This window comes from Danio rerio, chromosome 9, assembly GCF_052040795.2.
Source record: "Danio rerio strain M-AB ecotype USA chromosome 9, GRCz13ab, whole genome shotgun sequence".
In the NCBI taxonomy this organism is placed as follows: domain Eukaryota; kingdom Metazoa; phylum Chordata; class Actinopteri; order Cypriniformes; family Danionidae; genus Danio; species Danio rerio.
Window position 1 is genome coordinate 47,695,294 of NC_141029.1, and position 72,089 is coordinate 47,767,382.

At 36.0% G+C, this 72,089-nt stretch overlaps 1 protein-coding gene and 1 long non-coding RNA gene across 2 annotated transcripts; both read left to right on the forward strand.

The window, feature by feature from the left end:
- The first annotated feature begins 307 nt into the window (after nt 1-307).
- LOC147835403 (uncharacterized) lies at nt 308-19,498 on the forward strand. Its single transcript, XR_015499886.1, has 2 exons — nt 308-348; nt 16,640-19,498. It is a non-coding gene; the product is annotated as an uncharacterized LOC147835403 (long non-coding RNA).
- A 9,839-nt stretch (nt 19,499-29,337) lies between these two features.
- Nucleotides 29,338-34,416, forward strand: LOC110440056 (uncharacterized). The gene is made up of 2 exons (XM_087268402.1): nt 29,338-30,104; nt 33,925-34,416. Exons 1-2 carry the CDS (start codon nt 29,519-29,521, stop codon nt 33,960-33,962), a joined length of 624 nt encoding a protein of 207 aa, XP_087124528.1. The 5' UTR covers nt 29,338-29,518; the 3' UTR covers nt 33,963-34,416.
- The last annotated feature ends 37,673 nt before the right edge of the window (nt 34,417-72,089 follow it).

Sequence of the window (72,089 nt, forward strand, 5' to 3'; positions counted from 1 at the left end):
AACACATTTCTAAAGGTGCTTGAAACAGGGGCGTTGCGAGGGGGGGGGGCTTTGGGGGCTTAAGCCCCTGATGTATTGTCAAAAGCCCCTGATCTCTTGGAATATGTTGCACTTAAATAAAAATATGTTGTATAACATTTATTTTGTTATGTAAGTACTAAAAATTACCACATACATCACGAACATTCCACTTAACGCAGCGTTTGTGTCAGGTAATTAAACCGTCAGCTGTTCAGCAGTACCTGTTTCTACCGGCAGGTGGGAGTGGCTCTGTTGTCACATGGTGTTAAAAAAATCCCGCCACTGCACATCATTCATTTATTATTTTGAGGAGCTGAAGCTAATGAGGTAATTATACAACTCTTTCGCGAAACTGAATAGTTTTAACTACTGATGAAGCTTGTTTCCACAGTATAAAATGTGTGTAGTTTTGGTGACATAAAATAACTATAATCAGTAAAATGTGCATCATATCAATGTAAATACAAGTTAAAAAAAACGTAAATTGTACTAGCTTTCTAGATATGATATATTTATATGATATAGCAAGTCACATCTGTTTCTGTAATAGTTAAATCACAGTGAGTTTATGCATCTAGCTTATTATTATATAACTATATTCTACTGTAACATGCTATGTCAGTTTGAATCAAATTATAAATCGACTTTCTTATGAAAATACCCAAAATGGTTGGAAGAAGAACACACAGTTGAAGTCTGAATTATTAGCCCCCGTTTATTTTTTCCCCCAAATTTTGTTTAACGGAGAGAATATTGTTTTCAGCACATTTATAATCATAATAGTTTAATTAACTCAACTCTAGACGTTGTTTAAGACACCTCTATACAGCTTAAAGTGACATTTAAAGGCTTTAAAGGCAGGTTAAGGTAATAAGGCAAGTTATTGTATAACGATGGTTTGTTCTGTAGACTATAGGAAAAATATATAAAATCTTAAAGGGGCTAATAATTTTGACCCTAAAATGTTTTTTTTTTTAAATGTAAAACTGCTTTTATTCTAGCTTAAATAAAACAAATAAGACTTTCTTCAAAAGGAAAATATTATCAGACATAGGCTACTGTAAAAAATTTCCTTGCTCTGTTAAACATCATTTGGGAAATATTTAAAAAATAAAATAAAATTCAAAGGAGGGCTAATAATTCTGACTTCAACTGTATAAAACATTTATTGTTGCAGTCGTGTAAATGATCAGTTAAAGCCTTTTTATTTTTATTCAGATCGTATTTTTATTCTACTACAGCAACAGCTGGATGCCTTCATCCATATTAGGGATTTCCTAGAATGTTCTACTACTTTTGTGAAGAATATATATGGAATTTCTGCTCAAGTATAAATAAAACAGGCATTACATGCATTTAAAGTGCTACAATGCCCACATCACCCTATTTTGAGGAAAACTGAAAAAAAATCCCTCTGAAGAAATTTAAAGTAAACATATTTCTAGCATATAGATCTTTATGTTTATTTTTTTGTAGCCTTAGCTAGCCTACTATTTTTGATAGAATTGTTATTATGTAAAAAATAGTAGCCTATTGAATATCGATATTTTGCAAGGTATTGAATTTAGAAATTCCATTATTTTGACAACACTACACCTCAGTTAATCACTCTGTCCAAATGAACATGTTTGTAGCTTTGTATCACATTAGATAACAACTCACACTATTAAAAAAATCATATTTTCAGATTTGAAGACATGCAGAAAATTACATTTTCAAAAAACAAACAGAAACTTCAAATCAGGAGGAGATAGGAGGCTCAAGAGGTATGATATGGCTCATAACAGACTAGTTTTTTTCCTATTTGGATTTTACAAGTCTTAAAAACCCTTTATTTATTATTAACCATTTTTAATCCTGTTAATAAGATTAGAATAGGTATATTAGTGCGGTGAATTAAAACTTCTTTTTTCTTTTTTTTTGAGGGGGGGGGGGGGGGGGGTTCTTTGGGGCTAAGCCCCTTATCCCTTTCGACCCTAGCAACGCCCCTGGCTTGAAATTTTCCCCGGATGTTGGTAACAACCAATTTAAGCCACATATGCAAAGATATCAGATCTAATTACTTTACAAATAAAGTTATGACACAGGGAAAAAGTATTAAACACATGAAGAAAGGGTGGTGTAGAAAGGTAGTGAAAGCCCAGACAGCAGCTGAAATCTCTCAGACGTTGTTCAGCAGCCCTCTGCCCTTCGTCGTTGTAAATGATTATTAGCTGCTTCAGTCCAACATCTACATTAGGAGGATGATGAAGATGATCCAGGGTGGACATTTCAGCAAGACAATGATCCAAAACACAGCCAAGGAAACTCAAATGCTTTCCTAGAAAGAAAAACAAGCTGCAGAATGGTCCAGCCAATCACCTGACTCAAATCCAATACAAAATATAAATTAAAGCTCAAATTTGATGGACGAGACCCACCACAGAACCATCACGATTTCTACACTCTGTTGAAGTCTGTGAAAAACTCACACCTGAGCAATGCTTGTGACTTCACTCTTTATATGAGAGGCGTCTTTAAGCTGCCATCATTAAAAAAGCCTTTTATATAAAGCGTTAAATACATTTCAGTAGTTCAGCATTTTCTTCTTGTGTTATTCCATTGTTTTGACTCATAACTCATTTACAGATGTTTTTGTTTTGCTTTATTTTTATTTTTGTATTGTTTGGGTTTTTACCAAAATCTGGTTTGATTTCATGTCAACTGCTCCTTTAGAAATATTATTCCCATGAAAAAACATGACGTGTTCAATACTTATTTTCCCGGCTGTATATACTGTAGGTGAGCTGGATGGATGAATGAATGGGTGGTGTTCTGAGACAGAGAAGTGGAGGGGGTTTCAGTTCCTTTGCCTTAGGGTGTGCTCACTTTCATTATTAGTTGTCCCCACATTTCACAGTGTTTTTTTTTTTTCTTTTTATTGTCTTTCTTTATTTTTTCCATTCTTCTCTTTCCTTTCTTCCCCTCCTGGCCCTTTTTTCACTTTTCTGTATCCCTAAAAATTATATCAATCCAATTGTTTTACCTCTATTAACTTATATTCTTTATGATAGCAGCATACATGATAACATTATAGTAACATGGAAGAAACCCACAAATTCATGATAATGACATTCTCATTCATGCTAGAAACCTACTAATTCACACTAACGACATGTAAACATTATAGTAAGAATCATGTAGCAGTAAATTATTTTTGTAAAAATAAATATCTTTTTCTCGTGTCTGGAATAGACATTTTATATTATATTTAATTTTCATAAGCGTATAAGTCTTTTTATTTCTTAAAAAAATCATTCATTCATTCATTTTCTTTTCGGTTTAGTCCCTTTATTAATCTGGGGTCTCCACAGCGGAATGAACTGCCAACTCATCCAGCACATGTATTACGCAGCGGATGCCCTTCCTGCTGCAACCCATCTCTGGGAAACATCTATACACACTCATTCACACACATACACTACAGACAATTTAGCCTACCCAATTCTCCTGTACTGCATGTCTTTGGACTTGTGGGGAAACCGGAGCACTCAGAGGTAATTCACACGAACGCAGGGAGAACATGTAAACTCCATACAGAAACGCCAACTGACCCAGCCGAGGCTCGAACCAGAAACCTTCTTGCTGTGAGACCACAGCACTACCTACTGTCCCACTCTGTTGCCCCTTCTTAAAAACATGTTACTGAAAAATAGGCTAAGTTTAAAAGCTAATGGCAGTTTAAAACATATTTAATACGCCAATTAATTAGTATTTTAATGCTTAAATATTCTTAATTGTCATCAAATGCTTTAAATATGTCAGGATTTTGGTAGGTCTATAAAAACTTTTATGGCATTAAATTACATTTTCTTGGGTCTCTCGGTGTCTGTAAAATAATGTAAAAATAGGAGAGCATTTACTGTTGGCTCAGATTCTTAACAAACGTTTTGGTCACACTTTACAGAAGGTTCATTAGTTAATGTTAATTAATACATTTACTAACATGAACAAACAATGAACAATACATTTACTACTGTATTTGTTCATGTTTGTAAACATTAGTTAATGAAAATACAGTAGTTCAAGTTAACTCATGCTGCATTAACTAATGTTAACAAGCATGGACTTGTATGTTAATAATGCATTAGTAAATGTTCAATTATGATTAATAAATGCTGTACATGTGTTGTTCATGATTAGTTCATGTTAGTAAATGCATTAACTAATGAACCTTATTGTAAAGTGTTACCAACGTTTCTAATAAAGTCATAAAATTACAGTCCTAAAAGCTATCACATTCTCAGGCATTCATGCATTCATTTATTCAATTTCCTTCGGCTTAGTCCCTATATTTATCAGGCTTTTTCACAGGGGTATGAACTGCCAACTTATGCATATAATGCATAATTATGTATATGTTGTATGTTTTACCCAGCAGATGCCCTTCCAGCTGTAACCCAGTACTGGGAAACACCCATACACACTCATTCACACGCATACACTAGGGCCAATTTAGTTTATTCAATTCACCTATATCGCATGTCTTTGGACTGTGGGGTAACTCGGGGCACCCGGAGGAAACCCACGTCAGCACGGGAAGAAAATACAAATTCAACACAGAAATGCCAACTGACCCAGCTGGGACTCGAATCAGTGAGCTTCGTGCTGTGAGGCGACAGTGCTAACCACTGAGCCACCATGTCGCCCATTCTCTGGCATTATTAGAATTAATAAAAAACGTAATAACTAATAAAAACTCAAATACAGACTTAATATTTTTTAATTAGCACTTACTGTAATAAATGCCATGAAGGAATTGTGTTAGCTTATTAGTTTTTACACATTTAAGTGGGTTGCACATAAAACAATTTTTCACAAAAGTTGTCCCTCCAAAAACTCTTTTTGTGTTGATTCAGCTCATTTTAAATCATAGATATATACACTAGATATCGCATAGGCACCCTGAGCATGCGTCAATAGCGCCGCCACATTGGTACAGTGCTCCCAGGACAAATGTCATTCAACTGCACTAGTCAAGACAGTGTTATTACGTGAAGATGCTGGACTTTAGCGCTGTCTACGGGTGTAGTAACGAGCAAACAAAGAAAACAAAGCACAAAGGCAGAACATTTCATAGGTAATATTAAGTTTGTTTTCTGGATTTGTATTCTCTGACCTTTTGTGCTAATCAGGTAACGTTATTGATGATAACAGTCACTTAATGCATTCACTATAAGGCAAAGCAGCTCCAACTCGCACTAAACACTCGGCTTATGCTAGTTTTGTTGAATAAAATCAGCAAACAATGCAAAAGAAATATGACAACGAGATGCTGCGCTGCCAGAAACTTGTATTATTGTCGGCTAGTGAAAGAGTCGTTTGGGGGATTCATTCACAAACGAATCGCTCCCTCCGTCAGTATGAGAAATGAAAGCAGGAGAGGAGGTGTGTTTCAGGACACGGATTAGATCAAATTTAACAGGGACGGTGAATAGTACATTTCTGTGCACACAAACACAAGCTTTTTGTCAGGAATGCTCGTGCGGTCACTGATCCTTCAATGTAGAAAAGTGATGTAAAATTATAATTTTCGTAATTAGAAAAAGAAAATTACATACTAACATCCAGGAAAACTCCCGATCATAGATATATGTGTATATGTGTATATCTCTGGCTTTGGATGGCCACAGTCCTCCACTGTACCTTGGTCCCGCATTCATTTCAAAAGAGCGCTACCCTGTACCAAAATGGTGGCGCTATTGACGCATTCCGTCCAATAGACAACAATAGGCCAGGCAACATCTAATGTATATATCTATGATTTTAAATAAGTTTTTTTTTGAGTGTTGTTTGACTAAAAATGCAGTCTTTAGTGTTGAATTAAGGACAAAACACAGAGGAAAAAAGGCATTCATTTTTAAAAGTATCAGGATTAAAGTATCATAGGCAAAAATAATAATAATAATAATTCAGCATTGTTAACCTGGCCTCAATACCGTATGTTGAAAATCTGTCTAGTGTCTGTCTTTGTATAGCTGGCTTCACAAACTCCTGTGACTCATTCTTTTTGATACGTGTTTACCTTTGCCGATCTGTTTCTTATTACTTTCTCTATTTTTATTTTTTTAATTAAACTTTTGGTGTGGTGGGATTAAAGCCTAAAAGAGTTGGCAAAGACTGAATGACAGGAAGAGAAACACCTTCAGCACAGATTGTGAGTCTCAGAGCAGAAGATCATGTTTGAAGGTCTGTGTAATACATGCACAGAAAACCATAAACTCTGTAATAAGTTAGAGATGTTTTCCCTGCTGACAGACTGCTCATGAAAAACAAGTCCTGTGTCATCTAATGCAGGGTGTAGACTGGATGTTTTTACTTTTACTTTTACAATTGTTACTTGTCAAGATGTTCAGCTTCGTGAGATCTAAAGAAAAGGTCAAGCCAGATTGTGCAACCAACTTTAATATCAGATTGAGTGATGAACGTGAATGATTGACAGCGCCAACTGGGGATTCTTTGACATGCAGAATTGAAATGTTACAGCACACACACAAAAAGCCATTGCGCAAATGTTGGAAATATTTGTGTGAGTGTCTGGAGTCTGTCATAGTAGGGCAGAAATAATGTTTATTGTACATACTTTGAATCGAATGCAAGTCAGATTTGAAAGTTTAATGAAAAAGTTAAAAAAAATAAATAAATTGTAATGGCATTTTTAACAGGACATTCACTTTCTTTTTAAAGTGGACCTATTAAGCAAAAATCCGTTTTACTAGGGGTTAAAACACAGTTGTGTGGCAGAAGTCTGTGAATATAACCAGCTTCTTATATTGTAGTAAATGTATTCATAATTTTTTTTTATAATCACACTTAATAAAAAGTCAGCAGAAACACTTTGATTGACATTCTCCCTATGTACGAGGGGGAAAGCCCCGGCCATTAGTGATGATCTTTCCCTCATCAGCATAGGAAGATAATGTTGTTTTTGAATCTCCCACTATGCTGACACATAGCCATTTGTAGCTCCGCCCTCATCTTAAAAAAGCACAATCTCATTTGAATTTAAAGCGATAGCCACCAAATTGCCCCAATTTGGATCGAAAAGGGGCAATTTCAAACATTTATGAAACAATATGTATGGGGTATTTTGAGCTGAAACTTCACATATACACTCTAGTAATGTCAGAGACGTATTTCACAATTTTTTAAAAGAGGCATAATGATTCCCTTTAAAACATATTTCAATAATTGCTATGCTTCTATTGATTCTTCATTATACCAGTTTTTACTTAAAGTTGTCAGACAAATTGTTATCATAAATGCTTTTAAAATATTAATTGTAAAAATTATCATTTTTCTAATATTATTTTCTATTATTTTTTGTGTGTTCATTATAGGCTAATACTGTATTTCTTCATTTACGTATTTGGATTAATCAAATTATGTCTTACTATTTCAATTATTTTTATGGTTTTTTAGTTCTCTAACAAAAATTTTATGTATTTTGATTTAAAAAAAAAAAATTCTGTCTGGTCCTTAAATCATATTGGTTGATAGCCGTGCAATATTCTGCCAGTAACTACACTCGTCCAGCCTCTTCACTCTTCACCCTTGTGTATTGCTGTGCCCACATACAGCGACAAGCAGAGAACACTCTACAGTTTGACAAATAGTGCTGCTGTTGGACAACATAATTTACTTTTGAGGCTTTTTTTAGTCGAGAATGTAGTTGTTTAGATTGCAACTATGCAGTTTATTTATAAGGATAGTGCCTATTTTAAAATATTTATCATTTCTGAGAGAAAGCGCATCAGCGGCTATTAGACTGTCTTTGAGAAAAGATGGTTGAGGGTGTTTATCCACAAGATGGCAACAGAGATCGCAAAATAAACCCTTAGAGAAAAACAGCGTAATTTCAAACTACAGCTGAACAAATCATTATTAAACAGGTAAATGAAGTCAATCTCTCTCTTGTGTATGTTGTAATACTGTATTTATACCACATTGTGATGTCCTGATTGCAACATAAACACTGGGAAAGGTCTCTAGACTGATTGGATTTCATGCCGTTCAGTCTTATGATCTTAAAATGTCAGCAAAATCACCTGCTTTGTCATCACTTTAGACATTATGCTAGAGAATCATTCAAATACTAGATCTAAAGTGACGTTTGTGAATGAGCAACTTTTTTTGTTTTATTTTTTATGTTTTTTAATTTAGTTTATTTAATTCGCCTGTACCGCACGTCTTTGGACTGTGTGGAAAACCGGAGCTCCTTAAGGAAACCCACGCCAACATGCAAATTTCATACAGAAATGCCAACTGACCCAGCCAAGACTCGAACCAGTGACCTTTTTGCCGTGAGGCGACAGTGCTAACCACTGAGCCACTATGCTGCCTAATTTGTTTATCAATTATTTAATTTTAATTTGACATTTTTCTGGAGCAGTTTGTCAGTGTTAGTTTTCACTTGGGCACATTTGACCTTAAAGGGATAATTCACCTAAAAATAAAAAACTCTGATTCCTCACCCTTTGCTTGTTCAAAACCTGTTTGAGGATCTGAGCACAAAAAACAAAACAAAAGATATTTTAAAAAATGCTGCTCACTGTCGTAGTACTTTTTTCCCCACTATAAAAGTCAATGAGTGCCAGCATCCACCATTCTTCAAAATTCATGATAATTTAAAACCACATGAAAGATATTAAATGTTATTCTCATTTTTATAACATTCATTTTTGTGTGAACTATCTTGACCAGACTGAACAGAGGAAAACATTTTAAATCAAAGTAGGTGGAGACCAAAAGCCACACCTACCTATTAAGTGATGAACCAATGGAAGCTCAAAAGCATCCCTGTAGGCACAGGACATCAACATAATGTCAGATTCACATTGTACCTTAACGTCCTGGGGACGTTGGATATTGTTTGGAAATTGGGTTGACATCAGAACCCTCATCAGAATCAGACCGACATCAATGTCCAACATCCAACCTAAAATCAACCAAATATCAACGTCTAATCATGTCACACCTTGACATTGTGTGAACGTTATCATTATGACATCTATCAGACATTTTATTTTGGCTACTTTCCAACGCAACTTAAAATCAACCAAAAATCAACAAAAATCAACGTAATTTGACATCTTTATTGGACGTCAAAATAACGTCCTTGTCACTGACTGGAAATTGAATTTTGATCACTTGACAACAAAACCTAAATCTAACCCAATATTAATGCCTTATGACGTTGTATCCCTACTAGGATTTATCAGTCAGAACAAACCTTTCAGATATTGTGCTAAAGAATGTGAAACCAGTTTGTTCTTCAACTCCCTTTAAAGTACATCAAGTCTTTAGCTTAGTCTTTCATTTATCCCAGTAAATTTGTGGCCAAAAGCTGGCTTTAATTTGCTGGCCTCTATATATAATGATTTTATCCTCCACTCATCTAATGCTGTGCAAAACAGCAGCTCTTTTTGTCATACTTGTAGCTTGTCTTAAACAACTCCTCCTTACCGAGTTAAATTAAAGCGTTACCACAATAGACTTGACCTTTTCCCAGACCTCAAGGCTTGCGGTGTTGAGCAATTATGGTTATTTGGCTTCTGTTGAGGATGATTCTTTGTGTTGGTCTTGCAGAAAATGTCTGTGGAAACTGCCTGGAAAACTTGAAGCAAAATGACTTGCTGTAACAATGAAGCAACCAGAAATTGTATATTTGTAGATTTTGTAATGATCATATTATGATTATTTATTTTTATATTTTTCATGTTTAGAGGAGGGTTGGGTTTCCATCGGCCACAGTCATGAAAAATATTAGCAGAATTGGGAGCTCTTACAGGGACAGTTCACCCAAAAATGAATTGTTTTTCACTATTTACTCACCCTCAAGTGATTCCCTCGGAAGAGCTGGAGGAAGTGTCTGGGCATAGGGAAGTCTGGGGTTCTTTTCTAAGGGTGCTTTCACACTTGGTTCATTTGCCTGGACCGTACCCAAGTTCGATTGTCTCCCCCTGCAACCTCCTCAGCTGGTTTGTGTTCATACTGTCTGATCCCGGTACGCTTGCGTCATCGAGCTGCTGTTTTGTTTACGGCCATTGCTAGGTGACGGTCACGAAACCAAGCGCCGAAATGGAAAGATGTCCGCACACCGCAGTCATTCTGCTTTTACTGAAGCTTTTGCTTTTGGACATACAGAAAGCGACTCGAGTCCATCTGCCGCAAAAAAATATTATAAACATTCAGAACATCACACAGTGTAGAAGCTGTTTTTGTTGGAGACAAGCAGACATCACTGTGTATCACTGTGTTTGCCCTGGCTTAGTCCCGTGCATGTCATCAAGGTACAAAACATGACCCAGACACACACTCACACACACACACACACACACACACACACGAACGAACGTTATGAAAACGATAGTTTGTTGTACAGTCGGCAGTTCACTTCCGTTATTTGGTACGATTGCATGTACATCAGAAGTGAACCGTACCAGAGTTCGCATGAACCGGACCCCAGACCACCTCTTTCAGGCGGACTCGGGTACGGTTCATGGGTGCACACCCACGTTCAGAAGACATGTTCACACTAGCTAAACGTACCGTACTATGACGTCAAATGATACCCGGGTGCGGACCAAAAGTGGTAGTGTGAAAGCACTCTAAGACTGCTGCCCCCGCGACCTGGCCCCGAAAAAGTGGTAAAAAATATATGAATTAATTTTTTTGGGACAACTTATTTGTTTTATGTTCATTCCACTTAAATTTCGTTTGTTAATTTAATTGATTTGGGTTGTGGACAGCACGGTGGTAGATGAATGAATGAATGAATGAATGAATGAATGAATGAATGAATTGGGTTGGGACAACATGAACAAATTTTGTGGACCTTGCAGTATTTACAGGCTATAACGCACTTCATATTTAAAAAAAATGACATTTGCTGTTTGTTCAAACTACTTTTTCAAATTGAGTTTTTCTAAGGGGACAGCTTAAATCTTTTAGATTCAATCCACTTAAATTTGTAAAAACTATCAAGTTAATTTAATTCCTTCATGTCCATCGATTGTGTGAAACCCAGCATTTGTTATAGTGTACATTTTAAATATCCCTCTTTCACATGTCACATGATACTAAAAATAATTTTAAGTTAATAAGTTTTTAGTCTGACTCTTCTATAACATGAAAAAGAAAGTGACGATCTTGCTTGATTTGCTGCTGTGATACAGAACTCTGGGTTCACACAATGTTTTTTTTTTTTTTTTTGCATTACTGCATCTGTGCCTTTCATGCAAATGCCTCGCCGTATCTTAAGGCTGCAAGTGTAAACAGGCTGGCATTGTGCCCCGCTGGGCTCTAGAGACCCTCTGCAGACCTGCCACTTACTTCCGCCAACTTATCCTTTCCACTCTAACCATGCAGACTTCCAAATTGCTCTCAGATGTCAGCCTGGCGTGCAAAAAAAGAAAAAGAAAAAAAGTGCGGCTTTTCCTCTGGGATGCATTTTTCAGTGGGATTCATTAAAATGCCTGAAGACTCTTCTTTAATATAGACTTAATGCAAGTTGCTGTTGCATTATTTTCAAATGGACGTTAAAGGCTCTTTACAGGAGATTGTTTGTGGCTTTTTTACATTTGTTTTTTCCCTTTTTCCCAAATTTTTACTCCAAAAATTACATTTAATGTTTGTTTCAATTAATTATTATTGAGTTATTTGTTTTATGTTCAATCAACTTAAATTTGTCAAAACATTTTAATATGTAACTAATAGCAAATAATTTTAAATTTATTTCCTTCAGGTTGTCCCAACACAAACCGATTGTGTGGAACCCGGCATTTCAGTTTTTTTTTTTTATGTTTTTTTTTACAGTTTTTTGTAACAAATTATGTAAATTATTAGCAATTACTTTAATTATGAATTGTAAAAATTGCTTTTAGACCGTATTGGGGGAGTTTATTAATATATGTAACTTACATCAATTAGGGTATACTCACACTAGGACAGTGGTTCTCAAACTGTGGTATATGTACTACTAAGGGGCACTCGAGCTTCCTTCCAGTGGTACGTGGAGGAATCAAATATGTCATATGTACATGCAACAAATTTCAAAATTTATAAAAAAAATTTGTATATGATTATGATGACATATCTAGGGTCAGATAATCTGTGGACATTTTTTGCTATTTCTGCAGAGAATTTTGTAAAAATCTGTGGATTTATGCGAAATGATTTTAGGAATATCATAACTAAAAACTTAATATATTAAATCAACAAGTAATACATTTTTTTACTTTTATTTAATGTTTACAATGCAAATCCAATGAGATCCACTGATTTGGTAAACAAAGTAAGTCTCTCATATAATATATCTACTAAAAGAACAGAAAATATTATTTTACAAATTGTATTGTAAATAAATCATATGAACATTTTAATATTACTGTTATTATATCACAATAATATTAGTAAATAAACTGATTAAACATAAATGTACACAAGTAAATTTATACCTCAATGACAATGATGTGTGCGCAGATACCGTGTGGGACTACATATAGCCTATATCTCTAAGGTCCAGGCAACTTTTCCAGGTGTTGATGAATTAGCTGCTATATGTTAATACTTTACATTTAAGTACAGAAGTACAGTTTGTTTTTTTTGTTTTTTTTACTTTTTAAGCACAGTGACCTTTCATTTTTAACTTTTAAAAGCATATTTTAATTTAAATGTTGAAGTTTTAATTCTATTTGTTTTGGTATTTTACTTATAAGCACAGTACAGTGTTAATGTTCAAACTTTTTATAATATTTAAAGTGTCTGACAATAATAAATATTTTTAATAATAGAATTTCATCTGCCTCGTTTTTGAACTGTGCAGTGCTGTAAGCTGCTTCATCGGGCTACTACGCAGCTGTATTTCAATACCGCTCATTATGGTGGTGCTTGGAGAGACAATTCTTTTCTGAAGCGGTACTTGATGAAAAAAGTTTGAGAACCACTGCACTAGGGTATCCGAACCATGCTCAGGCACGTTTGACCCCCATTTCTCGGTTTATTTGACAAGTGTGAGAGCTCCGGCCAACTGAACCATGCCTGGGCTCGATTGGAGGGGCTTTGGTGAGGTACTGTACGCTTGTAGTGTGAGTGCAAAGTGCTCCTGAGCACGAAACTGAAGAGGCAACGTCACTTTTAGAGGTTCAAGACACCCTGGAATACTTTTATTTGTGTGTGTTGAGCATTTGTTAAAGGGCCATGAAACCCCCTCGTTTCAGCAGGGTGTTTTCACACCTCTACTTTGGAAAAAGTCAGAAAAGTGGGCCTGTCCAGCTCTGTTTAGGGGGAGTGTCGGAGGAACTAAAGTGGGATGGTGTGGGAGTGTCTATTTGTGCACGCGCGAGTTTCAGAGTCAAAATACACACCCACACAGACAGGAGAAAGTGATGGTGTTTAACCTACATGGACATCTGTAGTCGAATTATTTGCCAAATTATTAAATGTTGGACTTTAACTGCAGTTTGGCTCTTTCATTCAGGGAATTCATTCATGCCTCTCGCGACAAACGAGATATTTGATTCGAGAAACTGCTGCAAGCATGTATTTTTCATGCAATGTTTGATACCGCACGGCGAATGAGAGAAAAAAAAACTCTGCATTTCCCGGAAACTTAGATGCACTCGGGAGGTAGTGTCAGAAAGCCGCGCGTGTTATTCCGGTCACAAAATGCGGTGCTAACATTTCTGCACTCAGTGCAATAGTTAACTTAGATCGATACGAACAAACTGAATAAACAAAGAGCACTGGTCGCTCACTTACCAAATCTGTAGAGACAGGACAATCACCAGCAACTAGAGCCGCGTCTTTATGAAGAGAATACTACAAGCAAATCCAGATTTCAGCGTTTGCAGATGAGAACAGCTCTCAGGTAAACAATAATCTTCCTTAGACACGTAAGTTATTGTTGTCGCGCGTCGCGTACACTGTTAATCCACACGTGATCCAGCTGAGCTCTCACAGAGAGAAAATAAAAACGAAACTTAATGGCAGCAAACTATAAAAGCAACACTTCACGCTTGTTTTGCCAACACAACGTGGCGTCTTTGTGGTGTAAACACGGTGACAATAATGAATATTAATGAAGTTGCACAATAGAGCGCAGTGATTGGTTTGACCCAAGCCTTACTCATGCATTAATGCAACACACTGTAAGACGTAATAAGACTCACTCTGGTACAGACGCCCAGTCTGCACGCTGGAATACAACGCTATTATGTCATGGCCGTGACGCAGCTTCAAAAATTCGTTTCAAACAGGAAGCACAAATTTGCTTGAAATAACGCAAAAACAACCAATTTACACTTTTTAGTGAAATATAGGTGTCCTAATAGTGTTTTTAGCAGTGTGGGACACATATACGACTGTCAACAGCTCAAAAAATGTGTTTTGGTGTTTCGTGACCCTTTTAGACAATGTTAGCACCTGTCAGCTTTAATTGTGGGGAAACTGGATAATGTTGAGCTTTTGTCTGCTAATTTCATCTTCTAGGTTTAAAATAACTTTTGGGATGGAATCAAATTCTGTGATGTAGCGCAAAACTGCAGGTTGAGTGATGACGCGTCTGTTTCTTATTTTTATTCATAGAGTTTTCTTGTCCTACACTCAGAAATAAAGGTACGCAAGCTGTCACTGGGGTGGTACTTTTTCAAAAAGTACTAACATGTACCTTTTGAAAGGCGTTCAGAAAGGTTATAGAGCAGTCATTACTCTTTGATATGAAACATGTGCTCCTCCTCACTTTTTTTAAGAGCTTTACCAAAGTCACTGATTCATTTTCAAAAAACTACATCTATATCGTCTCCTAGATTCCAGCTGATAGACACAGTGTTTATCTCAGGAGTCGAATGGCATCTTTTGCTTTACCGCATTATTACCCCTAAATCAACTTTTTTAAAGCACAAATAAAATTAACCAGATAATCTGATAAAATAAAGCACTGTCTAAATAAATGGCCTCAGATATATGGTGTACTCCTCATCCAGATTTGTTTCCAAACTGTATTTTAGTGCCTCATCTATCATCAGGCAAAGCTGTCTGATAACGAGCCAATGATGAAACTTTCTTGTTGTTTATGTTTGGATGATTTCATCTGAAACCAATGACCAATACTAATGATATCCGTGATTTACCAACTGTATCCACACTGACTCACGAGGGCTTTACTCATTCACTGATTGTTCATGAGAAAGACATTTTAAACACTGATGTGAGTCATTGAATCAATGTTTAAAGGATGAAAAAAGCAGTTTTTCATGGGTTGTGTCATTTTATTAATGTCTCTGCGAGAGTCTTTAAGGAACATGGCACAATGATTTTACTATCATCATTTTTTTTTTATAGATCTACCAAATTGATCATTTTTAGGAGGTTTCTAAAGAGTTCCAACAGAGCATGTCTGTGGGCAAGGCTATAACCATTTTTGTGTCAAGCTGATTTTGATTGATAAAAACATTTTATTGTTGACAGTTTTTTTTCTTTTCTGTGTTGTTTTATGTAGATTTCAAGCAAGTAGTTTGATTTGTTGATGTCACTGAAGTCACACATAATGTATTATTTTACATTTATTTTATTTATGGCAATATATAAAATACAATGTTTTTGTTCATAGATAGATGGATGGATGGATGGATGGATGGATGGATGGATGGATGGATGGATGGATGGATGGATGGAAGGACGTACAGACAGATAGAACGTTAGATAGAACAATAGATTGATGGACGGACAGACAGACAGATGGACGAACGGACGGACAGACGGGTGAATGGATATAATCATTCCTTATTATACATATTTTATTAATTTTATTTTGGATATAGATAAGGGATGGAGGGTAGACAGACAGACAGACAGACAGACAGACAGACAGACAGACAGACAGACAGACAGACAGACAGACAGACAGACAGACAGACAGACAGACAGACAGACAGACAGACAGATAGATAGATAGATAGATAGATAGATAGATAGATAGATAGATAGATAGATAGATAGATAGATAGATAGATAGATAGATAGATAGATAGATAGATGGACGGACAGACAGACAGATGGACGGAGAGTGGGACGGACGGACGGATGGATGGATACATATTTTATTAATTTTATTTTGGATATAGATAAGGGATGGAGGGAGGGTGGACGGACGGACAGACAGACAGACAGACAGACAGACAGACAAACATGCAGGCAGGCAACGTCGCTCCAGGAACAAGTTTGGTGACCCCTGAGCTAAAGAATGATCATATAACTAATAAGTCAAATATATAGCTGTTGTTTTTATTCTTAAATTTTAATAATAATTGTAACAATTATTTGTTTACATCTTCAAATACACAAATAATAAAAATATACAACTTTGTATTTTAAATTATATTTAAAATATAAAATATACAATACTAATAATAATTTAAAATTATTAAAATGAAACTTTTTTTATCTGTATTTATTTATCTAGTTGGACTTTTGTTTCGTGATTTTAAATGGTTAAACTTTTCTCCCATGTCACATATTTTATTTATTTATTTATTCTTCGTTTTATTAATTTCTTTTTTTCTTTATTTATTGTGCACAGATTGAAGTGAGCAGGTCTTGGGGACAGAACAGTCCGTCTTCTCAAAACTACAAGCAACACCACAGTGATCTCATTCATTCATTTATTTTCTTTTTGGCTTAGTCCCTTTATTAATCTGGGGTCGCCACAGTGGAATGAACCGCCAACTTATCCAGTATATGCCCTTTCAGCCGCAACCAATCTCTGGGATATATCCATACACACTCATTCACACTCAAACACTACGGACAACTTAGCCTACCCCGTTCACCTGTACAGCATGTCTTTGGAGGAAACCCATGCAAATGCGGGGAAAACATGCAAACTTCACACTGAAACGCCAACTGACCCAGCCGAGGCTCGAACCAGCAAACTTCTTGCTGTGAGGCGACAGCACTATCTACTGCACATCGCTCACAGTGATCTCCGTGAATGTTAATCTGAGGATTTTTCAGTCCACATCCAGTATATAAATAGCATCTGTGACCTGGACAAGAGCCCTCGGGTCTTTATCCTTTAGAGAAATGATAAAAGAGGGATCTAAACATTCACATATGACCTGTCAGCGCCATCAGTTCTTCAGGATGAGAGACGATATATATTCAGTTTCTGGGCAGTGTCTTTTCCTTCAGCCACACAGAGACGGAATGAGAGTTTTGACCTCTGACCCTGAACACAGAGGTTAGAGATCTGCTATAACAATCAACACCTCCATCTATAAAGCCTCTGAGAGATAAAGAGATTTATATTTTTAACAGACAGGATCAGATTCAATCAACTTAGGCTCATTCTGAAAACGTAGCCATATATACATTTCTGGAGATTTGTGTGTAGCCAGTTGTGTAATTGTGTAGCCAGAAGTACTTGTGGCTGCATATCGCCTTTAAAACAAACACTATTTGTGACACTTTTACTTTTTGTGCTCACTGGCTGACCACTTACTTTCCATATGACCCACTGTTCCCAGTTTGTCCAGTTAGCTCATCATGTATGTCGGCAGACTTGACACAGACCACGATGTTGGGTTTCGAGTCCGGTGTAGAATGGTTCCAGAAAGCAAGTAAGACAAAAACAGAAGCCAAAAAATAAAGTAAATAACAGTGAGAATGTGGTTAAATCTAAAAACTTGGTAAAAATCAGTTGAGGGCTTTTTCTTGATTGCTTTTGAAAAGACTATTGGTGGGGTTTAGGAAAGGAGGAGGGTGGGTCAGTCAGTCAGTCAGTCAGTCAGTCGACAGCGGCCTCTGGTGGATTTACGTGAGAACAGCAGGCCCGAATTGCAAGAGAAATTTGACATCTCAAAAAGCATAAACAGCGGTCTCTGGTGAATTTGTGAAAGCGAAAAACTGCAAAAAAAATAATAAAAGTACCCTGTATTTGGCACTCTCCAGAAATGTATATAAAGGTACATTTTCAAAATGAGCCTGGGTTAGATTCTATACAGAGTGAGCTGATTCAATGTCCACTGCATGCTTTAATCTGTATTTTTATTAGTTTTACATTTGACTATTCAGCTCATCTTTATTTCTGTATTGCTTTTTACAACATAGATTGTGTCAAAGCAACTTAACATTGATTAAAAGTCATGATATTTCAAAATTGTGGAACATTCCAGTAATTCAGGCAGGCAGGAGAGTAGTGTAGAAGGTTGGTGCACACTGTTTGACATTTTATTGCATTTTTGCAGTAACTTACAGGCAGCACTGTTGCCAGTAAGTTACTGCAACTGCTCCTTTACAAATCTTTTCACCAGCATGGACCATGCAACATTTTAAGCTAGACTTTATTGTAGGGATGTAGGGATGAAAAAGGGTCGTAAGGGAACAGTGCAACCCAGGATCATTTTAAAAACATACCCCTATATACATTTCTTTAGAGCCTCTCAAGAGGTAAGTTTTTTTTGCAGTTTTTGTTTTCGCGAATCCACCAGAGGCCGCTGTGTAAGCTTTTTGAGATCTCAAATTTCTCTCGCGAGCGCCGTTCACTCCTGTTGTTCTTGTGTAAACCCACCTGAGGCCGCTGTCGACTGACTGAATGACTGACTAATTGACTGACTGACCGATCGACTGACCCACCCTTCTCCTTCCCTATACCCAACCAATTGTATTGATTAACCCGCCCATCCACTTCTCTAAATCCAACCACCAATTTTCAAAAGCAATCCACAAAAAGAAAAGCCCTCGTATGATTTTGCCATGTTTTCAGATTTGACCAGTTCCGTTATTCACTTGTTTATTTTATTTATTTATTTTTTGGCTTCTGTTTGTGTCTTACCCGCTTTCTGGAACCGTTCTTCACCGAACTTGAACCCTGTTGTTGTGGTCAACTCCTCTTTACATCTTAAGTCTTGATCTCCAGAAATGTATATGGGGCTACGTTTTCAGAATGAACCTGTTTCCTAAATAAGTTTTAGAGAGTAGGGGATTGGTTAAGGAGGCAATGTGAGACGTGGTCCCGCTGTCGAATCTTCGTTAACAAGTTAACTCTTTAAATAAGTTTTCTTAATGTGTGTTTTTTAATGTTTATTTACGGTTGTGAATGTAAATGCACTTGACAGACGTGTGTAACTCTGGAACCGTTGCAGCACCTTCACAGAAGTTATCCTTGTATCCTTGATATTAAATGACAGTTTTAAAAGAATTCTATTGAAATTATTGCAAATACACCAAACAGCAGTAAATGAGAGCGTCTTTATAAGGTTTAGTTCATGTTTTGATTTTTGAAGGTGACTGTCATATTGTGTTCTGTTCTGTGGTGTTTTTGTCCAGTAGAACTGTTTATGCAAGAAGATTTTATAAGCCTGATGTGTTTTGCAGACAGGGCTGAGTGATGGAAAGTGCTGGAAAATAAAGTGGGAAAAGTGTCCCCAAGTTTTAATGAGAGGAAGAGTTTGTGGTCTAGCTTCTGTCTATATGAACTCAGTGTTGGGGGTACACTGTAAAAAATGTGCATGGCCGCCCTGCATTTTTAAGTTGAATCAAATGACCTTATGGGTAGGCCCACACAGAATCTGCACCTATAGAAATCTGCAGAAACTGCAGATTTTTGAGCCTGTTATTCAGTCTTTTTGTTTGCTTATGTAAATGTGAGTAAATCTATATTTATTTGGCTTTTATATTAATTTCATTAATATTATTGAACAATGTATACATGTTTAGATGATTTATGTACAATACAGTTTGTAAAGTTATATATTTTTGTATTTTTAATTTATTATAATCGAGACTATACCACTTTTACCAAACAAATGGCTCTCGTTTGATCTGCATTGTAAACTTTTAATTCATTTTTTATGTCATGTGTTAAGTTTTCATGATTCTCAAAATCATTACACAAAAATCAACATTGTTTTATTTATATCTTTTACGTACAAGTGTACCAGTTTGCACTGCAGTTTGCGAAGATTCGTTGGAACGATGGATTTGGGAAATGCCAAATCAATGAACTATGTTAGTAACCATAGAACTTGTGACCTTGGTTGACTAACCATGGTTTTCGGAAACGCACCCCTGATCAATACTTTGTTTAAAAATCTGTTGTATATGATTTGATAACAGGTAACAGATAAAAACAAAGAAACAAACTGCCTGAAAAAAGTTGCCTGATGTATCAAATGTGATGCAAAATAAATATGAAAAAATGTGTATGTGGCAAAAATTTGTTTTTAATTTTACAAGATGGTTTAATAAACATCTCAATTCCAGAAAATTTGAATTTTCAGCTTATTTTTTGATATCTCAGGTCTTATAGGGTTAATATATTGTACATCTCTAATCCCAATACCTAAAACCAACTACTACCTTACTAACCAGTTAATTAGTAGTGTATTTAGCTAAAACCTAGTTAAGGTTTTGTTAACAACTTAAATTGTACATTAAAATAAAGTGTGACCAAATTTATTCAAACATAAATAATTAGAATCGGCAGCACAGTGGCTCCATGGTTAGCAGGATCGCCTAACAGCAAGAAGGTCTCTACTTCTATTTCTGTCTCGTGTTGGCGTGGATTTCCTCCGGGTGCTCCGGTTTCTCCTACAGTACAAAGTCATGCGCTGTAGGTGAATTAAATAAACTAAATTGGCCTTAGTGTATTAGTGCAAATGTGAGAGAGTATGGGTGTTTCCCAGTACTGGGTTGCGGTTGAAAGTGCATCCGCTGCGTAAAACATATGCTGGAATAGTTGGCGGTTTAATCCACTGTGGTGACCTCTGATAAATCAGAGACTAAGCCAAGGGAAAATGTATGATATCTTAGTTAATAGCAGTTTGTTAATATCATGATTGTACATTAAAATAAAGTGTGACAATCTTTTAAAGCATAAACATTTATAAATCACACTCTTAAAATGATAATGCAGTGCACAGGACAGACAAAAAAAAGCATAGAACACATCTGAATTATTGCAACAGCCAGCTTGATGACTTTGTAAAGCGCTCATCAGGTTTCATTTAGTCTTCCAGCACACTCTGATTATATTAAACCAAACCCGAAGGCAAGTCTTGCATATCAAGGTTGTCTAAACTGTAAAACAAGGATGTTATTTCCTCTCTTTGTCTCTCTGAACTCAATTACTAAGTGAAATGTGCACCTGGAATGTGAGGAGGCGCACTGATTGTTTAGACGTTTTGTTTATTTGGCCAGATCAAGGCGCTGATCCAGCAGGCCAAACACACACATATGCGGCACAAACAAATGACTCGGACAATCAGCTCGTTTGCATTGCTAATGCGATGAGACAGAATTAATTCCAACAAGTGCAACACAACGAGCAAACACAATGCAAGTCAAACGTTTGGAGACGCTTCACTGCGTTTGTTTGTCATGATCTCGAGAACCAGTTTGATCTTGTGGGTTTTGCTTAAGTGCTGGAAATGAGTTTTGTCGACAAATATAAACAGTGTTTAAACTTTAATTATTTTTCTCTTTTTTATTTTGTAGGGGATGAGTTAGAGTAGATAGTGAAGGAAAAGTGGCCAGCAAGTGTGCAGAACAATACAAAGCAAATGCAAATCATGTGAATGGTCAAACTTTTGACCTGTGGTGTAAAGTAAGTAACTTCGCTGTATGTCCAGCTTTAAAATTGTGTTTGCACATAACTGTATACTGTAAAAAATATATATTAAATGCTGGGTTCCAAGCAATTGAACAGAAGGAATTATGTTAGCTTATTTTTAAGAGGATCCGTTTTTTATGTTCCATCCAAAAATTTGTGAAAACAATTAGGTTAACTTAATTGATTTGTGTTGGGACAACATAATAATAATAATAATAATAATAATAATTCCTTACACTTAAATAGCACCTTTCTGGACACTCAAAGCACTTTACACATTGGGGGAAATCTTCTCCTCCACCACCAGTGTGCAGCAGCCACATTGCACCAGACTGCACAACACACACCAGATTGGTGGAGAGGAGACAGAGTGATGAAGCCAATTATGGTATAGGGATGGTTAGGAGGCCATGATGGACAGAGGCCAATGGGCCGATTTTCGAACGACATCCTGGTCACTGGTGTTGTGGATTTTTAACAACCACAGAGAATCAGGACCTCAGTTTAACATCTCATCTGAAAGACAGCACTCACAGAGCAGTATAGAGTCCCCGTCATTTAACTGGGGTATTAGGACCCACACAGACCACAGGTTGGGTGCCCCCTGCTGGCCTCACTAACTCCACTTAGCTTTCTCCAACCTAGCTTTCTTATGTGGTCTCCCATCCAGGTACTGACCGGGCACAGCCCTGCTTAGCTTCAGTGGGCGATCATGTAAGGGTTGCAGAGAGCTAGCTGCCGGCATGAAGGAATTGTGTGGAACCCAGCATTTTTTACGGTGTAAGTAATGGTAATAAAAATGCACTATTAACCAAAATTCACTATAAGATTCTAAAAATTTATTGAAATTAATTAAAGAAAATTGCTAAAAATGTACTAAGCCACAGCTGACAAAAATAGCTGAATTATGTTAGCTCGTTGATTTTATAAATTTAAGTTGATTGAACATAAAGCAATTAAGTTGTCCTAAAATACCCTCAAGAATTCTGTTGTTTCAGCTCATGCTTACTGAGTAGTTTGACCCAACAAACAGCAAGCGTCATTTTTTTGATTGTACACTGTAAAAAAATGCTGGGTTCCACACAATTTGTGAAGGGACAACATGAAGAAATTAATCAACTTATTACTTTTTCAATATAAATTTAAGTTGATTGAACATAAAGTAATTAAGTTGTCCTAAAAGAACTCAAGAATTGTGTTTTAAATGAGTACTTTGACCAGACAAACAGCAAATGTAATTTTTTGAGCGTACACTGTAAAAAGTTGTGGTTCCACACAATCAATTTGTGTAGAGAAAACATGAAGTAGTAAAGTTAACTTAACAGTTTTTGCAAATGTAAGTGGTCTGAATACAAAGCAACTAAGTTGTCCCTAAAAAAAACTCAGGAATTGTATTGTTTCATCTTATTTATTAAGAAGTAATTTGAACAAAGGGGCAATGCAGTGGCGCAGTATGTAGTGCTGTCTCCTCACAGTAAGAAGGTCATTGTTTTGAGCCTCGGCTGGATCAGTTGCTGTTTCTGTGTGAAGCGTTTGCTTGGGTTTCCTCCGGGTCCTCCTGTTTACCCCACAAGTCCAAAGACATGTGGTACAGGTGAATTGGGTAGGCTAAATTGTCCGTAGTCTATGTGTGTGAATGGATGTTTCCCAGTGATGGGTTGTGGCTGGAAGGGCATCCTCTCCGTAAAAACTTGCCGGATAAGTTGGCGGTTCATTTTCCTGCGGCGACCACCACATTAATAGAGGGACTAAGCCGAAAAGAAAATGAATGAATGAATTTGAAAAAAATGTTTTTTTTTGAGTAAAAACAAATACAGCAGGGGAGAGCGGGTATGAAAGTACCGTGGGACGAAAGTAGCAAAGCGATTTTCTTGAAGCCCTGACAACATTTGCTTTCCAGGCTATACCAGCAGCATGCTACCCTTGGTGGAGCTGCCAAATATCAGCTGATGTAGGCAGCGTGTCCTGTGGTTACGTTAAAATTTCTGTTTTTATGTATCTTATTTTAAAGTAAGCAGTTAAGCAGTTAAGCAGTTTTAAAGTAAATTTCTGTAGCGGTTCTTTTTTCTTATTAAAAAGTTGTGTCTTTGTTTTCATGCATCACAGTAATGATCAATCTACAGGTAATTTAGTGCAATAACAAATCCTTGAGTTTGAAATGTCTGAGTTTTTCAGTTTAAAAGTATCATGTTTAAATGCCACAAGTTCCAGTGGGGATGAAATTAACACTGATATTTATGTCCCACTGCTAATACCTTATTTTCATGTACACATTAAGTTTTAAGTGCTTTGATTTATATGTTTTATTAAATTAATGCATATTGCATATAAAATTGTACAAAATGTTAACATTTTGCATTGTTGGATTGCTCTTGAAACATTTGATGGAACCCAAATCTAAAATGAATGATATATATATATATATATATATATATATATATATATATATATATATATATATATATATTTTTTTTTTTTTTTTTTTAAATAAAGGATAAAATATGTTTGCAGTGAACATTTACAAGGTCTTAGTCAGATATATTCAAAATAAACAAGATTAAGCCAGTAAATCTAGCAAATATTATTGTGTATTTTGACGCCCTCGTGTGTTACTTTTGTCTCTACCTTTGGGGTCAAAAGTAGCAATGTGCAACTTTTGTTTAAAGTGAAATTATTTTAAAGTTGTTATACATTTTTTTAAATACAACCCGATATTGATAGACCACACTTATGTCCGTAATACCAGCAAAAAAAACATTATCTTTTAAAAATAGTTTTCAAGTTAAGATATTTAGAAAAATGTTAAAAGCCGGTAACCACTGACTTCCCAATAGTTTGCAACATTCTTTACAATATCTTCTTTTCTGTTCATCAGATGAACAAACCTCAAACACATTTGTGAAAAGTGAAGGGTGAGTAAACAAAGACAGAACTTTCAGTTTTGGATGAACAACCCCTTTAACACTGAGGTCATTCTGTGAGTATATACCCTGAACAACAATTGGCTTTGGCAGGACACCCACCTCGACTCGCAATGATTAAACAACATCATTTACATTTGATTCCTCTTGCTCAAAACCTGTACGTGTTCACTAGACCAGAGATTAGTGTAGACACATTCAGTTGTTCTGGTCTGCGTAGCCTGCCAAACACTATGGCTTATTAGCAAGGGCACTGAAAGCTTTGCATTGAAAAACAAAATCAGTGAGAGTAAAAACAAGAGCAGTAAACAAATGCATTGCAGTAATCTAAGTTGACCGTGACCCCAGTCACTTAGAGGAGAGTTCAAAGTGTATAATCACCAAGCACTGATAAAACTGATTGTTCTCCGAGTGTGTTGAGGTAAACAGCGCAGAACAATCACGTCTCATGCCTTTTAAACACAGCAGAGCATGTCTGACATGTGACTGGAGCTATTATAGCTCTTATCTGCAGTTACTTCAGTGGACCAAACACCATTTTCACCCCAAAAAAGTTGTTTTTGATACTACAGTTATTTACAACAGATACCAGTACTCTGTAAAAAATAAAAAGCTGAGTTAACATTATTTTTAAGTAACCAGCTGCAAAGAAATTTTGAGTTTATTCAGTGGTTAAAGTTGTGCCGATTCTTTTTTTTAAGTTGACTGTTTGTCACTTACACATACTTTTTCAAAACAATTTGGCACAACTTCAACCACTGAAGCTTCAACCAAACTCAGCTTTTTATTGTTTACAGTAGTAAACACGCAAATGGAGAAATCAAAACTCAAAGGGCCCTATCATACAACCCAGCGCAAAGTGGCGCAAGGCACGATGCAATTGTTGTTTGCTAGTTTTGACTTTTTGACGTTTTGACTTTTTGCACCACGCTGTTCAAATAGTAAATGCATTTGCGCTCGTATGTGTGCCCATAGGCGTTCTGATTTAAAAAGGAAGGCGTGTTGAGGCGCATTGCTGGCTAGTTGCTATTTTGAGAAACTATAATAGACTTTTCTTTAGACCAGAACAAAGCCGGTCTAAAGTCCAGCGCAGAGCACATAAGTTGTGCGCCTCGCTTACACACTGCTTAATACACAAGATAAAGAGCAATACGCAAATATCTTATATGAAAAAGAATTAAAATATTAAGGATGTATATAGGATATAATAAAGATATAAATATAAAGTATTAAAATATTACAAAACATATTATTTTCTAGCCTACATAAATATAAAAACCATACTTTAATGTCTTCTTCTCAGGGGCTTTTTCAATTTATTCCTGACAATTTGCCTATGTAATGTTATTCTTATTAGCATCATTATTTATTATATGCATATTTATTTTTGTTTTATTAAAAACAACCTTAGATTTGCCCACCTGTCAGGTTTAAGACCATATGGGGCACAGCATGTGTATTAGGGTTTTTTTAACACACTTTATTAGTATTGTTTACTTATTTGTTTGCTGGAAATTAGAACTGAATTTAGAAATAGTTTTGAAACAAATCTTTGGGCTTAACAAAGGAAATTAATTATTTATAGGCCAATTGATGTCTGTGCATAAAGGTTTCCCCACGAGAGCAAAAGCGAAAGTGAACTAATAGCAAATGCTTATGGCATGAAGTAGCTTGCTCTTAAAGGGAATGGGAGATGAGACTCTGGTTGGTTTATTCTCAAAACACACCTATAACTCATTAAGAAAATAAACTCAAATCTTTTAGACCATGCGCCATGGCGCAAAGCTGATTTTTCCGTCCTTATATTAGAAAATATAGATTCTGACACGCCCTGAATGCATTTGCACCTTGTGCTTTCCATTTTGCGCATGGACCGTCAAAATAGAGCCCTGCTCCTGTAAAAGCTCCTTGCATCAGCTTCATTTGGAATGTTCGCGCCAAATAATGCTAATGTTATGATTAACCTAAGCATTAAATCATTATTGATTCACTTCTTCGAACTGCAAAGGGTCTTTATAATATATTTTTAGCATCGTTGCTGCTAAATTCAATTAATTAAAAAACAGACTTGCACAATGATAATAATTATTTACAACTGCCATGTTGAGCATTTTTTTTATCACTTTAAAGTGACAAGTATCCCTTTAACTGCCTGCTCTACAAAAATGGTTGACCATATTTTGACTGTTTTAAATAATGACTGTTAAAGTCATTTAAAGAATGACTGTTTTATATATTAAATAATGGTTTATATACACAGCATTGTTGGTAAACATAATACACTTAATTTTATCGTACTACACTTGATTTTGGTTTTATTGTAATAAAAAAAAGAAAACATGTTAAAGAACAATCTGAAGTATTTTAAAGATATATATTTCTTAAATTATGATATTTAAAAATGTTTTATTTTGATTATGCTTTAATTGTTCTCACACGTTATATAATCATATGTATAAATTACGATACTTTTACCATAAACCGACTTATTGAGCATTAGTTAGAGGTTGATATTTTAGCAATTATTGGATGTGTAAAAATGCATTGATTGTGTCAACTAGCGACATTAAAAAATGCTATGCGTTTTTTTTCTTGATGGGGCAGTTAAAGCTAGAGGTATAGTTTTTACTGTGAATTTAGAGTTATCAAACGAGTGTCATTTTAAAACAATAGCTTGTGGTCTTCATAGAAAAAAAATCTTTTCAAATGTTCTGCATAGGCCTACTCTGGTCTGGTCATATTATTTATGACAGGTGTATAGTATCATGCCCGTGTATAAGACAAAGCCTATTGAAAACAAGGTGTTGACGAACACAACCTTTGGTTTTAATTATGGATTTTTAGAAAATGTCATATTACACAGCAAACAACTTCCAAGATGAAAAAACGTAAAACAGAGACTAATCATACACAGATGTTGCACTGGACTCAAGGACCACATGAGTCAATTCGGTGTCTTGTTTTAAGTCAGCACAGATTTTGTTCTAGATTGACCATTTCAATTTGGAACAAGGATGTGAAGATTTACAAGCTCTCCAATGTAGCCTATGGTCTTTCCAAGTCTAAAGGAGTAGTTGAGGGTTTTGTTGTGAGGTGAAGAATGGCTGGATCTCTGCATCTGACAGCAGTATTCTTCAGTGTCAGGCTGCCTGCTGTCTGTAGAGCAGAAGGTTCTGACAAGCCGTTCCTCGCAATCCACTTCACAATTCCTTTATAAAAGCCTGGTACGATTCTCTGTATTAGACTAGCGTCTAATTCGGGACAAATAAAAGCATTGTGCAGCGGATTTTAATTATAAACACATTGATTGGGCTTTTGTATTAAAGTGTTTCTTTAGACATTTTGACATGGCGCCAAAAACTTTTTGTAGCATTACTAAAAATCAGTGTCATTTAGGAGATAAATTACGATTACATTGAAGAAAAATGTGTATTATTTCGTTTCCGTCAACGATCCGATTTCTGTGATCATGTTATGAAAACATAAGCTGCACTTATTAATTTAGTTTTAACTTTTTTCGTACAACGTTTCTATTACAAATTGACAAATAAATAATATCGAGAAAGCACGTATTTGTTTCTCTAAGGCATGCAGGCTTTATTTTAAATTTTTACATTTATATTTCATAAGTAATATTAACAAATTATCAATAATTAGGCCTACCTGCAGTGTGTAACTGTATTTGTCAAACAACGCAGTTATTTCAAACCTATCGCTTGCTAATTGCATGAAATAAAATATTTTAATTAATGAAACATGCAAAATGTTGTTGCAATTCTTCACTTAATGAATCTAATTTTAATTAAAATTTTAATTTAATTCAAATTTTAATTTAATTGTTGCCTTACAGCAAGAAGGTCGTTGGTTCGAATTCTGGCTCGGCCAGTTGGCATTTCTGTGTGGAGTTTGCATGTTGCATGTACATATTTTAATAAAATAGGCCTATTTCACTTATTCATTTTCTTTTCGGTTTGGTCCCTTTATTAATCAGGGGTCGCCACAACGGAATTAATGAACCTTCAACTTATCCAGCATATGTTTTATGTAGCGGATACCCTTTCCAGCCGCAACCCAACACTGCAAAAAAAATGACTATTCAAATGTATAAACTAATTTTGTTAGGCTAGTTATTACAATACAGGATGTCATAATACATACTTTTTATTTAAAAAAAAATCTATTTAATATTAGCTATTAAACAATAATGCAAAGACGAAATTAAATAGTCTTACTGAAGTAAACGTGATAATAAGGCCTAAGTATGTACATATACATAAACTGAATTGTATGAGTGCCTGTGTGTGTATGGGTGTTTTTCAAGGGTAGCGGCTAGAAGGGTATCCGCTGCGTAAAACACTTTATAATATAATATAGAATATTTGGCGGTTAATTCGGCTGTAGCGACCTCTAAAATAGAGACTAAACCAAATGAGATGACCATGAGATTATTCATTAAATAATTTATTTCTCATTTATTTAATTGTATATATTAAAGCAATTAATCTCATCTTAACACGAAGTTAAAACAGGTGTTTTGGACTTCGGCCACCCACCCGTGTCTCCAGACCGCTTAACTAACAATCCAACGACATGAAGCAAATACTCAAAAAGAGCGTCCAGTTGGTGCAACAAATATTAGTCGTCTATATATAAAACCGACTATATAGCAGGTTAAGATAACTTTATGATTGGATACTTGCTCTGAGCATCAACTGATCAACCATCCAGCGCTTTAGAAACGCCAGAGAGTCATTAGGAGGAGACACGCGCCCTAATGAGCTCCTTTTCAGACCTGTTGAATAGAGACAAGCACCCCTGCGGAGAGACCTGGGGCTATTTAATGCCTATTATACTCCATAGCCTGGCCAGTTTACACACGGTGCCTAGTTAGAGCACAGCATCTGAAGAAGAAACAGAAATAATAAATATGGAAGACTTGTTTTTTGATTTCGATGCTCAAGATGCATCCACAGACTTTGCGTTCTGGGGCCAAATGGACCCCAGTTTCCCCCAGATTCACTCTCAGCTGGACACCCTGCTGTTTGACTGCGGAGCAATGGCGGGCCAGCTTTCCCCCTGGTCCTCTTACGGGTGCCAGTCGGTGTTTCCCGAGGCTCAGCTGACCTTCACGGATTTAGACTCGCAGTCTCCGCAGCTGGAGGTCGGTGCTGAAGTGGACAGCTCCTTACTGGACGAGCCCCATGAGATGACCCAGCAGCAGCAGCGGTGCTTGGCGACGCATCATCCGTACAAGGTGCAGCGCCACGCCGCCAACATCCGTGAGAGGAAGAGGATGCTGAGCATTAATTCTGCGTTTGAGGAGCTGCGCTGCCACGTGCCCACCTTCCCCTACGAGAAAAGGTTGTCCAAAATAGACACGCTAAGACTGGCCATCGCTTACATCGCCCTGCTCAGGGAAATCCTCCTATCAGGCTGTGACCCCAAATCATATGTGGACGAATGCATGAAGAACGGCTATAAGAATCAGACAAATGCCATCTGGAACACAAGCGGTAAATATTTGTGCAATATACAGGCTGAGACTATTATATGTGAAGAGTTCAGATACAAAAACCTCTAAATGCCGCCTGAAAGTTACTTCCAAAATGAGGATTTTTTTTTCCAAGCTCCTGCGTGTATACAGTAGGTTCAGTAATATAAATTTTATGGCAAAGAGTAGGTCATTTTTTATAGTATTAACTCAACATAAACAAAGGAGGCTGAGAATTAGGTTCAGCATGATAAAAATTTCAGACGGCATTTGGAGGGTTTTGCATTTAACCTCTCTCTCTCTCTCTCTCTCTCTCTCTCTCTCTCTCTCTCTCTCTCTCTCTCTCTCTCTCTTTATATATATATATATTTCATTAGATAATATATGTTTATAATGTTAGTTAATTAATTACTAACACAAACTAATAATAGACAATACTTTTACATATAATCAAAGTAAAACACTTATCAATGTATTATATGCAATATACAGTCTTATTATTATTGTATTATGTGCATTACATACAGTTACAATCAGAATTATTAAACCTCCTGAATTATTAGCCCCCATTTATTTTTTCCTCAATTTCTGTTTAATGAAGAGATTTTTTTCAACACACTTCTAAACATAATAGTTTTAATAACTCTTTTCTTCTAACTGATTTATTTTATCTTTGCCATGATGACAGTAAATAATATTTGACCAGATATTTTTCAAGACACTTCTATACAGCTTAAAGTGACATTTAAAGGCTTAACTGGGTTAATTAGGTTAACTACGCAGGTTAGGTTAATTAGACAAGTTATTGTATAAGGATGGTTTGTTTTTTAGACTATCAAAAAATATACAGCCCAAAAGAGCTAATCATTTTGACATTAAAATAGTTTAAAAAATAAAAATAAAAACTGCTTTTATTCTAGCTGAAATAAAACAAATAAGACTTTCTCCAGAAGAAAAAATATTAATAGCCATACTAAGAAAATTGTCTTGCTCTGTTAAACATCATTTGGGAAATATTTAAAAAAAGAAAAAAAAATCGAAGGGAATTTAATAATTCTGATCGCAACTGTGGGCTATATTTGATATGGGTCACATTTTACAGTAAGGTTTCATTATAGTCAATGTAAGTTGATGTATTACTAACACAAACTAATGATGAACCATACTTGAATCCTGCATTTTTTTACAGTGTATCATTTACTAATCATAGTTCATTTACATTTCTAATGCATTATTAAAATCAAAATTTATGCTATGTGATGAATAAATGAAAGCATAAGCTATTTCTTATACAATTTTAATGTAAAGTGTTAATATACATTTTAATAGCATGCAACATGAAGTGCATATGACCCGTTTGTTAATGACGATTGATATATTCAGTTTAAACTATCATTAAACCAAACAGAGAAATAATGACTCAGTTCTGTTTTCTGAAATATCAAAGAAACTTTCACATTATGTCTGATAATATTTTGTTCTTCTGGGGAAAGTTTTATTTGATTTATTTCAGCTAGAATAAAAGCAGTTTTCCATTTTTTAAACACCATTTTAAGGTCAAAATTATTAACCCCTTTTCGCTATATTTTTTCCAGTAGTCTACAGAACAAACCATTGTTATACAATAACTTGCCTAATTAACTTAACCTGCCTAGTTACCCTAATTAACCCAGTAAAACCTTTTAATGTCCCTTTAAGCTGTATAGAAGTGTCTTGAAAAATATCTGGTCAAATATTATTTACTGTCATCATGGCAAAGAGAAAATAAATCAGTTATTAGAAATGAGTTATTAAAACTATTATGTTTAAAAAGGTGTTGAAAAAAAATATCTCTGTTAAACAGAAATTGGGGTAAAAAACAAACAGGGGCTAATAATTCTGACTTCAATTGTATATGTATATGTTGCAATACACTTATATGGTTTGGTAAAAATGCAATTTTCTACCTGAAAAACAAACATCCTAAAACTAATTTATAGTAAATACAATCGTGTTTTTCAAATGTATAGCAAAGAACTTTAACTAATGTATTTGTTAATTCTAGTTGCTATGGTAATACAAAACCTAGCAATATAAACAATTTGGTTTGGGTCATAACTAATAATCATTTAACAACTAAACGGGAAAAAGACCATGGGATTTAGCACTTCTGAAAAAATGAGCAGTGCAGTAAATATCTGAAAATCAAACTAAATAAGGTGTATATCATGAAAAATCTGGAACCCAGGCTCATTCTGAAGTTGTATGTTTTCAGCTACGTTTTTTGCAGTTTTTGTTTTCGCGCGTCCACCTGTGTATTCTTTTTGAGATCTCAAATTTCTCTTGTGAGTTCTATTTGCACCTGAACTTCTCACGTAAATCCATTAGAGGCCGCTGTTGACTGACTGACTGAACAATCAACTGACCCAAACTCTTCCTTTTCTAAACCCAATCGATAGTGTTTTAAAAAGCAACCCAGAAAAAGAAAAGCCCCCACGGCAGCCTGATTTTTTTTAACCACATTTTCAGATTGTGCCACATGCTCACTCTGTTATTTACTTGTTGATTTCATTTTTTGGCTTTTGTCTTACCTGCTTTCTGGAACCGTTTTTCACCAGACTCGAACCACGTCGTCATAGTCAACTCTGCGTCTCAAATTCTCACACGTATGCAACAAGTCACTGGACAAACTGGTAATCAAAAAAAGGAACGGCATCATACCACCCCATAGTGTTCGTTTTAAAGACAAAATGAAGCCGTATGTCCCTCCAACACAATCTCACAATCTCAATTCGTAACTTTTTGATTTAGTGGCTAATTCGTATGAATTCGTATGATCTAATTCATACAATTTAGTACAATTTTCTTATCACTCAATGACGGTTGGGGTTAGGGGTGGGGTTAGCCGCCATGCCTCCTTTTTTAAATCGTACATTTTCGTACGACTAAACTCGTACGAATTAGCCACTGAACTGACAAAGCGTAAAATACTTACGTTTCCTCGTGAGATCAGGCTGGTTCCTCTGGCAACATAATTTGTGATCTCCAGAAATGGATATAGGGCTACATTTCAGAATGAGCCTGTTGCCAATCTGACTCCTGAAGACGAATCACATTTAGCTTGTGTTTGACTGAAAAGAAAGAGCAAAACAAACATATTACAGAACATAAAAAGAGATGTTTAATGTACTTTAGAATATTATTATTGATGGATATGACCTAAAATAAGTACAAAAACAGGCTCAAAATCAAGCAATAGCTTAAATAATTCATTCCAGTATGGAAAAAACCCCATTAAATTTCTCTTTGGTTTGAGGAAAAAACAACTTTGACCATATTAAAAACATGACAGGAAAATAAGATCAAACATTTACGCAATCACACTGTCACAGCTGTGAGTTTATTCATTTAAACCAGCACTTTAAAGTATTAGGAACAGCCTGGATATTTACCAAAACACTCACAAATGTTTCCCCCTTGTTTTTTGGGGCATATGAGGTAAATTACTTATTTATTACAAGTACATATGCAAATAGGTCCTCAAAGGGGCTTAGGTCATTCAAACAGGCGTTGTTTTACATGCTTAAACAGTTCCTATTGTTCATACTGACTGTGCAGTTTGTTCCCAGCTGTCCAATCCTCTTCTGAAAAACTTCCTTTTCTAAGGCACAAGTATTTTCACCCAGCTGAAAGGGAGCTGAGTACTTTAGTTAACCACATCCCAGGGGTCCAGCTCTTCGAGGGGGGAGGATTTTAATGAATAAGTGTGCCTTTGTTAGCCTTAGACCAGCGACTTGTTAAAGGGTCATTAAAATGTATCTTAAGCCTCATGTTTGCTCTGCTTTTGTGTTCTCCGACTCCAGATCTGACAGCTCGGCTCTCTTGGATAAAGTGGGATTAGCAGTGAAGTGGGCCAGCGAAAAGAGATGCCGCCTCTCGCTTCTCACGCTCCTCTTCATGGCGTGACGATTGGTGACATCTGCAGACTTCTCACCGTGTTACACCTCCTGGCACTCGGGACACTTTTTATATTCTAATTTGTTGTGGGTTACAAACAAGCCTCCTTTTGCTTATCCAGACGCATGTTGTTTGTTTTGAATGAGGCCTTATAGGGACAAAGCTGTGGCACTTGTGCTTGTGTGCCAGATTAGAGAATGGCGAAAAGATGGCAGTTCGTATGTTTTGTCCATGAGCTGAAAGTAAAGCAAAATGGTTTGGCCTGGCAGCATGCCTGATTCAGCCACATTCAGATTTGAGAACACTTTTGGATGTTTTGTACCTCGAAATAATTAGTTCACTGATATTTATTTTGTTAATTTATTCTCTTTTTTATTTATTAAATGTTTTGAATCATTTATTTTGTCCTCAGTTATTTATTCATATTTCTTTTAAATTTAAATAATGTGTATATATATATATATATATATATATATATATATATATATATATATATATATATATATATATATATATATATATATGTATACATATGGAGGAAAGTCTTAATCTTGACATTTTATTTTCTTTTTTTTAACCTTGCATAATTAAATTTGTATTTACGTAAAAAAATACTATTTTAAAAGTTTTACATAAAATAAAACATTTACAAAGATTTTTCTAATTAATCTTTTGAAATTTATATTATATATGCATTATATATACATTTCAAAATAAATATTAGAAAAATCTTTGTATTTTTTTCGAAATATTATATTAATATTATATTATATATTGATCATTTGGAAAAGTGGAGTTTTCTGACGAATCAGTTGTTGAATGATTATTCATCCCAATCATCACAAATACTGCAGAAGACCGATTGAAACCTGCATGAACCCATGAAATCAGTCAAATTTGGTGAGGGAAAAATCATGGTTTGGGGTTACATTGAGTATTGGGGCTTGTGAGAGATCTGCAGAGTGGATGTGAATATCAACAGCCTGAGGTATCAAGACATTTGTGCTGCCCATTACATTCCAAACCACAGGAGAGGGCAAATTCTTCAGCAGGATAGCGTTTCTTACTCATACTTCAACCTCCACATCAAAGTTCCTAAAAGCAAAGAAGGTCAAGGTGCTCCAGGATTGGCCAGCCCAGTTCCCAGCTTCAACATTATAGAGCATGTCTGGGGTAAGATGAAGGAGGTGGCACTGAAGATGAATTCAAAGAATCTTGATGAACTCTGGGAGTCCTGTAAGAACACTTTCATTGCCAATCCAGATGACTTTATTAATAAGTTATTTGTGTCATTGCAGAGATGTATGGATGCAGTCCTCCAAGCTCATGGGAGTCAGACACAATATTAACTCTTTTTCCACTGCAGTATGACTTTATATTCTATACTTTACATTATTTCTGTTACGTGACAAGACTTTTGTCTAAGCAAAGTCAAACCTTACTGTCCTAATTAAATAATTAAAAATCAAGGCATGATCATATATTATTTTGGTAAAATAAGCATAATCTAGAGGCCTTTGCCTTTCATATAAGCCACTACTGATACCAAACGATCAACTAGAAGTCAAGTAGAATAACTAGAAGTTATTATTTGCTGTTCCTAAAACTTGGATTGGCGACAAAACTTTTGTCAGGCAGTATATATATATATATATATATATATATATATATATATATATATATATATATATATATATATATATATATATATATATATATATATATATAGCCGTAAATGTTACTTTAAGCTGTATAGAAGAGTCTGAAATGTGTTGAAAAAATCTTCTCTCCATTAAACAGAAAATCAAAAATAAACAGGGGGCTAATAATTCTGACTTCAACTGTATATATTTATGAAAAAAGCTATTTAATCTCCTTTTATTTGTTTCTTTATATTCTTTTTCAGTGATTTATTTAAATAATAAAAGAATATTTGTGTGTGTGTGTGTGTGTGTATATATATATAAATTCTTAATCTTGACATTTGAATCTTGTGCAACAATTTTTTTAATTACTTAGCACAGCTTTCCAATAGTTTTTCTGACTCATCTTGAAATTATATATAGATATTATATAGATATATAAATATATGATTTTAAAAACTATGTAATTGCAATTTTATTTATTAAAAATGTTATTATCTTTTTTCTTTATTTGTTTAAATAATAAAATAATATTTGTAAATGTAAATAAATAATTGAAAAAAAAATAAAATGAAATTCGTAATAAATCTTTCTTTTGAGCCTTGCCCAGTTAAATTTTGTATTTACTTAAAAATATATAAAATACTTTTAAAAAATATGCTGTGCGCACCTTAATTTGTTAAATTAGTAAATATTTATTTAACCTTGCTATTGAGTTTAACTATTAGTGAAAAAAAACTACGAAACATTTCCCTAAATGGAGCATATTCGTATTTTGTATCTAAATTGTACTTGGGCTATTAGTGGTCTACTTCTCGAAAGAGTAGACTACCATGCCAGCAACAGATTTTATTTCTGAGAGTGTAACATTGAATTCGCTTCCCAGCAGTTTCCTACTAAAGGCCCACATTTGTTTTAGCCATTTCCCTTTAGTTTTAAAAGTCTCTCGAGGGAACTCTCAAACTGTAGTCACTTACAAACAGAACGCCGTCATTATATGAGTGAAGGCATTATGGTGTTTGTGTTATAGATGAGCGGAGCAGATCCTCCGAGCGAGAGAAAGCTAGCAGGGGTGAGCGTTTACCTTTCAGGTGAGGTGTGTAAAATACGTCTTTAACTCTTGCGAGCGCAATTTCTCCCCTGCTAATGGCCCTCAGTGGATATAATTAAACTGAAGTATTTTGTGCGATGGGAAGCTAATTATTGTGTCAGACTTTTGGGCTAGTTTTACAGCCCTGAGAGAAGTTGACCGTCTGGCATACCTGTCCTCGGACGTTCTGAGTGAGCAGGGTTTTATTTATCTTTTGAATATTAACCATAATGAGTACAATCGCCTCACACAAGGTTGCTGGTTGGCATTTCTGTGAGAGTTTGCATGTTCTCCCTGTGTTCACGTGGGTTTCCTCCGGGTGCTCCTGTTTCCCCCACAAGTCCAAAAGCATGTGGTACAGGTGAATTGCGTAAGCTAAAATGTTCGTAGTGTATGAGTGTGTATGGATGTTTCCCAGTGATGGGTTGCAGCTGGAAGGGCATCCACTGTGTAAAACATATGCTGGATAATCTGGCGGCTCAGTCTGCTGTGGCGACCCCTGATTAAAAAAGGGATTAAGTCGAAAAGAAAATGAATGAAAATTGACAATAGTGGACATTTCCTCAATCCGGGTTCAGAGCGGTCATTTCCTGGTTTGTGATAAAAATCTAATTGGTCAGAGCGAATAGCTGTAAGTAGTCGGCATTTAGCTTTAAATTTGAGGTTTTAGTTTAGTGTAAATCATACTATTTACATGGTGGGACGATTTTGAGGTTCTCAAATAGTGGAAATTTGAAGCTTTATTTTTTTTTATAGATTGACAAAATTTGTCAGGAAAAAAGTTCTTTTTAATTTTTTTCACTCTGTAACAAAACAATCTGTCTTTAAACTTTGATGAGAGATTTGACATTTATTGTGATATTTACAGTTAAAGTCAGAATTATTAGCCCTCCTGAATTAATCCCCCTGTATATCCCCCATCTCCGCCCAAATATCTGTTTAACGGAAAGAAAATTTTGTTTTTCAACATATTTCTAAACAGAATAGTTTTAATAACTCATTTCAAATAACTGGTTTATTTTATATATCTTTAATATACTAATATTTAGCTTAAAGTTCAATTTAAATGCTTTAGGTTCGGCAAGTTAGGGTAATTTAGCAAAGCATTGTATAACCATAGTTTATAGACAAATAGTCTCTATACAATTGAAAAAAAAAATGCTTTTTGGGCAAATAATTTTGACTTTTATATGGTTTAAAAAAATAAAAATACAAACTGCTTTAGTTTTTGAAATAGAAAAAAAAAAATCGGGAAAAAAAACAAACAAAAAACACATTCTCCGGAAGAAAAAATAATATTGGAAATACTGTAAAAAATTCATTGCTCTGTTATACATCATTTAGGAAATATTTGAAAAAGAAAAAAAAACAGAAGGGCTAATAATTCTGACATTAACTGCACATTGATTGAACAAGTCTCTTTTTTTTTTTTTTTCAATTTCCTGATGTTTAAGTAGGACTCAAATCCATTTTGAGAAATGTCATTTTGAGGCCCACCGCAGCATGATGTAGAAGTGCAGTTTTCCCCGCCCAATGAATTGATTGACAGGTGCCTTGTTTAATACATGTATACACATGTCCACAGAACAATTTTTTCAAAGAAACTAGGATTAAAATATCTGTTACAACTCTGTGTGAAGTTTATTAGTTTAAAAAGTTTATAAAACAGAGCATGTTTGTAATAAAGACAGTAAAATTGCTATTTAATTCTTAACCTCTATAATCACCATGGCCATTAGTGATGTGTGGATGGTGGTTATACCCACGGGCACTGCAGATAATCCACGGGTCAGGTAATAAAAAATACATTATGATTAATTGCGGGTGGGTTGAAGGTGGATGTAGAGGGACATGGTAGTGGACCGGTGAAAAAAAGCCGAGAGCGGGCTTTGCAGAATGGGAAGATGAGACGGCCAAAATAATGGATGAAGTGCAAGAATACTGTTCAAACTTTCAGTTAGAGGAGTCCTCAGAAGAAAATCTGCTATCATTCTGGAAGAAACAAGGTCACTTATGTACACGACTGCAGCACCTTGCGATGAGAATCTTGTTCATTTAGTGCAGCTGGCCGTGTTTTGGAGGCGAAATTTAGGCACAGTAGATGCTGTTTTGTTTTTCCACAATGCAAAGAAAAAGGCCAAGTAAACACAACATAGGTGGCACCCTTTTTGACCTAAAATATCTTATTTTTACTTTCTGTATCTATTTGAAAATAAAGAAAATGTTGTCTAAAGACAAACATTTGTTTTTAATAAATAAATGTTAATTTAAAATGTTTAAAAGATTAACGTTTTATTTTAGTATTAGAGATGCGCAGATTATAGCTCACTGAATCTGCTGTTAATATCAACGGTGACCTATCATCATGCCTAAAACAAATAAATAAATTATTTCGGGTTGGGTGCGGATACAAATATCAGATTAAACTATATGTGCGGGCGGGTGTATGATTAGTATGAAGCCGCGAATTCGAGGGTCATTTCAGCTGATCGGCGCATCTCTAATGGCTATATGGTGTCAGTAAACGCTAACATGTGTGTGTGGGGGGGGTGTATACTGCAAACAACATTTGTGAGTGACTCATTGTTACAGAAAAGCTTGAATAAACTCCACAACAAAATAATGACATAAACTTACTTGGTATTTTTGACTAATGAGCTGTTTTTCAGCTTCATCTGTGTCTGTCTCTGTCACTGACTGCTGTTTATCTGACTGGAACGGTAGGCGGGGAGAAGCAGCTCATTTGCATTTAAAGCCACAGGCTACAAAAACAGCTACAGGCTACTCAGACAGCAAAATTGGCATTTTCTTGAGGCTATAATAAATAATCTAATGGTTATTTTGAGCTGAAACTTTACAGACACATTCTGGAGACACCAAAGGCTTATCTTACATCTTACAAGGGTAAAATAGGTGCCCTTTAAAGGTTCTATAAAGTACTTAAATTGATTTCTCTATGATTACAAGCTAAAGAACAACTGAAGAACCAACTGTGTTTACTCTTACACTGCAAAAAGAAAAACCCAACCATCACAGTAATGTAAAAACAGATCTGGATCTGGAGTTTTCTCTATTAGTATTAGCTGATTAACTATGTGAATGGATGATAAAATCACAGAAGGCCCCTTCTGGCCCATTTCTATCGGCTGATAACATCTATTCAATCGAATAGGGGTGGGTTTCATGAACACCCCCTTCAAGTAAAGTGTTACCTAATATTTTACTTGTCTGGAAAGTGCTTCTAGGTTTAATAAGTGTTTAGATATTTGGATAAGCACAACACATTTTTTTGCAATGTATATATGCATGCAGGATGCATTGGTACACTAGAAACTTGGTATTAGGTAAAGTTGCAAACTTGACATCTTTCTCTCTTCTGACCATCGCAATCTACTTGGAAATGTAACTGACATGACCATATATCTTCACAGAAACAGCGGTGGTCCTGAAGGATTTGATTCCAGTAAAACCTCACCTGTGTCATTTTCACACTAACCCTCCACAAACTGCACAGCCTTCAGTATAAATGGATTCTAATGCTGGAGCGCTGTAGTCCTCGAGTCTTTGGAGATTGGTACTGACTTCATTTATGCGTTTGGCTGACTCCTCCATCCAGGGTGATGTGCTTACCAGAGCCGCAGCTCCATCTCTGGAGGCAGGAACAGGTGTGTGATGACTCTCCGTATGGGCTCCGGCCATCTATCACCATATAACACAAAAGCAGCGGCTTCAATTACAGCACACAGTCAGAGTTACGTCCCTTATTACATGTTGAATGACCCCGAAAAGTCTATGTTTTAGTGCTGTCAGAGCAATGTAGCGCGCAAACGGGGCGTACAGGTGGAGATCCGATTTACTTTTGGGACTCGTGCTTACTGTACTTACTCAAACGGGCTGGACTTATTACTCGCATGCTGTCACATTGCTGTTCGGTGAACTTCAGCACAGGAATTCTGGAAGAAAAATAATAACGCGGTTATAATTAGCACTGCTACATTTTCATTGCCATCTAGTGGTTAGTGTAAAAACTGTTTACCCAGTCTGCGCCAGTGGTGTAGTGATTAGTGCGCCAACACATGCACTCCGGTGCTCATGGCGACCCGAGTTCAATTCTGCCTTGTGGTCCTATGCCGATCCTTTCCCTCTCTCTGCTTTCCTGTCAATTCTCTCTACTGTCCTATCCAATAAAGGTAAAAACCCAGAAAAAATAAAAAAAAAGAAGAGATTGTTTACCAAAAAATCATTCATTGTTTTCTCTCCCTTCAAACTTTTATGAGTTTCTTTTTTTTTTCCTGCTGAACACAAAAAACGATAATAGTGAAATATATATATATATATATATATATATATATATATATATATATATATATATATATATATATATATATATATATATATATTTTTTTTTTTTTTTTTTTTTTTTTTTTTAATGGAACCATTGAATTCCATAGTAGGAGAAACAAATGATATGGAAGTCAATGGTTACAGGTTTTCAGCGTTTTTCAAAATATCTGTGGCGTTTACCAGAATCTCAAACAGGTTTATGATATGTAAAGGATGACAGACTTTTCATTTTTGAGTGAACTGTCCCTTTTGTTGTGTTTAATTGTCCTACATTCAGTGACTTTTTTAAAGGTGCAGTAGGTGATTGTCATCAGAAGCATTTTTTGTTGTTGTGCTGCTTAAAAGTCTTTTCATATTCCATTAGTAATGATTCAAGTTAATGATCTAAATGTATTTATATGTATTTTTATATTCTGGGTAAGGCATAAGACTAAAAAAATGTTCATCCAATTAAATATTGTTGGGCCGACAAATCCCATAATTCCAATAAGTGGCCCAAACTGTCTGCACACGGGATACAGTGTTAAAATCAATTGCTGAATCAAAACATCCTGAATCAGTATTGGAGTTACTTTTGCACTCTGGAGAAAGGACGACACCATGGCTGAAGTATTTCTTTTAGACGGATAATGCTCTGCTTTAAAACTATTTTAGTCACGCGAAGCTGATGTAGATTGTGTTGTTTTACAAAAGGGTTATATGCACAGAAGTGTTGTTCAGCCACTGAAATCTTCCGGCGATAGTTTGATGTGACTATTTTCAGTTTCATAAGGTCCTTTTACAGCAGGCGTTTCCACACTCGGTTCTGGAGGATTGGTGTCCTGGAGAGTTTAGCTCCAACCCTAATCAAACACACCTGAACTAGCTAATCAAGCTCTTAAGCTGCGGTCACACTGGGCTTTTCCTCCCATAGACTTCCATTCATATGCACGCAAATGCGTCAGACCGGAAACGCAGGGTCATTTTTCAAGTTTCGCAGGTTGCTGCGGTGCAAAGTGTAAGCTTGGTGAACTCTGACCTGCGAAATCGCAACACTTGACTGCGTGAGACCAATCGAGGATCAAAACATGACCTCTCTGGACAGAAATTTAAAACATGGAGCAATCACTTGCTATTTTTAAATGTCGAATAAGCTTGTTTAATCCCACCCTTTTTGCAGCGCCGTACAACAGAATAAATATCGCATGTTCAAACTCTAATGTGACCGCAGCTTTACTAGATATGCTAGAAACTTCCTGACAGGTGTGTTGAAGCAAGTTAAAGCCAAACTCAGGAGGACACCGGCCCTCCAGGACCGATTTTGGACACTCCTGTTTTACAGCATCGATAATGAAGATTTTTGTTCAGTTTAACAACAAAACATTAGTAAATAGCACTATTCTAATAATAGCGCCTAGCCTGCTTTACTGTGCTGAAGTTGGTTTTATATTCACATTGGTTAATTTGTGAACAATAACCTGTGACACGCTCCCTGTATTGTTTACCATGCTACACTGAATAGTCTTGCATGCATGAAATATTGTACATTATGACACATTTTGCTTTTAGAAAAAAAAAACAAAACTGAAAACGTGCTAAATATAATAAAGTTCAGAATTGTAATATTTTAAAGTACTGTAAAGTTTTCAGACGACGCAGAGGTGCAGTAGGTAGTGCTGTCGCCTCACAGCAAGAAGGTCGCTGGGTCGGTTGGCGTTTCTGTGTGGAGTTTGCATGTTCATCCTGCTTTCGCATGGGTTTCCTCCGGGTGCTCCGGTTTTCCCCACTGTCCAAAGACATGCGGGACAGGTGAATTGGGTAGGCTAAATTGTCCTGTCTGTGTGTGTGTGTGTGTGTGTGTGTGTGTGTGTGTGTGTGTGTGTGTGTGTGTGTGAATGTTTCCCAGAGATGGGTTGCGACAGGAAGGGCATCCGCTGCATAAAAATGTGCTGGATAAGTTGGCGGTTCATTCCGCTGTGGTAACCCCGGATTAATAAAGGGACTAAGCTGACAAAAAAATGAATGAATGAAAATAAAGTTTTCTAACTTGTGCATAACATGACCGAGTGTGTTGTCTGCTGTCATCTTTGTGCGCCCGTTCATGATTTCAGGAGGGGTGGCTTTGGACAGCAGGGGGGGGGGCTATGTTCCAAAGATATTATACCAAGCGATTAGCATTTTGGCAGATCACCTACTGCACCTTTAAATTCAACTTAAATTCTGTCATTGTTTACTTGTGTTTTTCTTAAATTATAGGAAATTATGACAAATATTTCATTCATTCATTTTTCTTCAGCGTGGTCCCTTATTTATCAGTGGTTTCCCCAGCAGAATGAACCACCAACTATTCTAGCATATGTGGAGGAGGGGGGGGGGGCTGTTGTACAATACACAAATTTAAAAAAAGGAATAAGCTAACTTAATTTCTTTATGTGACAATGGGGTGGTGCAGAAGGTAGTGCTGTCGCCTCACAGCAAGAAGGTCGCTGGTTCGAGCCTCGGCTGAGTCAGTTGACGTTTCTGTGTGGAGTTTGCATGTTCTCCCCACGTGTGTGTGGGTTTCCTCTGAGTGCTCCGGTTTCCCCAACAGTCTAAAGACATGCGCTACAGGTAAATCGGGTAGGATAAATTGTCCATAGTGTATGAGAGTGAATGAGTGTGTATGGATGTTTCCCAGAGATGGGTTGCAGCTGGAAGAGCATCCACTGCGTAAAACATATGCTGGATAAGTTGACGGTTCACTCTGCTGTGGTGACCCCACATTGATAAAGGGGCTAAGGCGAAAAGAAAATGAATGAATGAATGAATGAATGAATGAATGAATGAATGAATTCCTTCATGTTGTTCCAACACAAATGGATTGCGTGGAACCCAGCATTTGTTACAATGCAGAAAAAAACAGGTATATAGTCCAGAGTAATTGGCGGTTTACTTCTCAGTGGCGACTGCTGATGAAAAAATTGAGTGAGTGTATAAGAGAAAATAACATTGAACATTCAGAACATTGAACAAGCGTCACGGTGGCACAATAAACACTCAATAAACACACCTGCCCACAGACTCCAGCCCTCAGTCTTCCTGACACAAGTGTGACAGTCAACTTTAGTTGGATGACTAGCTGTGGTGCAGTGGATAGTACGATCACCTCACTGCAAGAAGGTTGCTGGTTTGAGCCCCGGCTGGGTCAGTATGCATTTCTGTGTGGAGTTTGCATGTTCTACCCGTGTTCACGTGGATTTCCTCTGGGTGCTCCGGTTTCCCCCACAGTCCAAAGACATGCGCTATGGGTAAATTAAATAAGCTGAATTGGCCGTGGTGTGTGTGTGTATTGGCGTTTCCCTGTGTTGGGTTGAGGCTGGAAGGCACTGCATAAAACATATGCTGGATAAGTTGGTGATTCGTCCGGCTGCGGCAACCTCTGATTAATAAAGGGACTAAGCCAAAAGAAAATGAATGAATGAACGAACATTCATTGAATTTATTTTTGCGTGAACTATTGTATTTCTTCAAATGTCCTCAAAGAAAAGGCTACCAAACTTGCTAAAAGTTGCTCGCAGTGCTAAAACTTTGGTTGTTGCTCATCTGTCTTTTGTCTGGTGTTTACAAGATTAGTGCTATAATTCAGGAATGAGATAAAAATGGAGAGAAAATCAACGAAGCCCAATAAACACTTACATCCTGAGTCTATCTTTTCGCAGCAGGGTTTGTTTACTATTCGGCCATCTAGCTGTAGTTGACCGTCACACTTGTGTCAGGAAGACTAAGGGGCTGGAGTCTGTGGGCAGGTGTGTTTATTGTGCATTTCACTTCTCTAAACATGATTATAACAGCACTTCTTCTCAAAGCAGGCCAACAATAGGACAAACATCAACCATTTTAGATGATCATGTTGAAGAAATGCTGGAATTTACAGGGACAATGCCAAACAGAAATGGATTTAGATAACATTTTGCTAACATTCCCATTAGGTTGTGAAAACGTTTTTTCTGAATGTTCCCTAAAATTTCACTCACAAAAAAAGACGTTTGCTGTTCGTTCAAACTTATTTAAAATGAGCTGAATCAAAATAATTCTTGAATGTTTTGGGCATAACTTTATTGTTTTATGTTCAATCCACTTAAATTTGTAAAACCAAATATGTCAACTTAATTCCTTCATGTTGCCCCAATACAGATCGATTGTATGGAACCCAGCATTGTCTACAGTGATTACAAAATTAAGTAGATTGAACATAAAGCAACTGAGTTGTCACCTAAACAAGTCAATAATTCTGTTCTTTTAGCTCATTTGAAATAAGTAGTTTGTCATTTTTTTAGAGTGTACAGCATTTAAATTGACCCGTTTATTGATAAATATAAAATGCAATGCAGATGGGCGGCACGGTGGCTCAGTGGTTAGCACTGTCACCTGACAGCAAGAAGTTTGCTGGTTGGAGCCCCAGCTGGGTCAGTTGGCATTTCTGTGTGGAGTTTGTATGTACTCTCCGTGTTGGCAGGGATTTCTTCTGGGTGCTCTGGTTTCCACCACAGTCTAAAGACATGCGATATAGGTGAATTTAATAAACTAATTTGGCCCTTGTGTATGCGTGTGAATGAGTGTGTATGGATGTTTCCCAGTACTGGGTTGCAGCTGAAAGGGCATCCACTGTGTAAAACATATGCTGGATAAGTTGGCATGTGATTCCGCTGTGGCGACCCCTGATGAATAAAGGGACTAATCCAAAGGAAAATGAATGAATGAATGCCTGTGCAATGTTAAAGAAACATTTGTGTTAGATCTTTTTTATTCTTTAAAACAAGTAATTTAAATAAAAGTAGATGGGGGGGGGGGGGGGAGCATTTATGAATGACATTTAAATGTATGCTGAGATTTAAAGGACATTATTAAAAACCTGAAACCTTTAAACAAACTTTATACGGTAAAAAATAAACAAATAAAATCTGGACAAATTTTTATTTTCCTTATAGTGCGATTCATGAGCTATTTTCCAGACTTCATTCTCTATATATTATTTCTTATACAATATATTGTGTTAAAATTAGTCAAATGTCCATGTACATCACTTTGTTAAACTGCAAATTTGAATTTTCAACCAAAATCAAATTAAAACTCACCAGAGCAGAGAGCAATAAAACAATTCATGAATGTAAATAAATTGAAAAAACTGTGAAACATGAAATTAGGAGCCCATTAATTAACGGATATTTTTTTTACAGTGTATAATAATGTTTTTATTAATGTTCCCTGTCATTTCATGCTATGGAAATGAAAAAAAAAGTTTTGAAAAATAAATAAATAAATAAATATGAAAAGAAGGTGAATGAAATATTCTGCTGATTTCACAACATTCTGAAACAAGTTGTAGCTAAAAATATGTAAAAAGAAAAAAATAGAAGACCATTCAACTAAACTCATTCATTCCTTCATTTTCCATCGGCTTTGTCCCTTATTTATCAGAGGTTGCCACAGTGGAATGAACCACCAACTATTCCAGCATATGTTTTACAGAGCGGATGCCCTTCCAGTCGCAACCCATTAGTGGGAAACACCCATACACTCTCAAATTCTCTCTCTCTCACACACACACACACACACACACACACACACACACACACACACACACACACACACACACACACACACACACACACACACACACACAACGGCCAATTTTGTTTACCCAATTCATCTAAAGCGCATGTCTTTGGACTGTGGGGGAAACTAGTCACCTTGCTGTAAGGAGACAGTGCTAACCCCTGAGCCACCGTGCCGCCCTACAACTAAACTACTTAAGAAAAAAAAAACATTCCAATACATTACTAAATGCAGGGTTCAACACAATTCCTTCATGTTGTCATTATGACAGACATTTATTCATTCATTTTCTTGTGGATTAGTCCCTTTATTAATCTGGGGTCGTCATGGCAGAATGAACCGCCAACTTATCCAGCATATTTTTTTACGCAGCGGATGCCCTTCCAGCCGCAGCCTATCACTGGGAATCATCCATACACACATTCACACACACTCATAAACTATGGTCAATTTTAGCATACCCAATTCACCTGTACTACATGTCTTTGGACTGTGGTAGAAACCAGAGCACCCAGAGGAAATCCACGTGAACACGGGGAGAACATGCAAATTCCACACAGAAATACCAACTGACCCAGCCGAGGCTCGAACCAGCGACCTTCTTGCTGTGAGGCAAACATGCTACCCACTTAGCCACTGCGTCAATCTATGAAAGACATTATTCTGTACTAATGTTACAGGAAGAACGTTGAGAAAACACTGAGTTACTGTAGCTAAAGCTCTGACAACGTTCCCTGTTTCAAATCAATTTTTCACGTAAATTTTCCCTAATCAAAATAATAAACGTCCAAACAAGAATAAAAGACTGACCCACAGCTCGCAAGCTTCAAAAAACATTACCGCGGCTCCACAAATTGGAAGTGTCGTTTGCGAAACAAACACCATTGATTGAATTATTTACACAGACACCCTGGAAATCTTGCGGGATGCCATCAAACACTGAGTGAAACAGTCGGGCTCTGTTTACACAAGAGCAGAGGGAACGTTCATTCACACACACTTATTTAGATCATACTGCAATGCTTTCGAGTAATTGATCTCCATGTGCTTGTGCTTCGCTCTCTCTCTGCAGATCTGAGATGTGCTGCGAAACACATTTTAAATGATCCACCTGCTTTGCTCATTATTGCGGGCCCCTCAAGGCCCCGACACACACGCACACAGATAGTGACTCAGATTTGCTAAGTGGGGAGATATGCATTTTCCCCCCTTAAAATACATTTTGGGAATGTCAAGGTTTCATTGCCACAGGGGCATACAAGCCATTTAAAAGAAGTAAAAAGAAAATACCTTGAGGATTTTCAGTGTTTCTCGCTCTCAATCGAAATCACAGCAGGCTTGATATCGGGAAAGCTCTTTTAAAATACAATGGGAACATCTGGTTATGTGATGAGAGAATTAAATATAATGCATTAATGACGGATGTCCTGAATTTATTATTATTGTTTACCTGTGAAGATAGTGTGGTCAGAAAGTCTGAAACTATGCTGGAAGGATAGAATTTAAAAACGCTTGTTATTAGTGACACAGGTGGCCATTTTGTGAACTGCAGTCAGCAACAAATTGCACTCGCTAATGCATACAAGAGAGAAGTTTTTAAATAGATTATTTGAATCATTGAGTTATCTGCAGACTCACTTTGAATAGGTCATTTGAATCATCACGCTTTTAACTGGAGACTCACTTTGAATGAATCATTTGAATCAGTGTGTTCTTAACTGGAGACAGACTTTGGATTATTTGAATCATAGAGTTGTTAAATGCATACTCACTTTGAATGGATCATTTGAATCATTGAGTTGTTAACTGGAGTCTTACTTCAACTGTATCTTTTAAAACAGTGAGTTGTTTACTGTAGACTCACTTTGAATGGATCATTTGAATCAGTGAGTTCTTAACTGGAGACTCACTTTGGATCATTTGAATCAGTGAGTTGTTAAATGCAGACTCACTTTAAACGGATTATTGTTAGCTGAGGACTCACTTTGAATGGATCATTTGAATCATTGAGTTGTTAACTGGAGACTTACTTTGACTGGATCTTTTGAATCAGTGAGTTGTTTACTGCAGACTCACTTTGAATGGATCATTTGAATCAGTAAGTTGTTAACTGGAGATTTACTTTGAATGGTTCTTTTATATCATTAAGCTATCTGCAGACTCGCTTTGAATGGATTGTTTGAATCAGTGAGTTGTATTCTGCAGAACCACTTTGAATAAATCATTTGAATCATTGAATTGTTAACTGGAGACTAACGTCAACTGGATCTTTTTAATCAGTGAGTTGTTAACTGGAGACTCACTTCAACCAGATTGTTTGAATCAGTGAGTTGAAATATGCATACTCACTTTGAATAAACCATTTGAATCACTGAGTTGTTAACTGGAGACTTACTTCAACTGGGTCTTTTGAATCAGTAAGTTGCTAACTGGAGACTCGCTATAACTGGATCTTTTGAATAAGTGAGTTGTTAACTGGAGACTCACTTCAACTGGATCTTTTGAATTAGTGAGTTGTTAACTGGAGACTCACTTCAACTGGATCTTTTGAATCAGTGAATTGTTAACTGGAGACTCACTTCAACTCGATCTTTTGAATTAGTGAGTTGTTAACTGGAGACTCACTTCAACTGGATCTTTTGAATTGGTGAATTGTTAACTGGAGACTCACTTCTTTTGAATCAGTGAGTTGTTAACTGGAGACTCACTTCAACTAGATCTTTTGAATCAGTGAGTTGTTAACTGGAGACTCACTTCAACTGGATTGTTTGAATCAGTAAGCTGTTAACTAAGGATTCTCTCTGAATGAATCATTTAAATCAGTGAGTTAACTGGAGATTGCCTCTGGATAAATCCTTCGGATCAGTGAGTTGTTAACTGGAGATTTGCTCTAAATGAATAATTTGGATCAGTGAGTCATTAACTGGAAATTCACTCTGAATTAATCATTTAAACTAGTGAGTTGTTTACTGAGGATAAACTTTGAATGAATCTTTTAAATCAGTGAGTTAACTGGAGATTTGCTCTAATTAAATCATTTGAATTAATGAGTCATTAAACTGAGATTTGTTCTAAATGGATCACTTAAATCAGGGACTGCTTGACTCTAGAACAGGGGTCCATACTTTGTATGTGAATCACTCAATTAGCTGGATTTGGATATTGTTTATTTGACACGATCATTTCGCTCTTCAAAACTCATCCGAGAGATGTTGTAATAGCTGAAAAAATGTTGATAGCTCAAACCTTCTCAGGAGCAGGCTTATTTTAACCCTTATTTCAAAGTTTAGCTCCAAACACACCTAATCAAACACACCTGAACCAGCTAATCAAGCTCTCAAGATATACTAAAAACATCCTGGCAGGTCTGTTGAAGCAAGTTGGAGCTAAACTCAGCAGGACACCAGCCCTCCAGGACCAAGTTTGGACACCACTGTCATAGATCATTTAAGCGAAGTACGAAGAACGAACCACAGATGCCACTGGATCTGTCCAAAGCTTTGCAAACTTAACAGGTTTTCTCTCAGGATTCAGCTTGTTTACGAATCAGTCACCGTGTCTCTAAATAACAATTTCTCTAGATCAAAATGTCTTTTTACTCACTTTAGCATTTATAAATGCAGTTAAGAAGAAAAAAAAAACCATAATATTTTGTAAGGCTATGTAGTAAAGTAAATGTAGAATTACTTAAGAAATGTAGATAGGTACAGTAATTTGGTAAAAATGAACTCTGTTGTCAGTCTAATTTAATTGTAGTTACAAAAGCATATGAGAATTCCTACTTGAAATCAGCAAAGTTGTTTTGAAATAGCATAAAAAGTTATAATAAATCCATATTTTTAGATTCGACACACTTTTTGTAATGTAGCGTGGCTAGCGCTACTGATCAAATGACTTTTCTTGCTCCTATTGAAAGATCTTGTCAGTTCTCATGCTGTTGTCGTTAAAAACAAAAGGGAGACAAAGCAAATACTGACTCATTCTGAAATTCATGTCATTTTTTAATGCTGATAACAATTATAGTAAACACATGGTGAAAATGTGTGTCATAAGAGCTGTTGTGGAGAAAACTTGGCTCTCTGAGCTGATCGCATTAGCATTAGCAAACATCATAGCTGACATCTGTAAATGGATTACATTCCTTTAGAATCCACATCATCAGTCGGCTACACGATCCTGCAATTAACTTTTATCTAATATATAGAAGAAATAAAAATACATAGCTGGGGATCAATTTGCCAAACTTATTTATTTAAAGAGGAGTGATTGCATTTTAGTTATTCATTGCTTTACCATAAAGGCATGACAGAAACAAGCTTTCCTCAGTCATTATATAAAACAAGCAGCGTCCTTTATTTGCATGTGTAAAAACGGTCTTTAAAAAGTACAAATGTAATGTAATGTGTATTTATATATTTTGTTTATTTATTTAGCACATTTATCATGCATGGCCATATACCCAAAGCGCTTCACAATCAGGAGGGGGTCTCATCACACAACCACCAGTGTGCATCATCCACTTGGATGATGTGATGGCAGCCACAGGACAAAGGCACCTATGTGCTTACCACACACCAGCTATTGGTGGAGTGAAGAGACAGTGATACAGCCAATTCAGTGGATGGTGATGACTGGGAGGCCTTGATATTTAAGGTCCAATGGAGAGAATTTGGCCAGGACAGAAGTGCCATGGGAGTTTTTAATGACCACAGTGAGTCAGGAATTCGGACTTCGAAAAGACGGTGCTCACTGATAGTATATTGTCCCCTTCACTTTACTGGGACATTAGCACAGACCACAGGTTGAGCGCCCCCTGCTGGCCTCACTAACACCACTTCCAACAGCAACCTATTTTTCCCATCCAGGTACTGACCAGTCTCAGCCTTGCTTAGCTTTGGTAAGTAACCGCTCTTGGGTGGCAGGGTGATATGGCTTAATATAAAAAAGTTTGAAATATCATTTTAGTATTTTGACCATGATACACTAAAACTTTCAGGGCTTAAAAAGTAATGTTGTTTTTCAGCACAATTGGTTTTTAGAAGTAAAAACATTTATAATGAATTTAAAAAATATTTCGACTTCAAATACTGTAAATGCTGTTATGAGAACAATTTCCATAATGATTTACCAGCATATTTTAGATTAGGACCTACTACTACTACTACTACTACTACTACAACTAATAATCATAATAATAATAATAATAATAATTGTACTAGTTAACCTAACTAACCCAGTTAAGCCTTTAAATGTCACTTTAAGTTGTATAGAAGTGTCTTGAAAAATATCTAAATATTATTTACTGTCAACATGACAAAGATAAAAGAAATCACTTATTAAAAGATGAGTTATTAAAACTATTATGTTTAGAAATGTGTTAAAAAAATATGTTCTGTTAAACAGAAATTGGGTTAAAAAACTAAACAGATATATATATGCAATCTGGCTGTATATCGGAATGGTGGGAGGTGTGCGTTGTGTCCTACCAGTGCATTGTCCCACGAAAGCAGGGAAAGCAGCCACATCAGACTGCTACGCGCGTTTATACAGCAGTTTGATGGAATAATCGTGTATATAAAAAAGAAAATTAAACACAGTCTCAAAAAACATTTTGTATGAGTAACATTTTTTTTTCTGCCAGTCCTTCACATCTGCAGCTGACGTCAGAACATCAGAAACCATTGATCATTCACCAACGTCACTTTAGAGCTAATATTTGAATGATTCTCTAGCATAATGTCTAAAGTGATGACAAAACAGGTGATTTTGCTCACAGTTTAAGATTATGTGGCTGAACAGCATGAAATGCCTTTAGTCTACAGAGATTTCCCAGTGTTTCTTTGTTGCAATTAGGAGATCGAAATATTACTACGGGATAAATACAGCACTACACCATAGTTCTTAGAAATGGACATTACTAATAAAAATAATAAAATAAAATTAAAAAAAGTTTTGATATCAATACAGTGACAAATTTACAAATGTATTATACAAATGTGTTCATGGAGCATGATTTTTATTTAAAATATTTATCTAATCTCTGGCATAACAGAAAATTGTATCATTTTAACAAAAGAAGTGTACGCACATCTAGAAAATCTCGAAGGCAGGTGCTCAATCAAAAACAAACATTTGTATCAAAAGATCCAAAGAAAATCGGCACACTGCCACTTTAGCTCTCAAAAACTCTTTAATGTCACAACGTTTCGACCCACAAGGCCTTCATCAGGTAAAGATGGATGTCTTCATCTTTACCTGATGAAGACCATGTCTGTTGAAACATTGTGACATTAAAGAATTTTTGAGAGCTAAAGTGGCAGTGTGCCGATTTTCTTTGGATTTTAAAAAAAATATACTCATGTAACATAAGACACAGGGGCGGCAAAGTGGCTCAGCACTGTTGCCTCACAGCAAGAAGGTCACTGGTTTGAGTCCTGGCCGGGCCAGTTGGTGTTTCTGTGTGGAGTTTGCATGTTCTCCCCGTGTTGGCGTGGGCACAGTCCAAAGACATGTGCAATAGGTGAATTGAATAAACTAAATTAGTCGTAGTGTGTGTGTGTGTGTGCGTGCGTGCGTGCGTGAGAGAATGTATGGGTGTCTCCCAGTGATAGGTTGAAGCTGAAAGGGCATCTGCTGAGTAAAACATATGCTGGACAAGTTGGTGGTTCATTCCGCTGTGGCGACCCCTCATGTATAAAGGGACTATGCCGAAGGAAAATGAATGAATGAATGAATGAATGAACATAAGGTACATAATCTCATAATATTATAACGTACATATAACATTATATATTATATAGAAGACTTGTAATAAAATGAAAAAATTGTGCCTCATGTTTGTTAGTTTATTAATTATTGCAAATTTTAAATCATCAAATTGAGTCTTAAAACAGGAAAGACAATCATATGTATGTTTTATTTCTGCCTACTGACTCTACTTTAAACTAACAGCTTACTGTAAATGTACTTTTTGCGTTTACATCAATCATGACTCAGACTCCCCTTTAAGCCAATCAGCAAGGCAAACAGGCCATGTTTGCCCAAGTTCAGAGCAGTTAGATGGGCCACCTGTGCCCACACAGCCCTGTGAACCTGAAAATAACCTTAGCACCAATATCTCAACTGCTGCTCTCATTACCTTCAGTGTTTGTGTTAGAGCTGGTGCGGGGCAGCAGCTGCAACAGTCACTACAACTGCAAGTGTCCAGTCACCACAATGTGTTTGAACATGGGGGAAATTCAACCCAGACTCATGAAAGAAAAAAAAAAGTGCCTATGGCAACTTTTTCTAAAATACTAAAAAAAACTAAAGACATTTGCTTATTGGTCACGGTTACACCTGACGAGTGCATTATTTTATTAGTAAATAAATGGACTGGAGTTAACATAACAAAACTGTAAATATACCTTTGTTTGCTTATGTTTTCTCTCCCACCTAAGGTCTGGTTGTGTGTTTACAACAGAAGTATGATGTATTGACATTAGAGTCAGCGTTAGAGTCAACATGCAAATGTCATATTGTCTGTAGTAAACACGTTTTTGGTAAAAAAGTCGAATGATGTCCAATTTTCCCATGTTTGCCATTTTGGGTATGATTGCCATTTTGGGTATCTACATGCCATTTTTGGGTGTCTAATTGCCATTTTGGGTGTCTAATTGCCATTTAAATCTTAATAAACTGAATAAATTAGATCATACAAATTCATATGAATTAGCCACTAAATCAAAAAGTTAGCAATTGCTGTGAGATACCATTGGAAATTACATATACCTGTATATCTCAAATGCATTCAAAAAATTAAAGCAAAGTAACACAACCCACCAAATCTTATAGGGACACGCACACTACCCCCGCATTGTAAATACGTGGTATTCAATGTAAATAGATCCCGTTTAGAATTGTAGTATTGGAGCGGTGGGGCACTTATGGCGTCCAATGTACATAGATATGGATATTGTTTGTTAAACTGGATAACTCACAATAAAGTGAGATCTCACAGAGTAATTTTGCGTTCTTGCAGCCCGGTAGAAAAGTTTTTTTAACAGCCCGGTGGTTGCAGACCCTGCTTTAAATGGCTTTAAGTCTGAGACACTAAACTTTATTGGGACATCCCTGAAATATCCTGAGAACAAACCAAAAATTTGCAGAACTTTTCACAACATGTTTAAAATTACAACATGCTTAAATCTTATTTTATGCTTCAAAGAACAGATCCTCTGAGATGAAAAAGCATCTTCTGCTCAAAAAATGGATACTGATCAGTCCTTGAGGTTGATCAAAGATGTGGGAAAAAAACATTTTGGGAATGCTACACAATGCTGTTTCCTTCTGAAATCTGTGTTTGATTATGAAATGCATATGACATTTACACGCATATCTCCAGAAACTATTGTGAAATGTTAAGCTAGTTTGAGGCAGAACTATTTGCTTGTCAGCAGTGTTGGACAAGTTACTTAAAAAAATACAATTATATTTAAATTACTTTGTCTGAAAAGTAACTTAGTAAGTAATTTAATTGATTGATTACAAAAAATGCAAATAAATCTCAATACTCTTAAAAAACCTATTTTAGTTTGAGTCAAACAGGACCTTTATTTTTGTTACCCAAAAGTATATATGAATCAAAACATTTCACATTTATGACACCATACAGTGTTGCCAGCCTAGCAATTTTGTTGCTAGAATTAGCAACTTTTCATACCCTAGCAACTTTTTTTTTTTTTCAAAAAGCACCTAGCAACAAATTTAGCAATTTTGAACACTCATTTGGCTACTTTTAGCAATTTTTAAAAAGTGACTCAAGAGCAGTGGCTGCAGGCTTCACTCAGTAGAGTAAATTGCTAGCTCAGATTGTTTTTCATAGCTGTTCATTTACTGATATTTTTTAACATGTATAATTGTAATATCAGCCTGATCTCACGAAAAACCATAAGTATTTTACGTTTTGCCAGTTTAGTGGTTAATTCGTACGAATTCGTACAAGTTCAGTCGTACGAAATTGTACGATTTTGAAAAGGAGGCGTAGCACCTAACCCCACCTCTAAACTCAACCGTCATTGGAGAATGAGTCGTACAAGTTAGAATTAGATTGTACGAATACATACGAATTAGCCACTAAATCAAAAAGTTACGAATTGCTGTGAGATTGTGTTGATAATATAGATAGCAATAAATTCCTATACTCCTATAATTGTTGTCACTTTCACAAATCTATTAATTTCACAGGTTAAAAACAAAGTACACAAGCTGTAATTAATTAAAAGAATGTAACTGTTCGTTATCAGTGTTACATTTAAAAATAAGAAATTCTTATCAAAAAGAGTTTGTATTACTTTTACAAATAGTAAACTATTTTTCATACAAATCTAAATGGACATATTTCAAATAATGTTTAGTCAATTTAAGAAAACATTAATTATTTTGTATACTACATAAAGATGTAGTTTTGAGTTGCGATTGCGCAATAATATCATCACGTAAAGTAATATGTTAATAACAACCTATTTATTGTGCATCTGGATGTAATGTTTTAATATACTATAATAATTATCCTATTTATTTATGTTTATTTAAAATATTTATAAAACATATGTATAATATTTATTATATAATAAATATAATTATTTAATATAACATAATGCATCTCAGAGCGTAGAGACATAAGGGGCTGACGCTTGTCAGATAGATGACGTCACTGATATGCAAATCATGCATCTGGCAACATTTAGCTACTTTTTGGACGGGCTTTAACTACTTTTCATTGGAAATAGTTGGCAACACTGACATTATATTTCATACATGGATGCTGGCTCAGTGGTTAGCACTGTCGCCTCACAGCAACGAGGGCACTTCTTCGAGTCTCGGCTGGGTCAGTTGCCATTTCTGTCTGAAGTTTGCATGTTCTCCCCATGTTCGCGTGTGTTTCTTCTGGGTGCTCCGGTTTGCCTCACAGTCCACATGCTGTGCTACAGAAACTAAATTGGCTGTAGTGTATATGCATGAATGCGAAAGTGTATGGGTGTTTCCCTGTACTTGATTGCGGCTGGAAAAGCAGTCGCTGCATGAAACATATGCCAGAATAGTTGGTGGTTCATTTCGCTGTGGCAACCCCTGAAAAACACTGAGAATTAAGCCGAAGGAAAATTAATGAATTAGTGAATATTTCATACATACCTGACATACATTTCTGAAACATTAGTTTTAATTAACGTGCGATTGTTTGACATATAAAACTTTGTTTAGTTTTTGAATTGAGTTATATTCATAAACATCTGAAGAACAAATACATATTCATTTACTCTGCATCTCTGTGTTTATACACTATATAGTTTCAAGAGTTCACACTTAGCTGATGATTTATTATAAAGCTTGTTTGGCATGCTGTCCCGGGAGAAAGTCCAGAGTTCATAAAATCCTCAAGCCTGTGTCTCCCTCACGCTTGCAAGGCAAGAGGGGAGTTTGAGCTAGGTAGATCTCGAGAACTCCCCAGCTGTAGTAGCTAATGAACAGATAGTGATTGCTCTTAAGAGAGAACCACTTACTAGGAACATGTCCATGGTGCCGATTTGGATTAGTCCATTAACTTCAGTTGCATGTTTTTGGACACGAGGAGGAAACCGAGAAACCCTTGAGAAACCCATGTGACCACGAGGAGAACATGTAAACTCTGCACAGAAACGTTGGCTGGCTTGGTAAGGACTAGAACCATTGACGTTCTTGCTGTGAGGCAACAGTGCTAACCACTGGGCCACCGTTCCATTCTTCAAAACGAAGATGGCTGTCATATGGAATTTAGGGTATTTATAGAGACTTAGGGATCATCTGATTGGTGAATCATAAATTGGATAATGCGGGGCCGGCTGCAAGCAATCATAAGTGATCCTCTCGAAATTAGTTTATAAATAAACGTCACTAAAAACAATTTTTTCTTAAGTTTCTTTTTTCTAAAAGTTCTTCTTTAGTTGAAAAAAATATAATTATTCTGTAAAATATGTATTACTTTGCTTCCATGATTGAATCCATATGTTGAATTTATGTACAGTGTTAAAGGTAAGTATTATAAGTAACTGTAATTAAATGACCTAAAAATGAAAAGTAATGATTTACTAATTACATCATTAAAGTTGTATTTAAATTACTTTAAAAGCAAAAGTAACTTAGTAAGTAATTAAATTGAGTAAATACAAAAATCCTCATAAATCTCAATACTCATAAAACAAAAATCTAAAACTTTTAATTATTTCAGTTTGAGTTAAACATAACCCTTTTATTGACACAAATCATATGTATCAAAACATTTCAGATGTATGGCACCATATTTTAGACATATATGCATACATTTCTGAAACATTTAATTTAATTAATGTGTGATTGTTGGACAAATAAAACTCTTCAGTTGATAAATTCAAATTCAAAATTAGATTCTAAACTTCTAAAACTCTTAATTGTTTCAGTTTGAGTCAAGCAGGACCTTTATTTTTGTTACACAAAAAGTGTATATAAATCAAAACATTTCAGACTTATAGACACCATATTTTATATCATATGCTGACATACATTTCTGAAACATTTAATTGTTTAAACGTGCAGTACAAATACATCTTAATTTAGTTGATTAGTTGAGTTATAAATAAATATCTAAATAACAAATGCATATTAGTTTACTCTGCTTCTCTGAGTTTATACCTTATATTGTCATAAACAAATTTTTCCGTTTTTTATGCATATGTGATTGTCTTGATAAATGATAGGGATAACCAGATCCAATCACATGATCGTAAATCAGGCCCGATCGGAATCGGACGTTATATTCCAACCAGGACTCGAATATATAAATATATATTCTCATAATTTTTTTTAAACACATCTATAGATATGCGGTGGCACAGAGTTAGACCTCTTTCTTGACTTAACGCAGACATAACATCACTTAGGCCATGTTTACACTGCCAGTTAATATTTTTTTTTATTTTTTTATTTTTTATTTTTTATTTATTTTATTATACTTCCAATGTATTACATTTTTTATTCCAGTTTATGTAAAACACTTTGAATTAATATGCTACATAAATAAACATGCCTTGCCTTCTTTAGTTGAAAAAATATAATTATTCTGCAAAATATGTGTTATTCTGTTTAAATAAAGTAATTATGTTGAATTTACAGTATTTAAGCCAAATAAGTGTAATTAATTGACCTAAAAGTAAAACGTAACGCCTTACTGTTTTAGTGGAACAATTTAATTACTGTAACTAATTTTACTAAACACTGCCTGTGGGTGTATAGACTGTCAAGCTTTGCTCCATTCAATCAAAGCGTGGGATGAAGGCCATTCAACAGCACGGGCTTGTCCTGAGAGCAGGAGGAGAGGGTTAAACAATCTGACTCATATTAAACAAATCTAAATGCTCCAAGCTGCTACCCTCTCCCTAATGAAACATTTATGAAGGACCTCTAATGCAATTTTAGAAACACCTTGTAACCTGGGCTTCTAGAAAACACCGACATCTGCGGATGAATGGGAGGCCAAACTGCCTTTGACTGTGAGTTTTGCTCTGCAGGGGTTCAGCGTTCATTTTGCTATATGAAAGCATTTGCATTTAAGAAGGACAGTTTAACCCTTATTGTGGAGATCGTGCTGTGAATATCTTACACTATTAATTCTGCTTTTACCATTTATTTTTTTGAATGACCTCAGAAAATAGTGCCACCCCTGAAACTGTACAATTTTAATAATTATTAAGCACAATAAATATTTTAATCCTCACATTTTGTAGGAGAATTGTGTCCTCAATCAAGTGGAAAGGATTCTGAATTATCCAACTAAGTGTAGTTTGAACCGATACAAACTATATTTTGTACCTGTGGGTTTATTTAAGAGTCTATATTAATTATCATTATTATAATTGTGTATTTTCTGTATTTTTTATTGTATGTCTGCAGCAATATGGCGATGCCCATAACAAATTTCCCTCAAGTACAATAAATTTTACTACTACTACAACTAAGTGAATAATGGATCAAATTTGCAGAGAGTAAGATTATTTAATCACACTTAAAATTGCTAGAATTCATTTGAATTAGAAACAACTAATGTAAATATAAAACACATATATAAATGTAATATAAAATAAGCTCACACAAATGATTCACTATGAACATGATCCACTAATGTGTTGCTACAAAATGCCACAATACTTATTTTTATATGTTGTTTTTGCACTTAAAATCTGTTTAATGTTAGTTTAGATGACATGTTTTGATTGAAACCTGCTGTATTTCCTAAAAAAATAATAATAATAAAAATAAAAAATTTTAATAAAATTTAAGAACTTGCATTTGCTACCTAAAGACTTTCATATGCATTTTAAAGTGTGTCTTACACTACCAGTGAACATTTTGAATTTATTGAAAATCCTATAAAAATTTTTAAAAGAAGTTTTTTCTGCTCACCAAGCCAATTCAGTACAGTTTGTGTAAATCAATGATATTCGATTACAGTTTTCAAGAATCATTTTTGCAATTATTCCTTTTATTCATTTATTCATTTTCTTTTCGTCTCTTGATTTATCTGGGGCCGCCACAGCGTAATGAACTGCCAACTTATCCAGCATATGTTTAATGCGGCGGATGCCCTTCCAGCCGCAACCCAACACTGGGAAACACCCACACACTCTTGCATTCACACACACACAAATACGACCTATTTAGCTTATTCAATTCAACTATAGCGCATGATGTTTTTGGATTGTGGAGGAAAACGGAGCACCCAGAGGAAACCCGTGTGAACACGGGGAGAACATGCAAACTCCACACAGAAATGTCAACTGATCCAACCGGGACTCGTACAAGCGACTTTCCTGCTGTGAGGTGATAATGTTACCCACTGCACCACCGTGCTACCATTATTCCTTTTAATTCTGTTGATTTCTCTAGTCTTATATCACATAATCCTTCAAAAATCCTTCTATATTTTTAAATATATTCCTTTTGTCACATTATATCTTCTTTCTTCGCTGTCTTTTTTGATCAGTTTGTCGCTTCCATGTTAAATAATAAGTAACCCAAACTTTTGAATTATGGGTTTTAGACATTAATAATAATCAGAAATATTTTTGTATTTATTAACAATCATTCATACGTTTTCCTTCAGTTTAGTAAAAAGGTCACCACAGCTAAATGAACTGGTAAAACTATTTCAGCATACTGTATGTTTTATGCAGTGAATGCCCTTCCAGCTGCAATCCAAGACTGAGAAACACCCATACACTGGAAGAAGAGGATGTGTCTGTGTCCAATACTTTACAGAGGCTGGAAAAAACAAAAAGTCGGGGTTGTGTCAAAGTGTTAAAAGTGTTATAGATTGTACCAAACAATTGAAAATCGGAGGAAGGGGACCAAATTCCGGGAGTTTTCCAGGAGAAATGACAAAACGAGAGATGGGTCTGAAATACGGGAGACTCCTAGGAAAAACAGGAGTGTTGGCAGGTATGCTCTATACTGTCATTGTACAGTACATCATTTAACTGTAATATGAACTGTATTTTACTGTAGGACAGTTATGCAGTATGTTACTGTATTGTAAAGTTGAATTGTGAAAATTACTGCATATTTTACAGTAAATATATATAATACTGTACATATAGAGCAAGATAAACAGTGCTGTAAATTTAAATACAGTATTTTGCTGTAATATATTTACAATAAGTAACAGGTGAACTGCTGCAAGTTATTGTGGATTCTACAGCCAAATCACCCTCCAGCTCAAGAGCGGTAACTCACTGAAGATAAGCAGGTCTGAGTCTGATTAGTATCTGCATGGGAGACCACATGGGAAAACTAGGTTGCTGTTTGAAGTTGTATTGGTGAGGCCAGCAGGGGGCGCTCAACCTGTGGTCTGTGTGAGTACTAATGCCCCAGTATAGTGAAGAGGGCACTATGCTGTCAGCGAAAGCCATCTTTTGGAAAAGATGTTAAACAGTGGTCCTTACTCTGTGGTCATTAAAAATCCCATGGCACTTCACGTAAAGGGTAGGAGTGTAACCAGGTCAAATTCCCTTTATCAGCCCTTAGCCATCATGGCCTCCCAATCATCCCCATCCACCGAATTGGCTCTATCACTCTCTCTCCACTGCACTAAAAGCTGGTGTGTGGTAAGCGCACTGGCGCCGTTGTCCTGTGGCTGCCGTCAAATCATCCAAGGATGCCCTTCCAGCCGCAACCCATCTCTGGGAAACATCTACACACACATTCACACACACACTCATACACTACGGACAATTTAGCCTACCCAATTCACCTGTACCGCATGTCTTTGGACTGCGGGAGAAACCGGAGCACCCGGAAGAAACCCATGCAAAGGCACGGAGAACATGCAAACTCCACACAGAAAAGCCAACTGAGCCGAGGATCGAACCAGCGACTTTATTGCTGTGAGGCGACAGCACTTCCTACTGCGCCACTGCCTCGCCCCTTAAATATAATTACATATTACTTACTAATTGTTAACAGTGTAGTTTAGCATTACTGTGTTTCAAATTGAGAATATGAAATTCGCATATCCTATAATCTCAAGGATCCTAAATGATGGTAGAAATTATTTTTTTTGCGTGAACTGTCCTTAAATAATTAACGATTTTTGTATATTACACAGCATTTAATTGTATTATAAACTGTATTTTACTGTAGGACGGTTATGCAGTTATACAGTATGTTACTGTATTTTAAAGTTGCATTGTGAAAATTACTTCATATTTTACAGTAAACATATATAATACTGTAAATACATTTAGAGCAAGATAAATAGTGCTGTAAATGTAAATACAGTATTCTTGCTGTAACTGATTTACAGTATGTTACGGGCAAGTTCGGAATCAGAATCGTTATTGTCATTGTACAAACCACAACAAAATTAGCATTTGCCCTTCCTTGCAGTGCAAGTCCTCATTGTCTAAAACTACAACAATAGTAGGAAATAGAATTTTTTTAAAAAGTAAAAGACTAAAACAATAGTAATAATAATGATACTTGTGCATAGAAAGTGGCAAATGCATTTTAGCCGCTTTCAAGTAAAAAAAAAAGTGAAATGTTGGCCAAAAAGGCATACAATTTATTGTTTATTCATTATTGCAACAGCCTTGGCATACCAATACTGTACTGTAGCAAATTCTACATGGAATTGTTAACAGTGTAGTTTAATTGAGAACATGCAAATAAGATAATCTATAATCTTAAGGATCCTATAGTCTATGAAGTGATAATCAATTCAAACATTAATGTTTGCACAAACGTGTTTGCACTGTTGGTCCACCGAGGCATGCCATCTTCACACCACATCCCCAGAGTGAAGAACAAGGCATCTGTTGATCCTCAGCTACTTGCTGAAAAGATAAAGAGAATCACACATTTTGGGGATTACATTTTACACAAGCTCTGTGTCATTTCCAGTAGCAGCAGCAGGCACATCAACACTGACTGCACTTTCAGTAAAAGACGCTGCACTGGTATCAATGAAAACCAGCTGTGTGTGTTTCCCATCTTTTGTTCATCTTGGCATTGCACACATTTTGGATGCATTGCCTCATAGAGACGGATATATGTGCATTGATATATGTGTGCCCTTACTGAACAGAGAAAGAAATCCTAGTCACATATTGGGATCATCTGTGTTGGGATTCATTTAGATTGAACTTTGTCACCTTTGTGAAGAGGCCTACTGTACAGTATGTAACACTTTGTTCACAAAGGCAGAATATATTGTCATTTGTATGGGATAGTTCAACCAAAAATTTAATTTACTCACTATTTACTCACCCTCAAGTTGTTCCAAACCTTTATGGGTTTCCTTCTTATGTTAAAACACCACAGAAGATATTTTTGAAGAAAGGAAGGAATCTTTAAGCATTGACTTCCTTAGTATTTGTTTTTCCTACTATGGAAGTCAATGGTTTTTTCAGCTTTCTTCAAAATATCTTCTTTAGTGTTCAACAGAAGAAAGAAAGTCAAACAGGAACAAGTGGAGGATGAGATGACAATGAAATTTTTTGGGCGAACTATAATTTGATACAGTTGTATTTTAACACATTTTGGTAGTTTATGTAATTGTCAACAGAATTCACTCTTAACGTGTATAGGTATAGTGTATAGACCGTCATATTAGGGTGATATAAACACACCCAGTTCTTTTTTTTTCAATTTAACTACATAAAAACGGTGGACCAATTGGAGCGGTTTTCAGACTGACCGCAACTTGACGTAGGAGTGCGGTCCCCCCGCCCACTGAATTGATTGACAGCTGCTTATTACCATGTCTCCGGAGTAACGCATATAATCATTTCAACAAGACAGGACGTGCGCAAAGTAATCAGGAATAATAGGTCAGTTCAGTTTGCTAGGATCATCAATCATCATAAAATGTGGTCAAGAGTGAGTTTTACAAGTTTAAAATGTTTTTAAAACAGTGCATGTGTGTAATGAAGTACAGCGATTCACTTCAGCTTTTCTTTATCAGCACAGCCGCATGTCAGAACAATTATAAAAGAAGGCCTTTTAATCCCGCTTTGTGGATCTTAAATCAGGTTTATGTTGTACATTAACATAACAGATATCCATACAGCAGTGGAGATTAACCTGTATCCTGTCACATTTGCGTGCAAAAACAGTGCTAAGCTAAACGCGCACGCTGTCTGTGTGTGCGCGCGCATGTCCACGATGTGTGTTTGCGTGTGTATCTGTGTGAACTTTGTAATGACATTGAGTGACTCATCGTTGCAACTCCTCGACAAATGCATCAAATACCCATTGGTAAAGTTCTTAGTGTAGAATTTCGCACAAACGCTACGTGAGATCTTCTTCCTTTATGTTTGTCTGTTGTCTGAGGCAGCCGAGGGTAGTGTTGCCAGATTTAGGTGACTGATTCCAGCCGAAAAACTACCCAAAACCTGCCGAAATGCAAAAAAAAAAAAAAAAAAAAAAAAAACCCGCACAGTCATCTGGATATCATGCTAAGGGGGGATTGTGATGGTCACGGAAATCACGCTAAGTAGGGGGGGTGGATGGTCTTGAGAACACATTAGAGGGAGCGGGCGTTACCTTGAAAAAACGCCCAAATTTTCTATACCCGCCTATGTCATTTTACACCCTCACGATCGTTGCAACTCCTCGACAAATGCATCAAATACCCATTGGTAAAGTTCTTAGTGTAGAATTTCGCACAAACGCTACGTGAGATCTTCTTCCTTTATGTCTGTCTGTTGTCTGATGCAGCCGTGGGCAGTGTTGCCAGATTTAGGTGACTGATTCCAGCCGAAAAACTATCCAAAACCTGCCGAAATGCAAAAAAAAAAAAAAACCCCGCACAGTCATCTGGATATCATGCTAAGGGGGGGTTGTGACGGTCACGGAAATCACGCTAAGTAGGGGGGGTGGACGGTCTTGAGAACACATTAGAGGGAGCGGGTTTTACCTTGAAAAAACGCCCAAATTTTCTATACCCGCCAATGTCATTTTACACCTTCACGATCGTGTTTAAAAACCGCGGAACACTAGTCGAGGGAGGAGATTAAGGCACGCTGAAAGGCACGTGCAAACGTGAAGGGCGTGAAGGACTAGCCTTAAAGGCGCAGTACAAAAAAAAGACCCACCTAGTGCTAAGAGGTATAAAATAGAAACTTATAAAAGGTATAATAAAAGATCTGATAGGGGTTTTGTACTGAAAATTTACAGGCACATCCTGGAGACACAAAAGACATATTAAATCTGGAAAAAGGGGTAACCTAGGTGCCCTTTAACATCCAGCCTTCTTTAATGGAGAAGTTTGAGGTCTGTATGTAGCTCAAATGTTTTTTTATTAAAGTATATTCGCTCTTATTCAAGAATTCACACCTACAAATATATATTTTTTTATTAGCAGTGATGTTCCCATGCAGAACTTTGACTCTAATTGTGTCATTTTGGTCTTTTCAAAAGCTACAACTGCCTGTGTGTCAGCATAGTGGCAGATTCAAAAGCAGGAAAAATGCTAATGAGGGTGACGCGGTGGCGCAGTAGGTAGTGTTGTCACCACACAGCAAGAAGGTTGCTGGTTCGAGCCTCCGCTGGGTCAGTTGGCATTTCTGTGTGGAGTTTGCAAGTTCTCCCCGTGTTCGTGTGTGTTTCCTCTAGGTGCTAAGGTTTCCCCCACTGTCCAAAGACATGCTGTACAGGTGAATTGGGTAGGCTAAATTGTCTGTAGTGTATGAGTGGATGTTTCCCAGAGATGGGTTGCAGATGGAAGGGCATCCGCTGCGAATAACATATACTGGATAAGTTGGTGGTTCATTCTGCTGTGCGACCCCTGATTAATAAAGGGACTAAGCCAAAAAGAAAATGAATGAATGAGTGAATGCTAATGAGGAGGAGATGGGCGGGGCAAAGGACAAAGGGAGAATGTCAATCAAAGTGTTTCTGAAGACTCTTTTCATGAAGAGTGATTATTAAAAAAAAATAATTTATTAAATATCACCATTAGAAGCTGGTTAAATTCACAGACTGCTGACACACAACTGTTTAAACCCCTTATAAAATGATATTTGCATAATAGGTCCCCTATAAAGGCAACAATTTACAATGATTTTAAACTTGTGCAGTTTTGGGTGTTGCCATTTTTGAAACTTCAGTCACTGATTTTGTTTACTTGGACACATTTTGCTTTAGTCTGATTGAAATTATTTTGATTGATGAATCAGAATGTAGTTTACTGTGTAACTATGCTGTGTAACTAATTGAGTTGATGTGTGTATTTACAGTATATGCCACAAGCTTCAAACTGGACTTGATCTTCTGACATGAGCACATTTGACATTAAACACAGCATTTCCCAGTGTTTCAGGATGTACTTTCAGGAGTGGCAGATTCAAAAACAGGAAAAATGCTAATTAGGGTGACACAGTGGTGCAGTAGGTAGTACTGTCGCCTCACAGCAAGAAGGTTGCTGGTTCGAGCCTCGGCTGGGTCAGTGGAGTTTGCATGTTCGTGTAGGTTAGCTCAGGGTGCTCTGGTTTCCCCCACAAGCCCAAAAACATGCGGTACGGGTGAATTGTCTGTAGTGTATGTGTGTGGATGTTTTTCCAGTGATGGGTTGCAGATGGAAGGGCATGTGCTGGATAAGTTGGCGGTTCATTCAGCTGTGGCGACCCCAAATTAATAAAGGGACTAAGCTGAAATGAAAGTGAATGAAAATAAAAATTTAGAAAATGACGGGCATAGAAAGCTTTTTTATATATTAAAAACTAATTGTTAAGGAAAGAGCAGATTATTTATTCATTCATTCATTTTCTTTCAGCTTAGTCCCTTATCAGGGGTCGCCACAGAGGAATGAACCGCTAACTATTCCAGCATATGTTTCATGCAGTAGATGCCCATCCAGCCACAACCCATTTGTGGGAAATACCCATACACTCTTACATTCACACACTTATACATTATGGCCAATTAAGTTGATCCAATTGAGCAGATAATACACCTTTAAAAATAAAGGTCCTGAAAGTGAATTATTGCAGCGATACCATCAAGATAGGTTCATTCTGAAAACGTAGCCCTATATACATTTCTGGAGATCACAAATTTTGAAGCCAGAAGTATGTATGTCTGCATATCGTATTTAAAATGAATGCTACCGGGTGATATGATGACGTTCCTTTTTAAGCTTAAGCTGGTCAATTGGGTTTAGAGAAGGGGGTGGGTAGGGATTGGTCAGTCGGTCAGTCAGTCGACAGCAGCCTCTGGTGGATTTACACAAGAACAGGAAGTATGTATGGCACTTGCGAGAAAAATTTGAGATCTCAAAAAGCATACACAGCTGCCTCTAGTGGATTCATTAAAACAAAAAGCAAAACAAAAGGTACCTCCCTGGACATATTTGACGCTTTCCAGACATGTATATAGCAGTATATATTCAGAATGACCCTTGGTTGGACACCATGGGAGAATACAATTTGGTTTCTAAAAAAAAACTATTCACACAATTTCTGATTTTCTCTCTTGGAATTGTGAGTATACATTACATCTCAACATTGTTTTTTCCTGTTTTGTTTCTTAGAACTAAAAGTTAATGTCTAATAAGTAAAAAATCTCACAATTCAAAGAAAAAAAAAACTCATAACTTGGACATTTAAAGTCATTATTCTGAGAAAGCCTGTATGCTCCAAGAGAAAGGTACAATAAAATATTTCCCAAATGATGTTTAACAGAGCAAGGAAAAGTTCACAGTATGTCTGATAATATTTTTTCCTCTGGAGAAAGTCTTATTTGTTTTATTTCGGCTAAAATAAAAGCAGTTTATATTTTTTAAAAGCCATTTTAAGGTCAAAATTATTAGCCCCTTTAGGCAAATTTTTTTTTGTTCTACAGAACAAACTATCGTTATCCAATAACTTGCCTAATTACCTTAACCTGCCTAGTTAACCTAATTAACCCAGTTAAGCCTTTAAATGTCACTTTAAGCTGTATAGAAGTGTCTTGAAAAATATCTAGTCAAATATTATTTACTGTCAACATGGCAAAATTTAAATAAATCTGTTATTAGAAAAGAGTTATTAAAACTATTATGTTTAGAAATGTGTTGAAAAATCTTCTGTCCGTTAAACAGAAATTGGGAAAAAAATAAAACCGGGTGGTCTAATAATTCAGGGGGGCTAATAATTCGGACTTCAACTGTATTTATTTAAATTACAACCATTAAATAATCACCTTTAGGTTTTTAGTGTTTTGTGGGATATGTAGTGCATTTTGACCTACAATATCATCTGATTAGCTATTTCAAAGTTACTGTAGGTCAAACTATACAAACTTCAGCTAATTTTACTTTACTTTTAGGCTATGTGTAGAAACAAACACCTATTTTGGTGAAGTTTTTTCCTCGCCGATGTCACAACTGGCTTGCATGGTTCGGCATCTGTAGAGGTGCGCATCGATTGATTTGCTCTTCAGTGTTTGGACTCTCGGTAGTGACTATTAAACCACACAGAACTGAGCTAAACTGAACTGAACACTGAAAACTGGACTGATACTGTTTCAATTTTCTATGATCTTCTATGTGAAGCTACCTTGACAGAATCTACATTGTAAAAGCGCTATTCAAATAAAGCTGAATTGAATTGAATTTTACAAGAAATGTGTCTTGTGAACACTTACGGTGTCCATCTGTACTCTAGATCTGCCAGTTTCAGACTGTTGTGTTAAATGATGGTTTGATCAGACTGACTGGCGTGATTATGCATTGACAATGGTATGAACCGTTATGGGGTGGTCAAATGTGTTTAAATTATCTATTATTTTAATTATTAATAATGTTATTTAAGATACAGATCAGAGTAAATGATTTCTTACTATTTAGAGGACTGACCCCCGCCACATGTTGTTTTGACATCCTTCAGGGGAGTTTAAGTATTAATTAGGAGGGTCAGTCCCGGTAAACCTCCCCCGGTAATTCACACCCTGATTTCTAGGCAGAAATTCAGACTTTTCCCTCACAATATTCAGTTTAGCATTTCATATTTTACCCTTTTTTTTCCAAAATTGTGAGTTTAGCTTTTGCTTCTGACATTTTTATCTCTGAATTGTGAGTTTTGCTTGTGGTTTTGGCATTTTTATCTCAAAATTTTGAGATATAAACTTCATCAAATTCATGTTAATCCTCTTTTAGAAACATCAGTATTGAAGTCTCAATCATAAGCTGTAATGTGAACAGGAGTGCTGCTATTTTAAGACAACTACAAGTAAACACGGTTGTAGTCATTCCTAAACATTGACAGCATAAACGCAATCTAAAATTCTTCCCAGATCATCTATAACCATTTAACATTGCATACGTCACACTCGGTGACATTTCTATTATTCATTCACTAAAAAGACGCCAGCCTGTCCTCTTCATCTATTTTCTATTTGTTTCTCAATCTAAAATCGGCCTGCAAACATCTGCAGGTTGATGTGACAGAAAGGATTTCAGCTTATTAAAGAGTTCCAGCCCATGTGGAGCTGATTTGGACGTGTCAAAGAGATATAAACACGTCATCTTAGCGGAGTGAAATACGGCACGGCGTATCTTTGATCTGATGTGGGTCATCTCCAAAACCTGCCGGCTGGGTCAGATGGTACTAGACCTGCCCCTGCTGAGGCCTTCGCAGAAATCTATATGGTATTACGGGATATCTATACCTGTAAGTCATGAGCTTGCGGTCCGGAGAGGCTGTGCTGTGCCGCTGGGCCATATGGAGTCTATCTAAAGCTGTGGAGATGATGGAGCGGGTCAGGCCAGGGGGAAACAGGCTTCAAAGTTGGGCACATGTCAATGTCTCTCTTATCCTTTCACTATGAATTACAGGACGGAGGATTTTCATTCTTCTCAACCGCCTGATCCTTCATGCTGCTGGAGAAATCCAAAAAGTGTTTATCAAAGGCAGGAAGGCTCGCCCGAAAATAAAAATGTGCTCATATTTACTCACCTTCATGTCGTTCCAAATCTATGTGAATCACCAAAGGTCAATTTTTGGTTGTGTATACTTTAAATATGACATCTCAAAAAGGAATTTAGTTTTAGTTCACTTGAATAATTTAACAGTATTAAAATGTTAATTTTGGAAGTTCTATCAGCGTTCTAAGTGATTTTGAGCTTCAAAGTTTTTGCATTCCATATAGCAAACAATATGTGTGTAACAGTTCTTCTCTTTCATACACTAACATGACAGGGACCCTAAATGTACTCGAAAATTACTCTAAATCTTCGTTCATTCATTTTCTTGTCAGCTTAGTCCCTTTATTAATGCGGGGGCGCCACAGCGAAATGAACTGCCAACTTATCCAGCAAGGTTTTACGCAGCGGATGCCCTTCCATCTCCCATCTCTGGGCAACATCAACACTACGGACAATTAAGCCTACCCAATTCACCTGTACCGCATATCTTTGGACTGAGGGGTAACTGGAGCACCCGGAGGAAAACCACGTGAACGCGGGGAGAACATGCAAACTTCACACAGAAACGCCAACTGACCCAGTCGAGGTTCAAACCTACTACCTACCTACTGCGCCACCGTGTCGCCCTCAAATAATAATAAAAAAAAAAATATATATATATATATATATATATATATATATATATATATATATATATATATATATATATATATATATATATATATATATATAATTAAATAATATTCAAAATATAAAAAATATTTTCAACAGTGTAAACAACAGTATAAAATTAAACATTTCATCTCAATGTCAAAAAATGCTTCTAAATCATCACATTTACACGCATCTCAGTTTTGTGTGGTGCGGCATTATTTAGCCGACTTTGTGTGATTTTGTCTTTCAGGTCTTTTCTGCTGTCAACTGAGCAGTCCAGCGAAATGACAAAGAAAGCTGATCCTGATTGGTCCCCGTGTGTGCATTAAAGAATCTTATAGCGCTAAGCTAGAGTTCGACTTTGTACAGTAAATAAAACCTTTTTTGTTTTTAAATAAAAAGTCTTAAAATGTAAACATACAACTTATAAAAAACATCCCATAATGTAAGTAAGTTGTCATTTAATAAGATTATGTGAATAACTAATTTTGACAAAAATGTTAGATAGAACCTTATAATTCTAAGGTGACGATTTATTAGCTTTCAATTACCTAAAAATGTTTGGCAAATTATTTTATTTTTTGTATTTTGTGATTCATGTTTGTTTTATTGTTTCATTTATTGCATTATGGGACTTTGATCTTTCTTCCAACAACTTTTCATCTAAAAAAATTACTTTTATTGACCCTTTTAATTGTTTAAAGTGATATGTTGCCTGTGTAGGTGTTGCAAATTACGCTACAGAAACCTTGTAATAAACTGCCAGTACATTTTATGTTATTTTAGACATTTCTCTAGGTATTATTTCTAATACATTATAGTATTTCAAGCAACTAAAATGTCAATGAAAGTCAGCAAAAATCAGTCCAAGGCACTCAAAAAATGTGGAAAAATATTAAAAAGCCTTTATTGACATGGCTCTTTCTTAAAACTGCGCCTACGCGTTTCGGCAAACAACTGCCTTCATCAGGGTAACAGTTTCTTTTGAATACTATGGTCTTATGACTCATTAGAATATCTTATATATCATATATAGAATGTCAATAAAGTAACTTTATTAAACTGTAGAATTGAATTTTCAACATCAGAAGTCGACAGAGCAGAGATCAAGATCTCATTATGCAATTCACAACCGTAAATAAACAGAAAACATCTGTGAGTTACAAAATACTGAAACTGTTATTTAACAAATATTTATTTACAGTGTAGTGAGAAAACATGTTCCTGAAATTACTCAAATGACCTTTACACAAAAAAATTAGAAAAATTGTAATTTTACTGTATATGGCATTGCTTCCATATTTTAGTGGAAGCAAT

Bases quoted from the DNA above. Each gene is read 5' to 3' on its own strand.
- LOC110440056 (XM_087268402.1), top strand. From the start codon at position 29,519: ATGGAAGACTTGTTTTTTGATTTCGATGCTCAAGATGCATCCACAGAC. The intron at 30,105-33,924 runs GTAAATATTTGT...CTCCGACTCCAG, and splicing joins TGCCATCTGGAACACAAGCG to ATCTGACAGCTCGGCTCTCT.